General features: G+C 39.0%; 3 protein-coding genes across 5 annotated transcripts; 2 read left to right on the plus strand and 1 right to left on the minus strand.

Annotated features, from left to right (window-relative positions):
- Positions 1-3,409: 3,409 nt before the first annotated feature.
- Positions 3,410-15,309, minus strand: HSPD1 (heat shock protein family D (Hsp60) member 1). 2 transcript variants are annotated; one of them, XM_021702934.1, is made up of 12 exons: positions 15,204-15,309; positions 13,885-14,060; positions 12,429-12,681; positions 10,321-10,403; positions 9,658-9,753; positions 9,166-9,259; positions 8,737-8,905; positions 6,210-6,309; positions 5,403-5,648; positions 4,616-4,790; positions 4,141-4,319; positions 3,410-4,040 (listed from the first exon to the last, which is right to left on the minus strand). In XM_021702934.1, exons 2-12 carry the CDS (start codon positions 14,056-14,058, stop codon positions 3,888-3,890), a joined length of 1,722 nt encoding a protein of 573 aa, XP_021558609.1. In that variant the 5' UTR covers positions 14,059-14,060; positions 15,204-15,309; the 3' UTR covers positions 3,410-3,887. The 2 variants fall into 2 exon arrangements, with proteins under 2 accessions (XP_021558609.1, XP_021558608.1); XM_021702933.1 differs by lacking the exon at positions 15,204-15,309 and adding an exon at positions 14,986-15,104.
- Positions 15,310-15,527: 218 nt separating this feature from the next.
- On the plus strand, positions 15,528-17,992 carry HSPE1 (heat shock protein family E (Hsp10) member 1). The gene is made up of 4 exons (XM_021702936.2): positions 15,528-15,648; positions 16,269-16,433; positions 17,490-17,579; positions 17,827-17,992. Exons 1-4 carry the CDS (start codon positions 15,646-15,648, stop codon positions 17,875-17,877), a joined length of 309 nt encoding a protein of 102 aa, XP_021558611.1. The 5' UTR covers positions 15,528-15,645; the 3' UTR covers positions 17,878-17,992.
- An 11,345-nt stretch (positions 17,993-29,337) lies between these two features.
- On the plus strand, positions 29,338-56,377 carry MOB4 (MOB family member 4, phocein). Of its 2 annotated transcripts, XM_021702935.1 has the most exons (8): positions 29,338-29,434; positions 32,626-32,688; positions 42,718-42,818; positions 47,195-47,237; positions 47,427-47,513; positions 52,574-52,653; positions 54,070-54,181; positions 54,309-56,377. In XM_021702935.1, exons 1-8 carry the CDS (start codon positions 29,375-29,377, stop codon positions 54,438-54,440), a joined length of 678 nt encoding a protein of 225 aa, XP_021558610.1. In that variant the 5' UTR covers positions 29,338-29,374; the 3' UTR covers positions 54,441-56,377. The 2 variants fall into 2 exon arrangements, with proteins under 2 accessions (XP_021558610.1, XP_044769306.1); XM_044913371.1 differs by lacking the exon at positions 32,626-32,688 and having other exon boundaries at positions 29,343-29,434.
- Positions 56,378-70,409: the final 14,032 nt, after the last annotated feature.

Below are 70,409 nucleotides of genomic sequence, written 5' to 3' on the forward strand. Positions count from 1 at the left end.
CCAGGCATTCTGGCTCCAGTACCTATGCTCTTTGCTTTATCTAGTACAACACTGGAGGCCATGACCTGTGGACTTAAGTGTGGCGTCAGTGCTTTCTGTATCGGAAGAGGGAAAACAACACCTTTATAAACTTTCCTTTAAGTGACTTCTGGTCATTGGACTCTTAGGGGAAGACTGATGGGATACGACTGCTACTAGGTAAGGTTTTTCTCTCTGGAAAGCAAGAGAAACTTTTCCTTGGTGTTTGCCTGATTGTTTTCCTTGGACACGGTTTGCAGCTTTATCTGTCACCTTGTCACAGAGGGAAGAGGCAGTAATTCCAGAGAAGCCAACTGGGACATCAAGGGCTGAAGGAACCAACCTTGTAGCTGTCAACTTTGTCTTCCTGGTTATGTGCAAGAACAGCATTGTAGTGTGTTTAACCCACTTCAAGTTCAGTCATTCAGTTCCTTGCAGCCATCCCTTTATCATGCAGTCTGCACTGGTTGCTCTCTAGGCTGTTGTGCAGCTGTCCTCCTGGGGCTCCCCTGCAGTCATTCCAGCATTGCCCTTCACCTCTCTTTTGGGGGCTCCCTGTATCCTGAATCTTGGCCTCCGATTTTTAATTTACTTTCAAAATGCTGGGGAAATCCTTTAGCGGTTTCCTGAGAAAAGGCAAGTGGGAGCTAAGTTTTTAGAATCCCCAAGTGTCTGAATGTCATTGTTTTATATTCACACTTGAGTATAGAACTCTAAAGATAATATCCTCTCCCTCCTCTCATCCCAATTTGAAGATCTGACTTCATTGTATTCTGGCGTCCAGTGCTGTTCTTGAGAAGTCTTATGCCATTGTTATTCCCAGTCCGTTGTATAGCATCCAGTTTTTGGTCTCTGGAAGCTTTTAAAATCAACTTTGTCTCCTGGGTAGTCTGAAATCGCATGCTGATCTGCCCTGTTGCCTTGTCCTAATTAATTGTGCTGGGCCCCTTGTGGGCCCTGTCAGTCAGACTCGGTGACTTGAATCCTGAGGAATTTGAATTATTTGTTGGTTAATTTCCTCCTCTCCATATTCTCTGGGTCTATCATTCAGGTATTCCTAAGTAATTAGATATTTGACGTCTTATATTAAATCTTTATCATTTTTCCATTTTCCATTTTTTTGTTCTGCTTTTTAGATTTCCTGTTCTATTTTCCAGCCCTGCTGTTAACTTTATATTGGCCAAGAACGTTTTCTAATTGTTCCTTTTTGTTATGGCTTCCTTGGTTTATGGCAACAAGATCTCATCTTTAAGTTACTATGATTTTTTAAGTTTTCCCTAGATCCCTTCTGGTTTTTGCTATTCTTCATGTTTAGGCTTGTCTGATTGTTCTTGTTTGCCCATTGATATTTGAAAGTAAGGGACTAAAAAGCTTATTGGCATTAAGGTAGGGCATACTGACTAGTGAGTTCCACTGTACAGTGATTAGGTGAGCCAGCCTTTTCATTGGAGGGACTCTCAAATGGCAAAATCTGGAAGTCTTTTGTTTTTCTACATGATTCTCTTGTCCTAGAGAAATATGGGGGTGGGGAGAGGGAGAGGGAGTAGAAATGCCTACCTGCTGGCATTCTGTAAGGTTAGTGACAGAGGGGAAATACAATTTCCCAATTAAATGATTTCTCTGGCTACAGCTTTCAAAGGGTTTTACAATTGCCTAGATCCTGGCTTAGGGGGTTCATTCCAGGCTGGCTCTTTAAGAGTGTAAGCTCTTCAAACCCAGGTTCAAATCTGAGGTCTACCACTTAATAGCTCCGAGACTTTGTATAAGCTACTTAACCTTTCACAGCCTGTTTACAGTGTGGTATAGGTTTGGTAAGGAGTCCCTAATCCAAGATTGTTGAGAGTTAATTCAAGTATGTAGTTCAGTGTCTAGCACAGACACTCATTTTTTCCTCTGCTCATCTCTTTAGGCTGGTCATGCTCTAATAATCTTTTAAAGTCCAGGTGTTTTTCATTCTCTTACCTTTTCTTCTTATCACCTAGCTTGGCCTGGGTGGCTCAGTCAGTTGAGTGTCTGCCTTCGGCTCGGGTCATGATCCCGGGGTCCTGGGATCGAGCCCCCCATCGGGCTCCCTGCTCAGCGGGAAGCCTGCTTCTCCCTCTCCCACTCCCCTTGTGTTCCCTCTCTCGCTGTCTCTGTCAAATAAAATCTTTAAAGAAATAAAAAATCCTTTCTCGAAGGTTTCTTTTGATACTGGTTTGCCTTTTGCTACTTCTATAGCCCAAACTGCATTCTAGGCACATTTTGTTCACTTAAAATGCCTTTTTTTTTTTTTTTAAAAGATTTTATTTATTTGAGAGAGAGAATGGGAGAGAGCACATGAGAGGGGGGAGGGTCAGAGGGAGAAGCAGACCCCCTGCCGAGCAGGGAGCCCGATGCGGGACTCGATCCAGGGACTCCAGGATCATGACCTGAGTCAAAGGCTCAACTGAGCCACCCAGGCGCCCTAAAATGCCTTTTATTTAGCCCCCTTTAATCTCTTGTCATTCTGTTTCTAATCCAAGCAAAGCACAGATATTTCTAGGTGCAGATTTCAAGCGACTTTGGCTTTTGATCTGTGATGGACTTTATTTTTCCTTCTAGTTCTGTCCAAGCTTTGTACACAAGAGCATTTACCTCAGTGCCTAGCTTATACCAGTCTCAAGGAAGCAGCCCCAAGGCCAAACGGAGGAGCAGACTAGGTCTTTTGGCACAGGTGAAAGCAGTATGTAACAATTATGTTATTACACAAGATCTTGTGCCTTGTAAATCTTTGTCCCCAACATGCACACATCCAGGTACTGTCATAAAAATAAGCCACATTTCCCTTGTTTCCATTTCTAATAAAGACCAAGCGCACTGAGCCAGAATCTGCTTTGAATTCTTAATAAAGGTGAAGACACTGGGCTATCATGTAAGGATGCCCTTCCCCACTATTCATTATGCTTAAATGGCACACCTCTCTCCTTTCCACTGAAGTACACTCCTACAATACAAACCCTGCCCTTCTCATCTAACAGGAATCCATTTTTTTTTCTTGTAATCTCTACACACAATGTGGGGTCAAACTCAAACCCAAGATCAAGAGAGCTCCATGCTCTTCCAAATGAGCCAGCCAGGCACCCCAGGAATCCATTTAGTATGCCGAGGCTTTAGAGCATCTCTGTACCTCCACAAGAAATGACAGATTGCCCCCTTTATGACGAGACCTCAACACATAAAATACTGTCTCCACAGCAATGAGTTGTCACCTTTAAAACCTTCCATTACCTTTGTAGTAATGTAACTGTCTTTAGCAAAGAGAAACAGGAGAGTACTACAGGTGGAATAATGTTTTACACACTTGTGCCAAACCCTACCCCTCATCTATTAGCTTTCATTTCTCTTCTACATCATGGAAAGGCTAACACAATTAATTTTAAACAAATTTTTATTACACAAAGGTTGTCACATAATTGGATTATTTCCCTACTTTGTACACAATTATTCTTACTCTCCACAGAAAGGCTGCTTCTTAACTTTTCATCTGGTGATGGCAAACACTAAAATCCTGACTTTAACAGAATAGTAGTAAAGATGCCTCAATGATTTAAGTTGAAAGCAGTACATTGGTACATGGCTCTTGCACTCAGTTATCGGGAATGTACAAATGTCTTTTTATTCAAAAATACAAAATAAATTATCTGTAGGCATGGACAATGACAACAGTAACCCATTATATGTTGTCAACTGAAACCAGTAACTGATGGTTATAGTGATTTTCTTAAACATCAGCCAGCCTTTTCTTCGGTCATTTCCTTCAACTGACTTCTCTGAAGTTATGGTTGAGGAGCACACCCTTGAGCTTCCTCTCACAGTTCCTTAATAATGGTAAAGCACTATTCTAGGAATCAGAACATGCCGCCTCCCATGCCACCTCCCATACCACCCATTCCACCCATTGCTGGGTCCTTCTCTTCTTTAGGAATTTCGGTGACTACAACTTCTGCTGTAGTTAACAGAGAGGCCACTCCAGCAGCATCCAATAAAGCAGTTCTTACAACCTGAGAAAAAAGTGTGATAAAATATTACCTTTCTTCTTAGTGAAAAAATGAACAAGACTTAAAGAGTTCTTGAATTTTTAGAAAATGGTCAACTTTTTACCTTAGTTGGATCAATGATTCCTTTTTCCACCATATTCACAAAATCTCCCAGCATAGCGTCATAACCAACTTCTGAGGAACTCTGCATAATTTTCTCAACTATCAATGATCCTTCAACACCTGCATTCTTAGCAATGGTCATTGCAGGAATTTTGAGTGTTCTCTTAATAATTTCTATACCTAAACATAACAAATTTTAGCAAATTTAGTTTCATTCTTTTGTAAAAATTACAACACAATTCTATTTGTGAGACTATTGATACAGGAAAACCCCAACTGGGAAATTCCACAGGTCAAATCATTCCCCCTGAAAGACGTGATTACATCTTTCATCTATTCTCTGATTATCAGTGCTATTCTATCTTTGTTATTCTGGAAATTGCTTTGTGATGTATTGTTCTATTTGACGGGCGGCAACAATATTCTAACAGACTAAAATGAGGCTGCAAATCAACTCATTTGTCAGGCAATTTTACCAATTTTTTGATCTTCGTTAGCTGGAGTTATTGAGTCCAGGGCTGGAATGCAGCGGAGCAGGGCACAGCCCCCTCCCAGAACAATGCCTTCTTCAACAGCAGCGCGCGTAGCATTGAGGGCGTCTGTAACTCGGTCTTTCTTTTCATTCACTTCAACATCACTTGTCCCACCAACCTAAAGATTAAAAGAATTCCAGTTAGTATGGGCTTCTCCCATTCAAGATGCTGACTGGCAAGAGTCACTAAAAAGCACTGGGTTTACTTAAAAAAAAAAAAGTAGAAAAGGTTGCCTATTTGTTAAAAGTGACTGCATGATTAAACAGCTAATAGGAAGCGCCTGGGTGGCTCAGTTGGTTAAGTGACTGCCTTTGGCTCGGGTCATGATCCTGGAGTCCCGGGATTGAGTCCCACATCGGGCTTCCTGCTCAGCGGGGAGTCTGCTTCTCCCTCTGGCCCTCCCCCCTCTCATACACTTTCTCTCAAATAAATAAATAAAATCTTAAAAAAAAAAAAAACACCAGCTAATAGGGTGAGTGCAGGGTCCCACATCAGCCCAATACCAAAGTGCTTATTAAGAAAACACTTTTTCCACATTAACACTCCTAAGTTCAATTCTGGTTTTAAGGAAGGACAGTATTCCAGCAGAGAAATTTTTATATAATATATATATAAATATAGCCATTTCCCAAAACATTTTGGTTACACAGCACTGTTAGAGAATATCACAGAAACAAAATCATTCTTGGGATCAGAACCCAAGAAGCTCATTCACAACAATGAATTTTACCTTCAACACAGCTACTCCATCTGAGAGTTTTGCCAGACGTTCATTCAACTTTTCCTTTTCATATTCACTAGTTGTGATATCTAACTGCTCAATGATTTCTTGAATACGTTTTTCAATTTGAGCCTTGTCACCTTTTCCTTTTAAGAGCATCGCATCATCTTTGGTCACAATGACCTCTCCAACTTTTCCTAAGTCGTGAGGCTGAACATCTTCGAGATTTAGCGTCAATCCTTCTTCCCCAAACACCTACACAAAAACATTTAAGAATGAACCAGTTGCAAGTTTTTCATTATACCAAGTTTATCAATAATGTATCATGCGGGTATTTTGATGAGAGAAACATCTTGTAATACTGTATTTCTTTGAAATGTGAGATTTCAAGACAACTGCTAGTCCAGATAAGACTCGATCAAGTTTTCCACTACATTTTCCACTTCACTTAATCCTCAATATTAATTAGCTTTATTTGAGAAAAGTAAAACTCAACTTCTCCAAGGGTCACTTTTGGTGGACCCGGGACTAGGCCTTATACTTAAACTCTTAAGTTCTATGTCTTTTCTACTGTATTCTTGAAAACAGATTGGTCAAATAACCCTATTCTGGGGCTAGATTCATGGCAAGTTAGAGAAGGGACCTTAGCACTATTTAATCGAAGCTTCACCTCGCAGACACCTAACAGAAACACAGAGTAAGTAAAAAGTTGAGATAGTAATATCTGACATATCTTGACAATAAAATCTACCTATAAATTTTAGGCCCGGAAGTATAAAAGATTGAGTAAACCAATATCACATATATTTTACTTACTGCACCACCAGTAGCAATAGCCATGTCTTTAAGCTGGTTCTTTCTATTGTCACCAAAACCTGGAGCTTTGACTGCCACAACCTGAAGACCAACTTTTAGCCTGTTAAGAACAGTTATTAGTAAGAATGAGATTTAAATCTAATAAAAATGCTTGTCTAGTTCTTAAGTACTAAGATTACTTAGGAAACCACTTTTTTTTTTTTTTAAGATTTTATTTATTTTTTTGAGAATAAGAGAGAGCATGAAGGGGGAGGCAAAGAGGGAGAGGGAGAAGCAGGCTCCTGGCTGAGCAGGGAGCCCAATGTGGGGCTAAATCCCAGGACCCAGGGACTATGATGTGAGCCAAAGGCAGACATATCAACGGACTGAGCCACCCAGGCACCCCTGGAAACCACTTTTTACAATTTTTTGCTTCCTAACAACTTTTGGTCAGACAAGATGAGCAACTTCCCATTCATCCATATTTGCCAATATCCAATTACCTTCTTCACTAACTGTTGACCTTACTTTCCAGTTAAACTGAACCCAGGAACATAAATGTTAATGTAAGCAAAAAACTTTTAAGTTAAATACAGTAATAACCATTTTATAGATTGTGAAAATCAGAACAATTACTAATTATTAAATGTGGGGGATCTAATAAGCATTTATCCCTATGGGTTCTATTTAGTATTAGATCAAGTTACTACTGAAGTTTGAGCAAGTAGTGTTCTTAATTCAGTTCCTTTATAAATGTAAGAAGCTGATAATAACATTAAGGTCACATGCAATTTTATTAGGTAATGAATACCTAGAATATACAAAGACATGTCCACTCAAGACTAGATTGTGAAAGAGAAGGAGGGGGCACCTGGGTGGCTCAGTCAGTTAAGCGTTTGCCTTTGGCTCAAGTCATGATCCCAGGATCCTGGGATCAAGCCCCGCATCGGGCTCCCTGCTCAGCGGGGAACCAGCTTCTCCCTCTCCTCCCTTCTCGTTCTCTCTCTCTAATAAAATCTTAAAAAAAAAAAAGAGAAGGAGTATTTATTTTTTTAAAGATTTTAGTTATTTATTTGACAGAGAGACAGTGAGAGAGGGAACACAAGCAGGGGGAGTGGGAGAGGGAGAAGCAGGCTTCCCACAGAGCAGGGAGCTCAATGTGGCGCTTAATCCCAGGACCCCGGGATCATGACCTGAGCTGAAGGCAGATGCTTAACAACTGAGCCACACAGGCGCCCCAAGGAGTATTTAAAATTCAAGACAAAGTGGGTCTATTAAAAGCCAAATAAAAATCAGAGGGATAAACTCTGATAGTATGCCAAATAAATCAGCCATCCAATATTACAGATACCAGTAAAATGGCTCAATGAAACTCTATTGGTCTGTAGGTCTACGTTTGTTTTTTATTTTGGCTTCAAATCCCACAATCTCATAAGGTTTTTCATAACCCAAAAAGCAAATCCAAGCTAACAAACATTCCAGGATGAAATGAAATTGGAAAGTATTTTTTTTTAATAAATATTTTATTTATTTATTTGAAAGAGAGAACACAACCAAGGGGAGAGACAGCAGGAGAGGGAGAAGCAGACTCCCCGCTGAGCAGGGAGCCCAACATGGGGCTTGATCCCAGACCCCGGGATCATGACCTGAATTAAAGGCAGACACTTAACCATCTGAGTCACCTCAATTCTAAAAGTAGGAAGAATATGTACTTTAATAATGCCCTAATACTCTTTTTAAGCCTTTTTTAAAATTTAAGTGATCTCCACACCCCACTGGGACTCGAACTCAACCTGAGATCAAGAGTCACATGCTCTTCTGACTGAGCCAACTAGGCACCCCAATAATGCCCTAGAATTCTGTTTATAACATTAACTACCTATCTTAAAGTCAAAAGTAATACATTATAGATTAAGAAAGTGAATAGACCTCAATTTATCTTAGACTATCAATTTCTCTATTTCAGATCATTAATTAAAAAAATTTTTTTAATAGATTATTTAACATAATGACAAATAAACTTTGATCTAGAATTAAAAAAACAGGTGCCTGGGTGGCTCAGTCGGTTAAGCATCTGCCTTCAGCTCAGCAGGGAGCCTGCTTCTTCCTCTGCCTGCTTTTCCCCCCTGCTTGCGTGCGCTCTGACAAATAAATAAAATCTTAAAATAAGATAAAAATAAAATAGAAAAAATATTTTAACTTACTTCTTCCCATGCAAAATTAATCGTGAGAATATTTCTCCAGAAAAAAAAGTCATTTCTTCAAAACAACTGTAAACATTTATAATAAAAAATAGACACCACATACAAAAGTAGGCTATCTTATGAAAAAGTCACACAAAATATTAAGGGCTTTCAAATAGAACCCATTCAAAAAGAAAGACCCTTTGTAACTGGACCAAGAGTTTATGAAGCACACCTATATTACACACAACGCTAGATACTAACACAAGTGGTTCAATGTGGGGGTACATAATGGAGATTTCAAACATCAAAATAAAAAACTGCTTTTCATTTGGAAATGTAAACCAAATACCATGGCCTATTACCTATTCAAAACGAGTGTACTCAGAGCTTCTCCATCAACATCTTCAGCAATTATGACCAAGGGCTTACGGTGAGCATTGGCAATTTCAAGAGCGGGTACAATGGACTGGACACTAGAAATTTTCTTTTCACTCAAAAGAACATAGGCATCTTGGAATTCACATTTCTGACCTGCAAAAACAAGGAACATTTCAAAACTTAAAAAACTAACAATATTCTGAAAACAGCTGTAATTTATTTAAATGAAAAAGCTATAAACCATAGTTTGAGTACATTTCAAGTGACTAATGAGTTCATGTTTTCCCTTTCATTTCTCATTTACATAACTTTTGGAATATATAATTTTTTTCTCTTAGAGATATGACCTGATAAATGCTTACAGTCTGACACATGGCAAGCTGTATTTTTTTTTAATTTCATTGACTTCTTACCTTTTGATGTATTAATAAAGTATGGAGAAATATAACCTCGATCAAACTTCATGCCTTCAATAATTTCTAATTCATCATTTAGTGTTTTTCCATCCTATAAAAAAATTAATTAGTTACATGAATTTCATTAAAGAAACACAAAAAATTATAATGATAGACCAGATTAAGAGACCCCACTGATCACGAGGGATCCAAGCCCCTAAGTATGCAAATGCTCTAGGGCATCCAACTCCCAATTCTGCAAAAATTTCCAAAATGCATATTTGAATTTTTACATCTAGAAGACAGTATCATTTAAGTTAGAACGCGTTCATTCCTGACAGCAAAGGCTAAAAATTCACACAAAACGCTGTTAATTACTCTAGTGTACATAAATGCTAACGTTATGCATAAAGGAATCAAATATATGAAACATACAGTTTAAATTTTTGTATTTAAAAACTGTTTTGATCATCAGACAACTCATTCCAAGCTATTATTAAAAACACTTGCCTTTACTGTGATGACACCCTTTCTTCCAACCTTTTTCATTGCATCGGAAATGATGTTGCCAATTTCTTTGTCTCCATTTGCAGAAATCGTAGCAACCTACAACAATCAAGTCACTCTTCCAAGTTAAAAAGATAAGGCCTGCATCCCCAATCAGCTCCCCTCCGTTTCCTAGTAACTTCCAAAGTGATACATGGGGGCAGGGGGTGGGGTGGGGGTGTGGGAGGAGGAATATGGACAAGGATGATATGGTCTAATAGTTCTAAGCAAGTGTTGGTTCTGTTTTCAGTTATTTTTAAATTCATCATTTGGCTACATTGTTATTAAAAGATATGAAATAAACACAACTATTCTTTTTTAAAAAGGGAGGCTTCACCACCTGGAAAAAGTGGCAATATTCTAACATAACAAAAAATTATGCACCTTTTGACAAATGGCTGAAGAACATTTTCTATAACAAACAAATGAGTTTTACTCACAGCCACGTAGAACTAAAGTGACAGCCCACTAAGACTCTAGTTACGGTCACTGCATTATTTTCAAACGTTTTGTAGCAGTAAGAAGAAATGTGTTCAATGTTAGTGACTGGCTGGTATCATTATTCTGACACTGGTATGTGATTATGAAATAAAATCACGTTTATCATAAAATATGAAAAATCCTTACCTGAGCAATTTCTTCAGGGGTTGTCACAGGTTTAGACTGCTTCTTAAGTTCAGCAATTACAGCATCAACAGCTAACATCACACCTGATTAAGAATAAATGCCATTACAATGCTTATTCTCTCATGGTTCCTCGTCAAGTAAAAATTTCAATTCATGTTAAATGTTTTAATGTGTTAATAAGCCTATACAATGTTTCTGTGCCAGCACTTTTCTTAATCTCATGGAGTTGAATGGCATGCACTGAAACAGGAACTTTAATAAATGAAGACTCACAGAACAAAATTATTTTGAAAACTGGACTAAGGGAAAAAAACTGTATGATTTCAAGAATCTCACCATTCAACTCATTCTGTATAACCTATTCCCAATCCAATCATGTTGCATGTTTCCAACAGGGTCACCCAATACTTCCCTCAATTGAATGACACAATTATGCCCCTACAGGTTTTAATTATCCGAAATTTCCTCATTTAATATGTAATTATAAGCAAAATATTTGTTCTAACAGTCAACAGCATCACAACATGGATTTAGGATCACCCAATTTTGTTCAGTCGGGATAGTGCTGGCTCTTCCCTTATTTTGAGAAATGTAACTTCAAGAAAAAAATCCAAAAAAAGGCATGTAGTAACAATCATTTCTTTGGAGAAGTAATCTTAATAACCTCAATTAATACTTGTCCATGATTTACACTCAGACTGCTTCCCCCCCCCCAGAAGGAAGAGAGAGCAGGGGGGAGGGGCAGGCAGAGAGGGAGAGAGAATCTCAAGCAGGCTCCATGCCCAGCACAGAGCCTGATGTGGGGCTTACCCTGAGATCATGAGCAGAAATCAAGAGTCAGACGCTTAACGGACTGAGCCACCCAGGTGCCCCTCAAACTGCTTTTTAAATGTAACATTCATTTGGACCTCAAACATGGAAATAGATGGAATGCTGATACATCAGTGTGCTGGGATGCCAATTCTGACAAAACTTGTTAATAGCATCCCCCTTTACTCTCAAGTCTCCTAATATAAACAATAATATAGCCTAGAGATAAGCAGCAATTACATTTTCAAGATAGAAAAACCAAGTTTGACTACATAGCTAAAAAAAAAAAAAAAATGGCAGTGACAGGACTTAAGTCTATATCACTATGGAGCTCATGCTGAGGAGCAGATCTTTAAATTGTGGCCTAGTTCCCCAAAGAAAGCAATAATAAACAAAATGAAGACCACTAATGTACTATGTGCTCTTAAGAGGTAAAAACAAACAAAACCCCCTGCTTTTCTATATATATTAAAAAAACTTGATTATCCTAGGGCGCCTGGGTGGCTCAGTTGGTTAAGCGACTGCCTTCGGCTCAGGTCATGATCCTGGAGTCCCTGGATCGAGTCCCGCATCGGGCTCCCTGCTCGGCAGGGAGTCTGCTTCTCCCTCTGACCCTCCCCCTCTCATGTACTCGCTCTCTCATTCTCTCTCTCTCAAATAAATAAATATCTTTTTTTTTTTTTTTTTTTTTTTTTAAAGATTTTTTTTTTTTATTTGAGACAGAGAGAATGAGATACAGAGAGCATGAGAGGGAGGAGGGTCAGAGGGAGAAGCAGACTCCCCGCCGAGCAGGGAGCCCGATGCGGGACTCGATCCAGGGACTCCAGGATCATGACCTGAGCCGAAGGCAGTCGCTTAACCAACTGAGCCACCCAGGCGCCCTAAATAAATATCTTTAAAAAAAAAAATTTGATTATCCTGAGTGACTTCGTTTAGCCCTACTTTGTAATATATCAAAACTGTATAATCTCTCCATGTGCTAATCCCCAAAAGTTTACTATTTTCAAGGTACACAGTACATGCTGTATCTTTCAATAAACTTCCCTTACGTGCTGGGGGGGGAAGGGGGTTGGGGGCTCAAGACACGGAGGAGAGAAGGACAAGGAATGTCTTAGTTATATTTCCCTCCTTAACACCTAGCATAGGACACACTACATAAGCCAGGCATCCAATCACTTTCTGCTGAAGGAAAACTCAGGTTTTTTTTGTTTTTTGTTTTTTTGAGTGAGAGGAGAAACAAGAATCAACTTTTTAAGACACTTCGAAACACTGTGGTGACAATGAAGAGACGTTCCTACCTCTTCTGATTTCCACAGGATTAGCACCTTTGCTAATCTTCTCGAAGCCCTCCTTGGCAATAGAGCGTGCCAAGACAGTAGCAGTCGTGGTGCCATCCCCAGCCTCTTCATTTGTGTTATTGGCGACATCTTGAACAAGTTTAGCGCCAATATTTTTATATTTATCTTTTAAGTCAATTGACTTTGCTACGGTCACACCATCTTTTGTTACTTTGGGACTTCCCCAACTCTGTTCAATAATCACTGTTCTTCCCTATAATTAGAGAAAAAAAAAATGTGACAGAACGTAAGTGCTATTTAGCTTAAAACACAATGAGCAGTTTTGAATAACAGGATAATTACTTGGAAGTCCCAACACAAATTGTCAACTTTTATTAGATCTGCAGCATGAATCTCAAAGGCAAATTCATCAGTGTTCTTAGCTTATAGACAAAATGACCTCTTCTGCCAAGTGCTTAACTTTGCAAGAGATTTTATGATAGATAAAAATCCTAGAGACTACAAGATGTCATCTCATTAAAAAAACAAAACCAAAAAAACCCCCCACCCCCCCCCCCCCAAATAAACCAAAACAATCTGGTAGATCCTAATAAAATTCCTGAATATTCTTCACATAATTTATAGTTTTGTCCGGTACCTGCTATCTTTGAAAGTAATGTGAAAACTTACTTTTAAGCTGGCTTTAAAATTTAGCTACTAAAATACCAACAGCAAGGCAAGTACAAGTCACTCTTCCAGGGAGGGCTGCTTCAATGTTAAATCTCAATCATGGTGCAAATAGTACTGGCAGCTTCTGGATTTGAACCAAAGCTGCTACTTGTGAGGCATGCCATATTTTATACAGTATATATCAAACCTTTGACACTGGAACTATCAGCCTGAAATCAAGCATCACTCCACTGTGCATCACCTTCAAAGGCCTTCTCAAATTATGTTACCCCTCACTCACCACCTCTTCACCTTAAATGAGACTTAAAATTCTAAATGTGCTTTGGAACAGAATGGACAACATAAAAACACTAAGTAAAACTAGCACCTACAAGCACATGCTTTAAGTACTACATACTAAATTACATACTTCCATCAATGGTACGAACTACTGGGAAAAAAATCTAAAATTTAGGCAAGCAAGAATAAGTCTACCTTCCATTAATTCTACCTTCCCTTTGCGAATCCACTTTGATCTGTGAGTTACCACTCTGTTACATCATACATTATAGGAAAGAAAGTTCCGCAAATTTTAAAGAAACAATTTAAGTTTTAAGACCATTGTATCTAAGTAAAAGAAAAAAAAGATTAAGCAGTAATTGGGAACTCTTATGGGTATATTGAGGTTTCTCAACAATGGATACTGAAGTACTTACTATTCAGTAGCTCCGTGTGACTATATGGTATCATTAAAATATTATTCCTTAATTCACAATACTATAAATTACAACAAAATAAAAACAGATACCTTTGGCCCCATAGTAACGGCTACAGCATCGGCTAAAAGGTCTACACCTTGAAGCATTAAGGCTCGGGCATCCGCACCAAATTTTACGTCTTTGGCATAGGCCCGAGTGAGATGAGGAGCCAGTGCTCTGGACACTGGCCTAATTTGGCGAAGGACTGCGGGTAATCGAAGCATTTCTGTGGAGACGGGGAGGGGGGAATCAAATTAGCAGTACATCAATACTAGCAGTACCCCTGTGTATTACAGCAAACATGACATCTATACACCACAATAGAACAAGAAATGTTAGATGTAAGTTGGATTGACCTCTGCCAGTCACTACACCCAAGCCATGGAAACACAGGTTCAGAATACCAGCTACCTGCGTTAAGTCCCCACGTGAGGCCGTCCCCGCGCCTAACCGAGAGCAATAGCACAAAGCACACACCATCTCCTTCCCCAAGGCCACCTACCCCAGCCGCTAAAAACGAGTTAATCTTTCACCGCTAAAATACCCTTAAGAGCAAATCCATTCCAAATGTCCTCCTGAAAAACCAAGTCTGCAGGAAAGGAGTGGTCTATAAACTAGAGCGACCAAGGGAGAAAAAACATTTCTGACGATGCAAAAATCCGCTTAGCAAGATGTGTCTTCATGTATCCACTCGGGGCTACCGTATCAGAGCAGCCCGCAAGGCCGCGAGGCTGGGGGCTCTGGCCCCCCCCCCCCCCACGTGTCTTTCCATTAGGACGCCCTCAGCAAGGTCAAGGGTGGAGAGCTGTCCAGGGGGCCAAAGACGGCTGCGACGACCCTGCCCGGCACTCTGCAGTCGACCAAGACAGGGCTGCAACGGAAAACCCACGTGAATACACTCCCCCGATTCCACACGAACTCCCGGGCAAATCCTCCCTCCTGCGCCCTGCCCAGGCGAGCAATCCACGGCGCACGTGATGGGCACCGACATGGACCCGTGAGGCCTGGCCCGGTGGCCCAGGCCTGCGGCGCCGTAGAAAAACCCTGGCTCTCGCCTCCCGGCCCAACGAGGCAAGACCGCAGGGAGTGGGGAAAAGGCCGGCTCAGGGATCCCGGGCGCCTGGAGCTGGCGGCGCGGGGCGGCCGTGTACCTGTGGGGCAGCGGCAGAGCGTACAGACCGTGAAGCAGGCCGTCGGAGGCGAGTGAGGGACAGAGTGCACAGCGCACACGGCAAAGAGCCCGTGTCCCCTCCCTCCGCCGCTTTCCCCCCGCCCCGCGCCACCGCGTGCGCGGGCGGCTCCCACCCCTTCCAGTCCGCCGGGGCCCGGCAATCGGCACGCTCCATGCGCCAGCTCCGCCCCTCCCTACCCGAGCAGTGCCAGGCCAGCGGGCTCAGCCCCCTCCAGGCCGGCTTAGGCTAGTTCCCGGGTTGTACTCGGTTCCAGAACTTTCCGGGAAGCGCCGCGCTCTCTGTGGGTCAAGGTTCAAAACGCGTCATTTCCGGGAGAGGGGCGAAGAGCTAGGACTTTCACCTCGGCGGGCGGCCTAGAAAAGCCTAGAAAGAACTCCTCTTTTCTTCCGCCTCCGCGTACTCGCGTCAGTAGCCGACGCACAAACCTCGGGACGAATCGCAGCGCGCGCTAGTGCGGCCACCCACTTTTGCGGGGAGGAGCGGGGGGGGGGCGGGAGCGAGCGCGCGTGCGCGCTGGGCGGTCTTTTCCCACGTTCACGTGGCCCGAGGGTCGTACTGCGGCTCTCCTTGCAGAGGCGGCAGCTCCAGAGCAGAGAACGAACTGCGGCGGTCGGCGTCATGGTGAGTCCCGCATGGGCTGGAGGCCGGAGAGCCCGGAGAGCCCGGCTCTGCTTGAAGCCCATGGGCAGCCGGGCGCTTCTCTTTGGGCCTACCTGAAGGGTAGGGGTCATTGAGTGACCCGCGCCTGCAACAGTCCTGGAGAGGCCGGGGCCCACGGACCCTTTTCTCCGCCAAGGGCTCTGCACGCGTGTGGCCCGCACGCCTGTGGACCTGGGGGCTGGAACCCCGACGCACGCGCCGCGGCGAACCCGGGTCTCCTGTGAGGCTTTTGTGGGTGTGTAATATCTTGAAAAGCGTGGCTCCAGGCGCAGGGGTTCACTGTTTTTGCTGAAAATTTCCAGAGAAATTTGAGGAAGGAAAATATTTGACCTTGAAATAAACTAAGGTTGTCCTTAATGCTCGTCTGATTGCTGACCAGAGGAGCCAACAACGACCCCTAACATATACGGAATGGGAAATTAAACTCAGAACGTAGAGCAAAACATTCAAGTAGTTTTCTTGAATGAATAATCTTGAGTTTTGGCGTTGATTTTGAAAGCCACACGTGCTTTTTGATGTGTAACGCTTATAAAGTAATCCCATAACTTTTTGTTTCAAATTTAACATTTCTCTTTTTACAGGCAGGGCAGGCGTTTAGAAAGTTTCTTCCCCTCTTTGACCGAGTTTTAGTTGAAAGGAGCGCAGCTGAAACTGTAACCAAAGGAGGTATTATGCTTCCTGAAAAATCTCAAGGAAAAGTGTTGCAAGCAACAGTAGTAGCTGTTGGATCGGGCTCTAAAGGAAAGGTAAATGGGGCTAAGGTGGAACTATTTTAATGTGAAGTGGAGGGGGAAAAAAATCGTTGGTGATTATTAAAAGTTAAATAGCTTTGTGTTATCTTCAGGATCATTTCCTAATTCAGTCACGTCTAATCTCTCTTTTCAACGAAAATGACTGTAGAATGAAGTTGCTTATTTTGTGTGATGGAGAGTTCCAGAGTATTAAAATGAGTAACCATTTGGTAGTCTAGTATGACCAGCGTTTTCTTCAAATTCTAATTTTTTGAAAAAACAAATAATGCTTACGGGTGATCCATGGGTGCTTTTACGAGTTGAGGGGAAATTTAAACTATAGATTTAACCTCTAGCACTAATTGCCCTAATCTTTCAACCATTTTTGGCCTTAGTTGGAATACTACTGAAAGGAATAGGTTGGACCTAGCCTTAGAGGCATTCTCCAATTGATTAGACCTCAGATTTGAAAGTCAGCCAGAATACATAATAAATGCCTTTGGAGTCAAATACATTAATTGCATTGTTCCAGTTGCCTGTAAGAAAGAAAGTTCTAGCAAGGAGCTATCCTGGAGTCAGAATAGGAAGGCTTAGGGGAGGGGGCATTATGCTGCAGTCTCTCTCCTTAAATCTGCACTTTGATTGAAAGGAAATTGAATCATGAAAGAAGTATATGTTCCAAATTCTGTAAATACCTGTTGAATTTTTGTGTATTAGAAGAAGTTAAACTTGACTACTATAATCTGGTTTTTAAAACTGATTGATTTCACGTAGTCTGGAGGTTATGTTAATATTTAACAATGAAAAAGTTAGCTTAAGTTAGCTTCACCATTATAACTGAACTTTACTCTGAAATTAGGTTTTAGTTGAAGCCTCCATGTATGCATTGTTTCAGAGTAATTCTACAGTGATATTTTTGAGCGAAGAACTGTGATTATAGTGTAAATCATATCACTTGGTCACCAAATCCTTTTTTAACAGTTGATTTGAATGAGCATATTTAATTAATAAAAGGTGTAAATATTTGGTGAATTAGGTGTTTTGCTGATAAATATCCTTATTTTTTTTAAGGGTGGAGAGATTCAACCAGTTAGTGTGAAAGTTGGAGATAAAGTTCTTCTCCCAGAATATGGAGGCACCAAAGTAGTTCTAGATGACAAGGTGTGTAAACTTATTATTTCTTAAAAGTTAAAATATTTGTGGGACTCAGTTAAGCGGCTGCCTTCAGCTCAGATGGTGATCCCAGGGTACTGGAATTGAGTCCCACATTGGGCTCCCTGCTCAGTGGGGAGCCTGCTTCTCTGCCACTCCCCTGCTCGTGTTCTCTTTCTCTGTCAAATAAATAAAATCTTTAAAAAGTTAAATATTTATTACTAGTTTTCTTAACTAATGGCTTCTCTATTTGCAGGATTATTTCTTATTTAGAGATGGTGACATTCTCGGAAAGTATGTGGACTGAAATCATTATTAAAATGGCATGAAGTGAAGCTGCCCATTCCAGTGAAGTTGTGAAATCTTTCATCATGTAAATAATTTTCATGTCTCTCTTTTATAATAAACTAATGGTATCCAAACTAATGATATCCAGTGTCTCCAAAATTTAGTTTTAGTGTACTGATAAAAACATCAGCAAATAAAAATGCATAAATGAGTGGTTAATCTTTATTTGGTGATTTAAGATGGTTTTAGGGTTCTCCAGTGGTTTTTTTTTTTTTTTTTTAAGTAACCTGCAGAGAATTCTGGGAAACAGGCTTTCCAATCTTCACATTGAATTTAGCTTTATTGCACAGATTATTGATGCTGATACAAAGCCATGGATTTACACTTATATTTTTAAAAGCAGTATTTTAACCTCATGTATAACAAGCTTATATTGAAGTATAGTTCTTCATTTGTGGAATCTAGTGTTAAATATCTTGTTTCGTAAGTATTTAGAAAAACTTAGTGAAGTTGCCCAGTTTTTAATACTTGATACTACTAAATAATTTACTTTGAAAAAAATCCGTGGAAGGTTTAATAGCTACCACTGGTTGAATGCCTTTTATATGCCAGGTACTGTGTGCTAGTGATTACAGCTAACACCTCAGGAGCATTTTCTATCCACTGGCTACTGTTGTGGGTTCTTGGTGCATATCACTTGCCTTAATCTTTCAGCAACCCTCTGGGGTACAGTCATTCTCATCTTACGAATGAGGAAGGTAAGGCACACACAGACAAACACACCACACACACGTTGAGTAATAATCAAGCACAGTAGGAAGTGGCAAAGGCAGATTTGGCAGTCCACCTCCAGATGCTGCTAAAACTTCGTCTGTGGTTACTTTGTCAGATAATTCTAAGCATTTGACACACATTATTTCAATCCTGGTTGATAACCACTGCGATCAGGGATGGGTAGTACCTGAGTGGTAATTATTGGTATCTAGTTCATAATTTGTTGAATTTAACAAATAGGAAACGGAGTTAGAGCTGGACAAATAGCTTGATTTAGCTATAGCAGCTAGAGAGAGAAGGTTTGGACCCAAACAGTCCTATACCAGACTTGATTACCAACCCCTAAACTGCCTCAGACCAGCTATTCTTGGTCAAATTTTCTAGTTTTGGTTACCTACAAATCAGTCTGGTGATCATGTCTTTTAGAATGTGCCCTGTATTTGTCTTATGGAATTGAAATCTAAATGAAATTGTAAATGGTGGGCACCTGAGTGGCTCAGTTAAGCATCTGCCTTTGGCTCAGGTCATGATCCCAGGGTCCCAGGATTGAGCCCCACATCAGGCTCCCTGCTCAGTAAGGAGCCTGCTTCTCCCTCTCTGCTGCTCCCCCTGCTGTGCTCTCTCAAAATCTTGAAAAAATTGTAAATGGCACGGAGTAAGTCTCAACTTTCGGTCATGTCTTCGTCAGTAAAGTGTGTATTTACGTTAATGTGTTGGTGCCATTTGGTATACTAAGGATTAATCTTTGTTATCCTCAGTTACAAGAATTATTAAAAGTTTAATTTACAGCACCCTAGTGGGTCATCAGTTTCCTATTGTCCCTGAAGGACAGCTAGATAATCTGTTTTGCTCTTTATAACCTTGTCAAGCATGGATTTCCCTGTTTTACCAATGAGAAAACTGACTCAATAGAGATGAGGAAACTTCTTCAAGGCTCCATGGCTGGTAAATTGTAGTTAGGCAACCAGTGCAGAGGCCATGTTCCCCAATTCTGTTTTTCAAACACCCAAGCAAATGAGTTTGAGATAAGGCAATAGTTTCCAAACCTTGGATCGTCCAAGTATGTTTAAAATTTCAGGACTCCATTTATAATCTCCTAAATAAGAAGGATGGGGGATTTTTGTTTGTTTTGGTACCATAGAAGTAGTCCCATGATGCTTGTCTAGCAGAATTTCTAAAGAAGTAATTTTAGATTGTGAGATTATATGGGAATTAATAGAGAAAAGAATTTTGGCATGAGAAATTTAGGGCAAAAAAAGGGTGCTGAGGGTGTGGAACCATGTTTCACAACATTATGCTGTCATTTATCTTTTGGTCAATAAAAAAATAAGGTAGAATTACAACTGGAATTTTTGTGATTATACTACCATTTTTGAGCATTTGCCATGAACGGTTCTAGGCATTTAATATATAATCTTGCTTGATTACATGTAATCATAGCAACCCAGTGAGGTGGATATTCCTTGCCTTGTAGGTAAAGAATAACTTGCTCAAGGTGATACCCCTTTTTAAGTCATAGCTTGGGACTGAACTCAGGTTTGTCTGACTCCAAAGTATGCTTCAAGGGGTGCATGGGTGGCTCAGTCGATTAAGGGTCCAACTCCTGATTTGGGCTTGGGTCATGATCTCAGGGTGAGTTTGGGCTCCACACGTGGCATGGAGTCTGAGATTCTCGCTCTACCCATCCCCCCTACATTCGATCTCTTTCTCAATGAATAACATCTTTAAAAAAGTGTCTTAAACTATTCTACACAAAAAATTGGGGAAATTGAGAATAAAATTACCCGGAAGCTATTGTGTTGCATGGGTATTACTGTTAACATGGTTTTCCCTCCTATTATTCCAGAAAGTGTATGCTTTACAAAAACTTTTATCTAAAAAGTTGATTATAAGATTTCATCTTTATTTTATTATAAGAACACAACATGAGATTTATCCTCTTAACAGATTTTTAAGTGTACAATACGGTATTGTTAATTATAGGCACAGTGTTGTAACAGCACATCTTTAGAACTTTTTCATCTTGCTTATCTGGAACATTATGTCTTGATTAGCAGCTCACCATTTCCCCCTCCCCTAGTCCCTGGCACCTACATTCTACTCTGCTTCTATGAGTGACTATTTTAGATAAGTGGAATATTACAGTATTTATCCTGTGTTTGGCTATTTATAATGTCCTCAAAGTTCATTCATGTCACATATTGCAGTATTTCCTTGTTTAAAGCTGAATGTATATACCATGTTTCCTTTACTCATTCTTCTGGTAGATGGACATTTAGGTTGTTTCTACATCTTTAGCTCTTGTGAATAGTGCTGCAATTAACATGGAAGTGCTAATATCTTTTAGAGATTCCTGATTTCAGTTCTTTTGGATAAATATGCAGAAATGGGATTGCTAGATAGAACTATGGTAGTTCTGGTTTGCCTGGGTGGCTCGGTTGATTAAGCGTCTGCGTTCTGCTCAGGTTGTGATCCTGGGGTCCTGGGATCCAGCCCCCCCCCAACAAGCTCCCTGCTTAGCGGGGAGTCTGCCCCTCCCTCTCCCTCTGCCCCCCACCCCCGCTCATGTCCCATCCATCTCTCTCTCTCATAATAAAATCTTAAAACTATGGTAGTTCTATTTTTAATTTTTTTTAAGATTTTATTTTTTTTAAGTAATCTTTACACCCATCACAGCACTCTAACTCACAACCCCAAGAACAAGAGTTGCACGCTCCACCAACTGAGCTGGCCAAGTGCCCCTCTATTTTTAATTTTTTGAGGAACCTATGTACTGTTTTCCATAGTGGCTGCAGCCTTTTGCATTACCATCAATGAACATGGATCATAAGGTTTTATATATTAGAGGTACTAACTTGTCATATTTGTCCTAATTTGATGTGCAGTTTTTGTTTCTAGCTAGTCAAATCTCACTTCTCGTAGTTTTTAAAATTCTGAACATTTAATTAATCCATAATTTATTTACTGTATGGTCTATGTGTCTTTTTTTTAAACCAATGATTAGCTTGTGTCAACTTTATCCATTTTACCCACCACCACTACCCCACCTTGAAATTTGAGGTATCACCTTTATTGTACATTAAATTTTTAAATACATCTACTTGTGGGTTTTATAGCCTTGTTCCATTGATTTCTCTATTCCACCACATTATAGTCAATATAAATATAAACTTTTATATTTAAGTTTGATACCTGATAAGGCAAGTCTTCCCCTGCACTTACCTGGTTATGAACATTTTTAACCTTCTTGGTAAGGACTACCAGTTTGCTGCTCTCCAGAGTGATACCAAGTCATGCCTCTTCCAGCAAGTTGTTGTTTCACTGCACCCACACCAAAATGGAGTTTTGAACTTTTGATTTATTTATGTGAAGAGTATTTACATGGTTTCCTTTACCGTTAAGCAACCTTGTAGAGAAAGCCCAAACAAATCTAAGCTATGATCCTGTGTTGCTTACATTATAGTTATATGACATGGACAAATCACCTAACCCCTCTTAGTTTAAGAATTAACTGTAAAAGGAGGGGACTAGATGTCCCTTAACATTTTGAGTCAGGCCTGTTATTTTTTTCCTTAAACTTTGATTTTATTTAAAAATGGGTAGGGCACCTGGGTGGCTCAGTCGTTAAGTGTCTGCCTTCGGCTCAGGTCATGATCCCAGGGTCCTGGGATTGAGCCCCGCATCAGGCTCCCTGCTCAGCAGGAAGCCTGCTTCTCCCTCTCCCACCCCCCCTGCTTGTGTTCCCTCTCTCGCTATGTCAACTAAATAAAGAAATAATCTTAAAAAAATAAAAATGGGTAACATTCACATAGTTAAAAATTCAAAAGGATATACACTGAGGCACCTGGGGGGCTCAGTCGGTTAAACGTCTGTCTTCTAGTTTGGTCATGATCCCAGGGTCCTGGGATCGAGTGCAGCATCGGGCTCTCTGCTCAGCGGCGAGTTGGCTTCTCCTCGCTCTGTGATCTCTCTCACTTTCACTCTCTCTCAAATAAATAAAATCTTAGGGGCGCCTGGGTGGCTCAGTCGTTAAGCGTCTGCCTTCGGCTCGGGTCATGATCCCAGGGTCCTGGGATCGAGCCCCGCGTCGGGCTCCCTGCTCGGTGGGGGGCCTGCTTCTCCCTCTCCCACTCCCCCTGCTTGTGTTCCCTCTCTCGCTGTGTCTCTCTCTGTCAAATGAATAAATAAAATCTTTAAAAAAAAATTAAATAAATAAATAAATAAATAAAATCTTAAAAAAAAAAGGGGGGATATACACTAAAGAGATATACACTGAAAAGTATCCTTCCCTTCCCTATCCCCCAGCCACAGACTTCCATCCTTAGAGGCAACTAGTGTTACATTTTATATTTTCAGGGGTACCTTACCTATACATTTTGTGTGTGTGTGCACGCATGTGCTAGGGCATGTATACATATGTGTCTTATGTATGTGAAATATATATATTCATTTTTTCTTTTTCAAAAAATAACATTCCATACACACCATTTGGCACCTTTTTAATATTGTCTTTGGAATGAATCTACAGAGAACATAAAGAGCTTTTTAAATTTTCATTATAGCTGTATAATGTTCTATTATATGGGTGAACCATAATTTAAGCATTCTCCACTGATGAATATTTAAATTCTAGTCTTATGCTATTAGAAATACTTCTGCAGTGAATAAAAGTTTTGCATAAATTACTTGCATATGTGAACAAGTATATCTGTAAGATTAATTGCTATGTCAAAGGGTATGTGGATTTTAGTCACATGTGTATATACATACCCATATCTCCAAGTTGCCCTTCATAGAAGTTCTATCAATCAACAGTCCTACCAGCAATGGAGACTGATTGCTTTCCAGCCTCAATAAGAGAGGATGTTATAAAGGTTTTATTTTGACATTCTTATAATTTTACTTTTATCATGATGAATGAGATGAGCATCTTGTGTTTGACAGTCACCTGTTTCCTTTACTGTTAACTGACTATTCTTATTGGCTGTGAATATCCTCTGCCTGTCTTTCTATTGGACAATTGGCCTTTTATGATTTATGTGATATCTTTATTTATTAGGGAAATTGGTTCTTTGTGATAAGTTTTTCCCTCCAGTTTATCATTTTGGCTTTGATTCTGTTTATGCTTTGAACTTGCAGGAAGTCATTTTGGTATAGCTGAATTATTATTTTCCATTTATGGCTTCTGGGTATTATGTCAAACTGAAAAGTCTTTTCTAATACTTAAAGGTTCTTCCATGGTTTCTATAGGTATTTTTATAGTTGCAGTTTTTTATTTCAGTCTTAGCTTTATCTGGAGATTTTCCTGTTGTAAGACATAAGGAATGGATCCAACCCCCTTCCCTCTTACAGATTAAGCCTAGTTCTTTAAGATACATTAAAATTTAGCCCAAGTCTTACAAAATGGTCTTTCAGTAGCAGTTAGCCTGGAGGCTTGACTTGGAAAAAGCATCAGTGGGTACTTACTTATCTGACTTGAGTGTTAGTTCAAAAACGCCAGTTTGTTCCTTTTAAGTCATTCATTTTTTTGAATGTGTGCCAGGTACTGTTGGAGATACAGGAATGAATAACATTGGGAAGGGAGAAGTAAACAACTAAATTAATAGCATACTTTTTTTTTTTTAAGATTTTTATTTATTTAACAGAGAGAGAGAGAGAGAGCACAAGCAGGCAGAGCGGCAGACAGAGGGAGAGGGAGAAGCAGGCTCTCCACCGAGTAGGGAGCCCAATGCGGGGCTTGATCCCAGACCCTGGGATCATGACCTGAGCCGAAGGCAGCCGCTTAACTGACTGAGCCACCCAGGCGCCCCAATAGCATACTTTTATTTATTTGTTAAGTAAAGTCTACCCTCAACGTGGGGCTCAAACTCAAAACTCCGAGATCCAGAGCCACATGCTCTACCATTTGAGCCAGCCAGGTCCCCAGCACAATTTTAGATAGACATTCATGTCATTGAGAAAATATAGAAAGTGCTGCTAACTTCATGAAAGACATTAGGTGCCCTACTGATAACAGGAAATGACAATAGTCTGTTGTGATTGGTCTCTTCTGATCACATTTTCTCTTCCTGAAAGTTCAGGAACTACTGTATTAATTATCTATTGCTGAGTAACAAATCACCCCAAATTTAGTGGCTTAACACAATTATAAACATCTCACATAGTATATGTAGTTCGGAAATTTGGGAGCATCTTATTGGGGTGGCCCTGATTGGTGGGGGTATCTCTACCATTGTCCAAAAATTTGTCTGGGGCTTCCAAGATGGTCCACTCACAAGCTGGCAAGTTGATGCTTGCTTTTGGTGGGAGCCTCAGTTTCTCACCAGGAACCCTCATAAGACTACTTGAATGTCCTCACACATGGTAGCTTTCTCACCCAGGGCAGGTGAGCTAAGAGAGCAAGGCAGAAGTCACAATGTCTTTTATGACCTAAAACCAGAAGTCACACATCATCATTTTCACAGTATCCTATTATACAGGTTAGCCTAATTCAGTATGAAAGAGAACCACACAAAAATGTACATACCAGGGAGGCACCTGACTGGTTCAGTGGGAAGAGTATACAACTCTTGATCTCAGGGTCATGAGTTTGACCCCCACATTGGGTGTAGAGATTACTAAAAAAATATTTTTTTTTTAAAAGTGTACATACCAGGATATAATAATCATTGGGAGCCATCTTGGCAGCTGGCTACTACAATTACCAATTCGGTCAAATATTCTAGAATTCTAGAGAGAAAAGTGAAGTGCCATGGGAGTTTGGTATCTTACTCATCTGTAGTCAAAGTTGTCTAAGTTGGAACTCTTTTTAATATGTTCATTATTTGTTCAATTTGTTCAACTATGAACATACCTCCCCATACTTCTCTGCTGCCTCAACTTTGCTTGGCCTGGGATGAAATCTGCATCTCCACATATCTATACTTTAAGGCACATTTCGACTACTTCATGCATCATTCATAGTGTTGTCAATTTTGCTCTTAGGTTGGCTTCCTTCAAGCCAACATGGTTGAGGCAGTACCAAACTTGGCAATGTTCATGGGCCGAAAAAAAGGACCATCTCTTTTGGTATCTCCTCAAAACAAGAAACCTTTCTCCTAACCCTAGCCCTAACCCTTCCCCCAAACCTTCCCCAAAGGCCTCCATTAGATATCCTTTTATATCTCTTTAGGCTAAAAGGAGTCAGATGCTTACCATTTAACTAAACCTTGGCTTAGGCCAATAGGGACTCAAACCTCAGCTAGAGATGGGTTTACCTTTCCCCAGTCATATAAGGAGAGATGGATACTGAGCAAGATAAAAGTATGTTTGCAAAGAACATGTGTGAAGGGGAATGGACAGCAAGTAAAAGACTTAAGACTTTTTTTTTTTTTTTTTTTTAACTAGGCTCCACACCCAGCATAGATCCCAGTGCAGGGCTTGAACTCATGACCCTGAGATCAAGATCTGAGCTGAGATCAAGAGTCAGATGCTCAACTGACCAAGCTACCCAGGGCACCCTAACATTTTTGCTTTGTAGTATAGTAATCTACAGTAATCTACATATCACCCTTCCCCATTCATTTTTAAACTCTTTGAGGAAAGGAGCTTATACATCTTTTTTTTTTTTTTTAAGATTTTATTTATTTATTTGAGAGAGAGAGAGAATGAGAGGGAGGAGGGTCAGAGGGAGAAGCAGACTCCCTGCCGAGCAGGGAGCCCGATGCGGGACTCGATCCCGGGACTCCAGGATCATGACCTGAGCTGAAGGAAGTCGCTTAACCAACTGAGCCACCCAGGCGCCCAGGAGCTTATACATCTTATTTATGTTTCTCAGCACTTGCTCATTGCCCTACACGCAATGGGCATTCACTGTTTTACTTGGATTTTAACATTTCCCAAAGAGAATTTCATATAGGATAGATTTTTTTGAAATTACTTATGGTATTTTAGATTTATAAAATATTTTCTTGGGGCGCCTGGGTGGCTCAGTCTGTTAAGCGTCTGCCTTCAGCTCAGGTCATGATCTCAGGGTCCTGGGATTGAGCCCTGCATCGGGCTTCCTGCTCAGCAGGAAGCCTCCTTCTCCCTCTCCCACTCCCCCTGCTTGTGTTCCCTCTCTCGCTGTCTCTCTCTGTCAAATAAATAAAATCTTAAAAAATAATAATAATAAAATATTTTCTTCTAAACTTTAATAGAAATCAAGGAATATTTAATTTTTTTTTAAAGATTTTATTTTGGGGGGGCGCCTGGGTGGCTCAGTCGTTAAGCGTCTGCCTTCGGCTCAGGTCATGGTCCCAGGGTCCTGGGATCAAGCCCCGCATCCGGCTCCCTGCTCCGTGGGAAGCCTGCTTCTCCCTTTCCCACTCCCCCTGCTTGTGTTCCCTCTCTCACTGTGTGTCTGTCTGTCAAATAAATAAATAAAATCTTTCAAAAAGAAAAGATTTTATCTTTAAGTAATCTGTACACCCAGTGTGGGGTTTGAACTCACCACCTCAAGATCAAGAGTCACACACTCTACCAACTGAGCCAGCCAGGTATCACAGGAGTACTTTTATACTTGCTTTCAGCCTCTATGAGTTAGAGAGAAAAAAGTGCTGTGCATTATTTTCATTACAAATAAAGAAACTTTTGATAGTTCTTTCAAAGTCTTACAGTCAACAGGCAAGAGAATCTAGATTTTCTGAATCCCAGCCCAGAGTTTTTTCCATTTGGCCATATTACCTTTAAGAAGACTATTCCTTCTTTAACCAAAATATTCAAGTAACCCATTAGTACATGTAATTATTATCAGTGCTCATGCTTTTTCTTTTCTTCTTCTTCCTTCCCCTCTCTCACCCCCCAAATTAACACTGGTTAGAAAATTGTTTTTGTTTGGAGGTCATAATCTGCAGACTGACAGAGGAATTTAAATGTGAAGGTTATGAGCTAGAAACATTTCAACTGCAAAGAACAAGGTTCTTCCTGTGACCAAGGCCAGAGTCGACATCATAATGCAATTTTATCAGACTTTTCAGAGATAAATGCCTATTCTGTTCCTGAATTTAATACCTACTTCTTCACTTTTTCTCTTATTCTTTTCAGATGAGATGAAATCATATAACAAATCTGGACTTAAGAGAACATTAAGATGAGCCCCTTCAATTATAGGTAACTGATATTTGCAAATCAGGGACACTACCACACAATCTGAGAAATATTAACTTAATCCTTGGAGTGAGGTAGAGTTGTTCACAGACTTAGAAGCCTACCTAGGACTCTACTCTTCCCAGACCCACCCCATGTCTCTTAGGAAGGCAACATTTGGGTGCCACTTGTCCTAGATTCTCACCATATTTAGCAAGAGAATTGGTGATTGTGCATCTGCCCCTACTGCTAGACTCTAAGCAATTTATAAAGATTGGGCCTTCTCATACTTGTACCTCAGTGCTGAACACATAGTGGGGCTTAATAAATATTTCTTGAAAGAATAAATCTTTTGATATACTAGGAGATAATGTTGTAATTAAGTTCCTCGCTCTGGAAAAATTACCAGTCTGTCCATCTTCCAGAAAAAAGGAATCTTACTTATAGGCAAACCAACTTCCTGTTGTCTAACCCCTTTGAGCAAAGTTCCAAGTCACTGACAATTATTCAGTTTTGCACCCACTAGTTTAACCAACCTTTCTTCCATTCCTCCCTCCATTTTTGGAGGCTGTCTGTGATATAGCTCTCAGGCATTCTCAATACACCTTTAGGTGTATTTGATGCGATATCTGATGTTTTCTTCTTTTGGAAATCACCCTAGTATATGCAGTTTTTACCCTGTGAGCTGGCTTCCCATCTGGTATCCTATGGCCTCCCTCATCCCAGATCCAAGATTTAACGTTTCTAAACAGGAAACAAAAGTTTGCCAAAACTCCCATGATTTCATAACGCTAAGAGAACACTTAAAACTTGCAACAAAGGAAATTTAGAATCATGTAGAGATGTACAACTCCCACCATCTGTGAAGAGGCATTTTCTCCTCCTGCTTCTGACTTGCAAAAAATACGAGCTAATTTTGCCTGCCTAACGCAGAATACCAGATGTCCACGCTCTCAGATAATTAGCCTCTGAGTCTTTTATCTACACAAACTTGTCGTTGAAAAGGTCCTTGGATTTGAAGTCAGCGGATGGTGGAAATATCATTTGACAGTCTAAGCCCTAGTCTTTTTTGAGATTGGGTCGGTTTCATGCGGGGGGGGTCTGAGGAAATTTCCCAGACTGCCGGCCTGTTTTTCCACTTTGCCTGTCTAGGCGGATCTGGGGACAGAATTATGCTTCTCTGGGTATCTGCTTGCATAAGGGTTTACTGAAACGGTCACCATTGTGCAAGCTCTGTCTTTTCAGCGCAACTAACTTAAGCCCAGGGAGATGCACCAACGTGTTACGCAGGCCTTCCTGACTCCCGCAGCTGCCCTAGGCGCCCTCCGGCTCTCCCAAAGCCTCTCCCCGGCCCCCGCTGCAATGTCTCTCCCTTCCTCCACGTCGCGGCGTGTGAGCCGTCGGCTGTTCCTTCTTTCGTGTCCCTCCCTCCGCCAGCCGGTCCTTTCTGGGACTCCTCCCGGTCCTCCCGCCCTGCTCCGCGCGGGCTACGGCTGATCCGTCAGTTACCGCCCCTCCCTGGCGCCCGGACCCAGAGCGCCGCTCCACTCCGTCCCGCCCCCACCCCGCCCCCCTCTGGCTCAGGCAGACTTCCCCTACATCCGGGTATCGACTCCAGCCGCCCAGACTCTGGCACTATGGTCATGGCGGAGGGGACGGCAGTGCTGAGGCGGAACAGGCCGGGCACGAAGGCGCAGGTACTATCTTTGCACCTTTCCTACCGGGGAACTCTCGGTGGCGACGCTGGCCGCCCCGGAGAGGAAGGTTGGGGTGAGGCGGTAAGCTGGCGGGCAGGGGTACGCGTGCCCGGCCTGCTCTTCCGGAGCCGCAGCCCCTGGGTCTGGCTGAGGCGGCGGTGGCGGATCGCGAGGCCTGCGGAGTCCTGACTTGAGGGTGGGCATGAGGGGTGGGTCGGAGCGGCGGGCGGTGACCGCCAAGGCTCGGGGCTGAGAGCGTGTCAGCAGCGACTGCCTGTTCTCGCCTCTCCCCTGAACCACAGCTGACCATCGTCGGAGGGGCGCGGCCCGCCAGGTGGTGACCCTGGGGGTTTCGTGAGGGTCGGGGCCGCCACGGCGGGAGGGGGTGTAAACACAGCCAACCTTTTTCTGGCTTCCGGTTCCTACCTGGTTTGTGACCTGCCTGCCCGGCTTCTGCCATCCAGCTTGTCTAGCCGGATCCGGGTGGTGATAATTTACTTTATCCTCCTCCTGCAGTTTGCCTTTGACCATTTCTAGCTGCAGCTGTTCTCTGCCCCAGCAAGTTTTCATCATCAGATTGCCCTGGTTAGATGTCATTCCTTATTATGTGAGGCATAGTCAAGGAATGAACTGATAATAATTTTATCAACTTTTAGTAGGGCAGTATTTGGGGTGAGTTGGTGTTCGTTTAGGTGTTGATTCTGGGGGTTTTTCAAAAGACGGGGTGCCTCAGATTTAAAGAAAAATCAAACAGGCATTTAGATTTGATGTGATTAATCTACCAGCTGAAATAACGTTGCTGTTGAGTATATGCTCTAAAATCAGAAGAGATGTGTTAAAGTGTAATTTTAAAGAAAAAGTGATATAAGTGGGGGGGGGGGAACCCAGGAAAAAACCATGGAGCTCTGACCATATGTCAGAGAATAGATTTCAATATCCTGTACAGAATTTTGGAAAGGGAGTCCTTTCAAAATATCTTTTAGATCCAGACACTTCCTACATCCATGTTACAGATAAGGAAACTGAAGCCCAGAGAATTGACTGCATTTGCTCAAGGTTAGATAGTCTCTGGATTCTTAGTTCACTGGTGACCTTTTCTCTTTAACAAGTTTTTATTAGTACTGAATTTTAGAGTATTGAGCTTAAACATTGTATTATAGAGTCAAATTTAGCTGTCAGTTATTTCTGGAACTGACATTTATATATTACTGGAAATTTATATGTTATTTCTTTTTACTTTCCAAACTTTCTTTATAAATGCTCTTTTCTCAGATAACTTTACTTCTTATTTATATGAATGGGAATTTATTTCTTTTTACCTTTTGCAAACTTTATTTATAAATGCTCTTTCCTCAGATAACTTCTTATTCTTTGGAAACATTGTTTCTCCTAAGTGATTAACTTTTATATTTTCATATTCAGAGGTCGACTTTTGTACTCATATTCTGAGAATCGCCATTCATTTTTATTTACTCAGTTCTTAATTTTGAAAGGTTATAAAATATTTTAAGTTAATACTGTAACATCTGTTTCCTATGTTATAAGTCACATAAGAGAAATCTCCTTTGCTTTTTTCCACATTGTCATAGATCAAGGTTGTTAAATCATCACAGGAAAGGTCAGGATTAAAAGAAGAAAAGACTGCATAAGCAGCATTCTTTCCTATTCCTTCTGTCACTAATTTCCTTCAGTGAAATAGGTCTATTCTAAATGATTTATTTAGAACTATCTTTCTACTTTTTCTACTTATTTTTTTTTAATTAGTTAGATTGGGATATAGGCACATAGTTGGTTTTCAATAAATGTTTATTCCCTGAAGTAGATGAGAATGTTCATTAAGCTGATTTGTGGTTCTTTTTGTGTTTATATGACAGGTGTGATGAGACAAAACATTTGATTACCAGTTACAGTTTTGTGTGTTTTCTGATATTTTTAAAACAAAGTATTTTACAAACTACCTTAATTTTTTTTAAAAAGGAAAGTATAGTCAAAGCATATTGATAGAAACAAGTTTCAGTATAAATTACATAGGAACAATTTAAAAACTAGTCTTCAATAATATTTAGATGGTATCTAGGGAGAGGCATCCTGGAACAATTTCCAGAAAGTTTTTATTTCTTAACATATTAAAACAAAGTTCATTTTCATTCATACAGGGCAACTATAAAAAAGAAAGATACGAAAAGTTTAAGACACTTAAGAAGGTATACTCATCATCTACACTCATAACTAAGACATTACTAATATAGATGAATCCCTCTTTATCACATTCTTCTGTTCTGTCTTCTACCCACTCTTCCCAACCAATGAAGATGATTATTCCTTTTCTTCATACTTTTACTATGTATGCATTATATCTGTAGGTATGCTTTGGATTTCTTAAACTTTTATTCATGTGGTATCATACACTGAATTCTTCAGTTTGCTTAAGGTGTTTGGAGACTTACCCATGTTGATTGGTACAGGATTATAGATCATTGGTTCACTACTGTTTCCCCCAGTTATACCCCAGAGACATTTATCTGTCTGCTAAGGATACATAGGTAGACCTTGCTGAAAAAGTCAGTCAGATGGGAAGATTCTTAATCACTTAGGGGAATGTCTGTGAACTGGACTATCTATAGAGGAATTCAGAACCATTGCAAGGTGATCCACAAAAGTATTGATCGCCCTTAAAAGAAGGCTGGATGACTACTTTTTGATGGAGCTCATATTTTGATTGAGAAATTTAAAACACCATTTGTAATTGGAATAATAATTTATAATGTTTGTTTACAATAGTACTTACGGAACAGTAACTACCCCCACCACAAACTATTCTCTTTCGGTAAAAAAATGATTCAGTGCTTGGAGATTCTTTTTCAGCTTAACGTTTTGAGAAATGTTAAACCACCATAAACAAAAAAGTGATTGATTTATCTCCTCAGGTAATACATGGAAAGTTATGGGAGCCCTATTTGAGGGATTTGTAGTTGAAAAAAATGTAACTTATAGTTCAGTTAAATAAAATTTTGGTTCATTTAAAAACATTGAATAAAGTTCTCTTATTCACTGATAATCCTGTTATTTATAGTATGAGAGCTTTTTTCTCTGGTGTAACTTGGGAACTTTATTAAAAATTGAAGCTAATCATAATAATGTTGCTTTTTTGTAACTTTGTATGTGCTTTAACAATGAGTTTTTTTTAATAGGATTTCTATAATTGGCCTGATGAATCCTTTGATGAAATGGACAGTACACTAGCTGTTCAGCAGGTAATAACTGTAGTTTCTTTTGCAACTCCAATAACCTAAGCATTTTACCTCTCTTGGCATAAATATTCCTGTATCTTTTAACACAAGTCTGAATCCATGGAAATAACAGAGTGCCTGTTTAAAGCTTTTATCAATCCTCCATTTTGTTTTAAGATGATATAGTAAACTATAACGAAGCTTAAGTACATTTTAGTATCTATTAATATCTACCAAATTAGGGTACCAAATTTTATTTTAGAGTGAATTTAATTCAGTTAATTGAATGCTAAATTAAAATAACATAATTAAGTGGGAAAAATAACATAGTTGGTGACTGAACACTTGAGAACATATATCTAAATTCACTAAAAGTTACCATTCTTTTTTTTTTTTTTTTTTTAAGATTTTTTATTTATTTGACAGAGAGAGACACAGTGAGAGAGGGAACACAAGCAGGGGGAGTGGGGGAGGGAGAAGCAGGCTTCCTGCTGAGCAGGGACCCCGATGTGGGGCTTGAACCCAGGACCCTGGGATCATGACCTGAGCCGAAGGCAGACACTTAATGACTGAGCCACCCAGGCACCCCAAGTTACCATTAGTTCTTAACTTTTGTGCAGCTCTAATATATTTGAGGGCTAAGATGCCTCCCTTTAGGTTGTTGCCACTATCAGGTAGCTTACTAAGGCAATGATTATCAAGGAGGTGGGTCTCTGTAGCATGTGTGGTTTTAAAAGCCCCTCACGTGACTCTTACACATTCTTACTGAGAATCGCATATATACTCATTGGGTTTAAAAAAAATGTAGCAGTTCTTCCAAAATGAATAAAATCTATAATCTGGGGAAAAATAGTTTCTATAGCTAATTATTAAAAGTTGCTTTAAGGAGTTAACAAAAGGATGACTGAAATTAGGGTGCACTAGTATATTGGACTAGACATTGGTTAACATATTTAAAGGAAAAATACACAACAGAGAGGCCGTTTGGCTTTATCTTGATGGCTAGATAATAAACGTAGATGGCTATTTGGATTTATTGTGTTATTTGAGGATCCCGGAAAATGAAATAGGAATATGGTTGAATTCTTTGAGCATAAAAAACAATTGATGATACTAACAAATCCTAAAAACCTTTAGAATGGACTCAGTATAATATTTAGATACTTAGCCCAGGAAATGGGCAAGCATTCATGAATGAATGGCTATTTGTTCATTGCCTTTTAAGAATGTATTGTTCAAACAAATATTTATTGGGCAATGAGATAAGCCTTGTGGAGGATACAGAAATATAAACCTAGAGCTCTATGCCTGGAAATTGGGAAAAATTAGAGGAAAAGTGTATAGGTATTTCTCCCTTTGAAAGTAGAGGTTGTGGGCGCCTGGATGGCTCAGTCCGTTAAGCATCTTCCTCCAGCTCAGGTCATGATCCTAGGGTCCTGAGGTCAGCCCTGGGTCAGACTCTCTGCTTAGCAGGGGAGTCTGCTTCTCCCTCTCCTTCTCCCTTTTCTACTGCTCGTGTGCTCGCTCTCTCACTCTCTCAAATAAAAAAATATTTTTTTTATAAAAAGTAGAGGTTGTGTGCTGCTACTTTATTGAATTTATTTGAACAATTTTTTTGTGGAATCTATAGGGTTTTCTACATATTGAGAGCATGTCATCTGTAAACAGGTCATCTTCCTTTCTAATCAGGATTTCTTACCTAATTGCCTGGCCAGAACTTCCAATACTGCTTTGAATAGAAGTGGCAAAAGCAGGCATCTTTATCTTGTTCTTGATCTTAGAGTAAACCTTTCAGTCTTGCACATTGAGTATGAGGTGCAGTGTGGGTTTTTCATATATGACCTTTATTATGTGGGGTTATTATGTTACTAGTTTCCTTCTATTTCTAGTTTGTTGACTGTTTTTATCCTAAAAAGGTGTTGAATTTTTCAAATGCACCAATTGAAATGAACATGTGGGGTTTTCCCCCCTTCGTTTTGTTAATGTGGTGTATTGATCAGTTTTTGCATGTTGAACCATCCTTGCATTCTAGGAATAATCTCACTTGATCATGATGTATAATCTTTTTAATTTGCTGCTGAATTAGGCTTGCTGGATTTTTGTATCAATGTTCATAAGGGTTATTGGTTTCTAGTTTTCCTCGAGTGTCTTTGTTTGGCTTTGGTATTGTGCAATGCTGGCTTCATAGAATGAGTTAGGAAGTATGCCCTCCTCTTTGATTTTTTGGAAGAGTTCGAGGAGGATTGGTGTTCTTCAAATGTTTGGTAAAATTCACCAATGAAGCCACAGGGTCCAGGGCTTTTCTTTGGTTGCACAACAGCAGGGGGAGAGGCAGTCCCTTCTGAGTGGGGAGCCTGATGTGGGGCTCGCTCCCAGGACCCTGAAATCAGGACCTGAGCAGAAGGCAGTCACTTAACCAACTGAGCCACCTAGGAACCCCTAGAATTGGTTTCTTAATTGCCTTTTTGGATTATTCATTGAAGGTGTATACAAACACAACTGATTTTTGTATATTGATCTTGTATCCTATTGCTGATTTTGTTTATTAGATTTATTAGCTTTCCTGTGGATTCTTTGGGATTTCTGTATATAGGATTATGTCATCTGCAAGTAGAGATAGTCTTTTATTTATCTTTCTTGTCTAATTGCTCTGGCTAGAAATTCTGCACATTGTTGAATAGCAGTGGTGAAAGCTGGCATCCTTGTCTCTTTTCTGATTCTAGAGGGAAACCTTTCAGTCTTTCAGCATTGAGTATGATGTTACCCATGGGTTTTCATAAATGCCCTTCATTATAATTAGGAAGTTCTCTTCTTTTTTTTTTTTTTTTAAAGATTTTATTTATTTGACAGAGAGGGAACACAAGCAGGGGGAGTGGGAGAGGGAGAAGCAGACTTCCTGCGAAGCAGGAGCCTGACGTGGGGCTTGATCCCAGGACCCTGGGATCATGAGCTGAGCTGAAGGCAGACGCTTAATGACTGAGCCACCCAGGCGCCCCAGGAAGTTCTCTTCTATACTTAGTTTTCTTAGGATTTTTATCATGAGAAGATGTTGGATTTTGTCAAATGCATTTTCTGCATTGAGATGGTTGTGGTTTTTTCCCTTTGTATATTAATATAGTGTATCCATTGATTTTTTAAAAAAATTTAAAAAATTTTTATGTCTAAGTAATCTCTACACCCAGTTTGGGGCTCAGACTCATAATTCCGAGATTAAGAGTCACATGCTACACTGAGCTAGCCAGGTGCTCTGATTGTTGTTGTTGTTGTTTTTTTTTTTAGTTTTGACTTTTCATTCCTTGCAGCTTCCTTTTGACTGATGTTTGTATAGTATATCTTTTTCCATCCTTTTACTTTTAACCTACCTAAATCATTATATTTGAAGTAAGTTTTTTGTAGTCAGCGTATAGCTGGGTCGTTTTCCTTGTTCTTTGTGATAGTCTTTGTCTTTCAATGGGTGTATTTAGGCCATTTAATATTAATTTAGTTATTGGTAGATATGTTTAGATTTATATTACTGCCATCGTATTACTTGTTTTCAGTTTGTTCCCTCCTTTTTTTGTTCCTTTCCCCTTTTCTGCCTTTTTACAGAGTGAGCATTTTTATTATTTTAATTCTAATTTTGAGTATCTTTTTTTTTTTTTTTTTTTTTTTAGGATTTTATTTATTTATTTGAGAGAGAGAGAATGAGAGAGAGAGAACACATGAGAGGGGATTGGGTCAGAGGACGAAGCAGACTCCCTGCCGAGCAGGGAGCCCGATGCGGGACTCGATCCAGGGACTCCAGGATCATGACCTGAGCCGAAGGCAGTTGCTTAACCAACTGAGCCACCCAGGCGCCCCTTGAGTATCTTTTTTTAATTTTTATTTTTAAAAATATTTATTTATATGAGAGAGAGAGTGAGCACGGGTCAGAGGGAGAGAGAGAAGCAGACTCCCCACTGAGCAGGGAGCCAGTTGCAGGGCTCGATCCCAGGACCCTGAGATCATGACCTGAACCAAAGGCAGACACTTAACCGACTGAGCCACCCAGGCACCCCTTGAGTATCTCTTTATTTTTTTATTTATTATTTTTAAAAGATTTTATTTATTCAATAGAGCATGCGCACACAAGCGGCGGGGGCGGGGAGGTACGGGGTAGGAGAGGGAGAAGCGGGCTCCCTGCTTAGCAAGGAGCCTGATGTGGGGCTTGATCCCAGGACCCTGGGATCATGACTTGAGCCGAAAGCAGGCGTTTGACCAACTGAGCCACCCAGGCGCCGCAAGTATCTCATATAATATTTTTGATAATTGCTCTAGAGATTACTAAATACTTTTCAGTCTACTTAGAATCAGTGTTTTAACCACTTTAATTGAAATGTAAAAACTACCTTCCTATAGATCCCATTATCCCTTTATGCTTTTGTTGCCTGTATTACATCTACCTACATTGAAAACCTCATCAGACAATGTTATATTTTTTGCTTTCATCTGCCAAACATATTTTAAAGAACTCAGGAGGAGATGACCTATTATATTTATACCCAGATATTTATAATTTATGTTGCTCCTGATATTCTAAGTTTTCTTCCAGTGTTATTTATTCTTTTCCTTTTGTCTAAAAGTACTTCCTTTAGCAATTCTTTTAGAGTGATCTGCTGGCTAGGAGTTATCTTTAGTTTTCGTTCATCTGATAATGTCTTTATCTTCATTCCTGAAGGGTATTTTTGTTAGGTACAGAATTCTGGGTTGACTTTTTTTTTTTTAAGATTTTATTTATTTTGAGAGAGAGAAAGCGAGTGAGCATGGCGGGCGGGGAGGCACAGAGGGAGAGAGACAAGCAGACTCCTCCCTGAGTAGGGAGCCCGACTATGAGGACAACACAGGACTCAATCCCAGGACCCTGGGATCATGATTTGAGCCAAAGGCAGACTCTCAACCGATTGAGCCACCCAGGTGCCCCATTCTTTTCTTTGAGTACTCTCAACATGTGCCATTCCCTCCTATCTATGGTTTCTGATGAGAAAGCTGCAGTTTTTAAAATATTTTATAGGTCCTGTGTCTTTTTTTCAATGGCTTATCTTTAGTTTTTGGCACTTTGATTATGTGTCTAGGCATGGATTCTTTGGGTTTTCCTGTTTGTTGTTCACTCTGCTTTTCTCTATTGTGGTAAATATATGTAGTATAAAATTTACCACTTTGCCATTTTAAGTGTACTTTTTTTTAAGTTTTTAGTTTAATTTTTTAAGTAAACTCTACCCCCAACATGTTCTACCAGCTGTGCCAGCTAGGGCCCCTTAAGTGTACAGTTCTGTGTGGCATTAAGTACATTCACATTATTGTGCCATCATTACCACCTCTTATCTGCAGATTTTTTTTTTTGGTGGTCAGCAAAGCAAAGTTTATTGAGTGATAGTAAGAAGCTCCCGAAGAGGGAGGGGACCCGAGAAGTTGCCCTTTCATCTTTTTTTAAAAGAACTTTTCAACTTTAACAGATGAAACTCTGTGCCCATTAAACAATAACAGCTTTTCACTACTCCCTTCCCCCAGCACACTCATCTTCTTGAGTTGATATTTTCATGTGTTCTTTGTATACCAAGTAATTTTGGATTGTATTCTGGACATTTTGAATTTATGTTTGGACTCTGGTTTTATTTAATCCCATGGAGAACGTTGATATTTTTGTTTTAGTAGGCTTTTGACCTGATTAGATACAGGCTGCAGGTTCCAGCCAGATTGAGGTTCCAGTGTTGGTTCAGTTTTCAAAGCCTTTGCACTACTCCTTGAATCTGTTCTGTGTGTACCAACCCATGGTCAGCCTGGGTGAAGGTATATCCATTAGCTCAGTTCTCCATCTGTCATACGCAAATTATGATCAGATCAATGCATGTGGGCATGCACAGATTAGGATAGAGCCCAGGAGTTCCTAAACACCTTTATGGGGTCACTTCTCTGAGCTTCACTGTCTCTAATATCTCTCTGATACATTCTGGTTTCCTGGGGCCCATCTGTTTGGTCCTCCAGCCAGAAATCACTTACTAGAATTGTGTTGGCAGTTGTGGAAAGTAAAGAGAGAAAAAGAAATAAGGTTTGATCCCACCACCAGATGGAGAGGATGGGGTTCTCTTCCTGAGAATTTTGTCTCTTGCATTTTTCTGTTGGCAGCTGCTTTTGCTGCCACTGTGGAATTGTCTCAGGTGTAGACTGTGAGAGGGGAGAAAAAGCAGAGGGCAAAAACCCAGGAGCTTTCTTCCACTCTTGTTGAGTTTTAGGAGTGCCATTTTCCACTCCTTGAGACGGAACTATGTAGTTTCTCCTGGATCTGTCAGCACCAACAGTGCTAATTTTTGGGTTTTATCCTGAATTGAGTTGAGGCCAGGGGATACCAGAGGACAAAAGAAACGCAGCAAACTCACTGCCAGTTCAGTGATACCTTGAATTCTGGTGTTCTTTCCAGGTCCTCTTTCTGATATTTGCTTTACAGAGACCTCAAATTACTGCACTTTGAGTTCTGTCCAGATTTTATGGTTTTGTTCAGTGGGAGAGAAATTTATTTGACAGAGAGCACAAGTAGGGGAAGCAGCAGGCAGAAGGAGAAGCGGGCTCCCTGATGCGGGGCTCAATCCCAGGACTTGGGGATCATGACCTGAGCCGAAGGCAGTTGCTTAATGACTGAGCCACCCAGGCGCTCCAGGAGAGAAAAGTTGATGTGTGTTTACTCCATCTTACCCAGAAGTGGAAGCAATAAAATGCTTTTGCATGGTATTTTACTGTGTATTTTACTCTTTCCAAATGATTTCTAAAAACTGCTTTAGGAAAAGTCTTACATAAAATACAGTACTAGATCATTGTAATTATTAATAATTACAGCCCACAGGAAATCACTAGAAAGATATTTTTCTGCCTTTTTCATAACAGAAGGAAGAAGAATTTCATGCTGTTTTTGACTTAGTCTAAAATCTGATATAGTAATTACTGTACTGAGGAGACTTGAAAGGCTTGGGAAGTGAGTATATATACTGAGAGCATCTGAAATGCTAGTGAGCTTGATCAAGGTGACAGTATCAGGTAGAAGTGGTAATGCCTTTGGAAGCTAACAAAAAGTTTCTTTTCAAGAAATGGTAATAAGTTAGGATTTTAAAGTCCTTAGAAGCATAAAGAACACTATTGTTACGAGGTGGTTTTCTGGATTTTTTTTTTTTTTGTAGATTTCCTTAAAGATTACAAAGCCAGTTTCTTAAGTAATAGTTGTACAGTTTACTCAGTTTCAAAAAGTCTTAGCATTAAAATTCAGAAGCAAAAGTTTTAAGTAGTAATGGTAAATGCTCTTCTGTTTAACTGAATTACTAAACAACATAATAAAGGTAATGTTGAAGAGGTACTTAATATACAAGCTTTTCATGATAGAGCTAATTCTTTTTTTCTAATTTTATGTTTGTCTGTCTTCTGATGCACATGAAAAAATTAATCCTAGTTTAGATTTATATCACATTATGATGTGTGACAGAATAGAGAAACATGTTGCAGTTATAAATCGTTAGTTTTCAGATAGTTTTTGAGGGTGATAAAAATAATTTTCCAGAATAAACAGAAATTAGTGATATTACTCAGAAACAATGTAAAGAGTTCCCTAAGATAAAAGTTAAATTCAGTGAGCATTAAGACATTTACTTTTTTTTAGCTCGTTTTAAAGATAGCTGTCTCTATTTGCATAAAAGTATGGAGGACAGTTCAGAAAACAATGACATTTTTGCTTTCTTTCAAAGTTAAGGATTTCTTCTGTTCTCTTAAATATTTTACACAAATTATCTAGATTTGTGTAAAAGGATTCTAGATTCCCTAAAGATTGACAACTTGTAATTCTACTTACAAAAAATTTAATTATTATAAGTAAATTGTTATTAAATATGTGGTTAAAAAATTAATATTGATTATGAGCAAACCATGTTGCAGAGAATATATTTTTGTGTGCTAACTACCAAACTGTTTTTGGGACCACTAAAGAATATTAAAGAATCAGGGTCTACACTCCATTTTTGGTAAATTTTTTCTCCCTAATCCTTCACGGCTTTAACATTTCAGGTAATTACATATCTTTATTCTTGACTTCAAGTAATGTAGTTTAGGAAAAGACAATAAAAATTTGTTAAAAATCTCCTATGTGCCAGATGCTAATACTAAAATTTAAAACAAAACTAAGTCTCTTTATTTGAGGGAGACCCTCAAAAATAACTAAGTGCTATATATTAAATATAAATAAATGCTTGTAAGAGTTCTATAGGAGGTATAATGGGAGCAGGAAAGATAGGAGTGCATAGACAAATTGCTAATTTAGATTATATAGTGACAAATGGAGGAAATCAGAGGGAGTTCTGTGAGTACTAGAATAATCAGGAAAGATTTGAATGTGCTGGGGGAGAAGGAATTTGGAAAGAATTGTATGGAGTTTGAGGTGGCCAGTGGAAAAGGTAAAGAATTTGCTATTTTCTGCTTGAGAGAATCAGTTTCATGCAGAACTTTGAAACTTAGGATAGGGTCAGAAAATCAGGAAGAATGGTTTAAATAGGCATTAGGGAGTCATTAAAATCTTTTGAGCAGGCTTTTCACATGAGAGTAATACTCAAGAAACGTTGCCTGAAAATAAGCATAATAGATAGGTGTAAAAAGGCCCTGTAGTTTAAGTTTCTGTAATCAGGCATTTTAATCTAATTTAGCCTATTCAAATTTCAGCTCAAGGCATGATCTCAGGGTCATGAGGTCGGGCCCCTTTCAGGCTCCTCACTCAGTGAGTAGTCTGCTGGAGATTCTCTTTCTCTGTCCCTCCCCCAGGATTGCAAGCGTATGTGTACACATGTGCTCATTCTCTCTCTCTCTCAAATTTCAGAGTATTTAAATCATAGATTGAATGAAACATTAAAAAGATCTGAAATTTAAAGTTTTATTTTATTTAAATTAAAAGTGGAGCGCCTGGGTGGCTCAGTCTTTAAGCGTCTGCCTTTGGCTCAGGTCATGATCCTAGGGTCCTGGAATCCAGCCCTGCATCGGGTTCCCTGCTCAGCGGGAGGCCTGCTTCTCCCTTTTCCACTCCTCCTGCTTGTGTTCCCTGCTCTCGTTGTCTCTCTCTGTCAAATAAATGAATAAAATCTTTAAAAAAAGAAAAAAAAAAAAGTGAATGTCCATGCCTTTTTTTTTTCCTTTTAACTTAGTTTTTCTGCTAGTCACTTTTTAAAAACAACTTTATTGGATACCACATACCATAGAAATCGCCCATTTAAGATATACGTACATGGTTTTTATTTTTATTTATTTATTTATTTATTTTTTAAAGATTTTATTTATTTATTTGACCGAGACAGAGATAGAGAGAGCAGGAACACAAGCAGCGGGAGTGGGAGAGGGAGAGCAGGCTTCCCGCCAAGGAGGGAACCCGATGTGGGACTCGATCCCAGGACCCTGGGATCATGACCTGAGCCGAAGGCAGACACTTAACGACTGAGCCACCCAGGCGCCCACGTACATGGTTTTTAGTATATTCACAGGGTTGTATACCATTACCACAATCTGATTTTAGAACATCTTCATTCCCCACCCGAAAGAAATCTCATTCACATTAGCAGTTATCTCCATTCCCCTTTGTCTCCTCTTCTTTCCTTTGTCCTAAACAACTACTATTTTTTGTCTCCATAGATTTGCCTGTTCTAGATTTGCCTGTTCTAGATAATTGATATTAGTGGAATCCTATATTATGTACCACAGTTATATTGTCTACATTTTATGTTTTTATGAAAATTATAGTTTACAGTTTTGATCCCACATCCAGTCCTGGTGAGTACCATATCTGCACTTACATGGTAGATCATATCCCAGAGAAGTTGAATTGGAGAAAGCATAGGTAAGGGTTACCTCCTTTCTTCTGAATTAGTGATTATGATTCTGTACGTGGTTTCCTATTTTATGTATAACCCAGAAATGTTGGAACATAAGAGCAGCCATGTATTCAGAAATTAAATATATTTAACATAAGATTTATCATGAAGTATAATATTTTAATTCACTTTGAGAACTTTTTTTTTATAGTATATTCAACAAAACATACGAGCAGATTGTTCCAATATTGACAAAATTCTTGAACCACCTGAAGGCCAAGATGAAGGTGTATGGAAATATGAACATTTAAGGTAAATCTTCATGATATATCAAAATAGTAATAGTACTTCCACTTGTAAAAATAACCTTTGATGTTGATGATTATGAATTGCAAATAAAATCATTATGTAATCACAGACTAAAAAGCCAAATTTAAAAGCTTTTGTGTTTTCAGTGTGATAAAGTTTTCAACTTTGTGATTGTTTTCTTCATTTATGGGTATGGGCATTATTATCTATTTACACAGCTTTTTGTTCTTTTGTTCTTTCTCTCTGTCTCCCTCTCCCCCCCTTCCCTCTTTCTCTTTCTCTCTCTTTTTTTCTTGTAATCTCTACACCCATCGTGGGACTTGAACCCACAACCCCAAGATCAAGAGTTGCATGCTCTGAGCCATGCCAGGCGCCTCTACACAGTTTTTCTTAACCACAAATTATCCCTTAATCACAAATGCATTATTTCTATTTATCCACTCATACTAACTTTATTTCTCTGTAGAGGATCACAAGAAGGTCCTAGTCTAGGCTTGGTATCTGATGAGTTGCCTGTTAACTACTGTGAACTTCTAGTCCTCCATGTGATAAATAAAGATTAATTTTAATTCTGGGGGCACCTGAGTGGCTGTAGGTTAAGTGTTCGACTCTTGATTTCAGCTCAAGTCATGATCTCAGGGTCATGAGGTCGAGCCCCCGTCAGGCTCCTCACTCAGTGAGTAGTCTGCTGGAGATTCTCTTTCTCTGTCCCTCCCCCAGGATTGCAAGTGTATGTGTACACATGTGCTCATTCTCTCTCTCTCAAATAAATAAATCTTTAAAGATTAATTGTAATTCTGAAGTAAGGAGTTTGGGCACTTTTCATGATGCCCTTTGAATGAGAGAATTGATGACTAGTGAATGATTAGTTAACTAGAGTTAACTTTCAAAGCAGCTAAATCCTGAAGTTACTAAGTTGTTTCCAGAAGTTACAAACTTCCCACTATAAATGGGAACTGAGATGAGTTGATAGGTTAAATATAAAGAATGTAGCATGAGATATATGTTCATCAGGGTTTGTTACTTTTTGAGTTGATTTTTAAGTAATAAGTGGAGTAGAAATAGGACTTGCCCTAAATAGATCACATTTCCTGCTAGACATTGTTAAGACATGTCTTGTCATAACAGTTCAGCAGTATCAGGTTTTTAAGACTTTTTTGTATTCTGCCAGTTTCTTGGACATATCACTTGACTAATTGATACAGGTTTTGTTTTGTTTTGTTTTTTTAAGAGTTTATTTTTAGGTAATCTCTACACCCAACAGGGGGCTCAAACCCACAACCCCAAGATTAACAGTTGCATGCTCCACCGACTGAGCCAGCCAGTCACCCCGATCTAGTTTTTTAAAACCACATCTTAATACATGATAATTGAAAGTATGAATATGTAGATATTTTCCCATTCCTATAAATCAAGATAACACTTCAGTGCATATTCTTTGCCTTACTTGAATTAGCTTTGAAAATAACTACCTACTTACCTCTTGGGATTAATGATGAAAATAAATGAGGATGTTTTTTCCACTACAAGTATAATTCCAAACAAGTGAGGGCTGATGTTAGAGTTCACAGATTTAGATTGATTGATTGATCATAGGGCTCCATACCCAACATGGGGCTTGAAATCTTGAGATTGAGTCACATGCTTTACTGACTGAGCCAGACAGGTACCCCCAAGGACTGATTTTAGTATACAAGATCTTAATTTCAGATCTAAGAACTTCTCCCTATTTATTTATTTATTTATTTATTAAGATTTTTATTTATTTGTTTAACACAGAGAGAGAGAGCACAAGGAGGCAGAGCAGCAGACAGAGGGAGAGGGAGAAGCAGGCTCTCCGCCGAGCAGGGAGCCCGATGCGGAGCTCGATCCCAGGACTCTGGGATCATGACTTGAGCCGAAGGCAGCCACTTAACGACTGAGCCACCCAGGCACCCCTACTTCTCCCTATTTAACTTAGACTATAAAATATGCAATATACAAAACTTATAAAATCTTTATCCTGTTCTCTTCTGATACTGTTATTTTTATTTTTTCCCTTGAATACTATCCAATTTATTTTGGTTTGATATTTATGTATTATACATTACATATATTCTTTTATGTTTTTATCATAGTGTATACATCTTTATAGTTCACAAGAAGAGTTTCAAAAGTAGCTTTTTGGTTTTTTTCATGTACTTGGTGTAATTGATTTGAGGCTTAATACTTGCTCTCATTGGTTAATATTATGATGTTAACAGGACTTCATTCAAATCTCTCACTAGCCCGTATGGAATCTTTGTAATTAGGAAAAGATGTCCCCTCCCCCCCCCCTTCTGAGTGGATACAATCCTATGTCAGGATCCCCCATGGTTTAGAGATTACAGTGTAGGCCGGATTTCAGCTCTGGTTTGTCTCTTCAGCTGCACAACTGTATGTGTTAGCCCTATAATGAATTAACTTGAAGCTGTTATATTTGTACTGTGTGCCACAGTTTGTACCCATAACACTGCCAAATCAGTAGCTTAATTTTGCTGTTGGTCCATAAGTGAGCTAAACTAGATGAGAAACTTATTTTTCACCACCTGTCTTTATTACCACTTAGTGGAAAACAACTCAAAAACCTGTATGTAAGGGGCGCCTGGGTGGCTCCGTCGTTAAGTGTCTGCCTTCGGCTCAGGTCATGATCCCAGGGTACTGGGATTGAGCCCCACATTGGGCTCTCTGCTTGGCGGGAAGCCTGCTTCTCCCTCTCCCACTCCCCCTGCTTGTGTTCCCTCTCTCACTGTGTCTCTCTCTGTCAAATAAATAAATAAATCTTAAAACAAAACAAAACAAAAAAACCTATATGTAACATGCAGGCTACAGATATGGGGCAGTAGAGGGTGATGTGATGATTCAGAAATAGTGTTATTTTTGTGATCTAAGAACAGCATTATTGTTAGGGATCTGAAAGGAAATACATTCACAGACAAATGAAAATTTGACTCCTTATTTGCTTTCTTCTGTTATCATATACTTTAAATAAGTAGTTTTTCTTTCATATGTGGGCAGGGTTTTTATTTGTTTTGTTTTTGCCCTTTGGGACTCTCTTTTATCTTCTACCTTTGTAGGTTTTCGCTTTGCATTTTTAGGGAATCAGATTGTTCTCATTTGTTGGGGAAACATAATAGTGATTAACTTGGTAAGATTTTTAGAGGGAATGTGTTCGGTATTTTGACAGCAATAGAATAAGTTAGCTTTATGACATAGACGATTATTGTTTTTTCATATAAAATAACAAGTTTGTTTAAAAATGATGATGTTATGAAATTTCCTTCATTCTTCATTTATTCAGAAATGTTTTTTGAACACTTACTATGTTCCAAGCATTGTTCTAGGCTTTATAATACTCAGTTTGGCAGTTGTAGAAGAAAAGTATATCATGAAAAAAATGCTTACAATCTACTAAGTGACCAAAAAACAAGTTACAAAATTGTGTATGATATGATCCCAGTATATTTTAATCTTTGCATAGAAAATCAAATTTACTTGTAAATAGTAACTTTTGGAAAGAGGTGGTAGAATTATGGAGGATTTTCTTATTGTACATTATATATTCATGTTTGACTTTTTATAAGGAGCATGGTGTTTGTAATTGGAACAAAACTTGTTAAATATATAGGAATATAAATGTCTAGTCTTTTTTTTTTTTTTTTTTTTTTAAGATTTTTTTAGAGAGAGCAGCACAAGCAGCAGGGAGGGGCAGAGGGAGAGGAAGCAGGCTCTCTGCTGAGCAGGGATCCTGACGTGGGACACATCCCAGGACCCCTGGATCATGACCTGAGCGAAGGCAGACCCTTAACCAACTGAGCCACCCAGGCGCCTCTAGTCCTTTTTCTATATATGTTTGTGTATAGATATATACACATAATTTTTTACATAACTGGAATCTTACTGTGAATATAAACATAACCTTTGTTTATGTATATACCAACAATTTACGACTCTGCAATTGCTGATTTTCAAAAAAATATATGTACAAACATCTTTGTACATATATCTGCATGGAATTTTGATTATTTTATTAGAATAAATTCTTAGAATGACTTAGAAAAAAATATACACTTCCTAAGAGTCTTAGTATATATTTCCAAATTACTTCTCAGAAAAATTGTATGAATTTCCAGTGTATAAGTCTGATCAACTCAGTGTACTCTGATATTGGACATTATTAGGATTGTTAGTTTTGGGTTTTACTTACTAATCTGTATGTCTTTTTAAGAAATGTGCCATGTAAATTCAGATGGTGTTGATAATGGTGATGAGAGAGGAAGGATGGTACTAATGGCAATTAGTATTCTAAAAATAATGTGGAGAATGGATAAGACTTTTCATTTATGTATTTGCATTTTTAGGCAATTCTGTCTTGAACTAAATGGACTTGCTGTCAAACTTCAGGTAATATTTTCTTTAAGTTAAAGCTATATTTGGAAGTTCTGATTTTTTTCTGTTTTTGTAACCTAAGGTGTTTACAAAGACTTACCCAACATTTCTAATTCTAGAATTTTACATGGAAATGTAGTAACCCAAATGATAAACTTTTTTTTATTGTTTTACGTATTAAGAAATGTAACTCTTTTGTAACAGAGTGAATGCCATCCAGATACATGTACTCAGATGACAGCAACTGAGCAATGGATTTTTCTTTGTGCAGCTCATAAAACTCCAAAAGAGGTGAGAAATTATGAAATAGAATGACTAATAAGATCATCATAACCTAAATCTCTCCAAGAGAGTGGTAGATAAATTTTTAGTGTTCACTGTTTATTTTGCCATTTGGTTTAGAGTTCTTATTGCAAATTTATTGCCACAGTGCTATTTTAGGATTTCTTATGATTAGTATCATTTTTGTAACTGGGCAATATCATGGGTTAGAACTCACTTTATGATTCGCTGGCTATCAGAATAACATTATCTGTCATATCATGCTGATATTTAATGTATAATGGATGACATATACTTGTTTAATTTTTTGGTTCAGTCATAATTTCTTTTAGTCATAATTTCTTTTGATAGGAGTAACTTGGTGATTACTAGTTGATGCTTAATCTGTTAATGAAATGTTGCTTTCGGGCTTTTTAACTTTATAGGTCAATATTTTTTACTCTACATTTTATTAATATTTCCTACTATTTATTTGAAACCCACCATAATGATTTTCCTCTCCATCATTGGTCCTACATTGAAAAAGTTATTCATGTTTTCTCCTCATTTAGTTTTTGTCAAGGTGAGGGTATAGGAAGTAGCAGTTGTTTATAGAACATTTTTAGTTAAAAATAATTCCTTCATATTATCTAATAGCCAGTACATAATTCAGTTTTCCTTAGTTATCTCAAAAATTACAGCTGGTTGTTTATGCATTGCATTTCCCTTGATATGCATTCCCTTTTAATCTGTAGTACTTTTTACTTGAAACTTAAACTTACTGAAAATATTTGGGTTAGGCCAGTTCTATAGAATTATAAACCATCAGATGATCATTTTATTGTTAGACTTCTGTGGCTTGACAACAGGTGACTTTCTAGTTGCAAAATGAACATCTGGTGTTCTTTTATTTGAGAATGTAAATTCTCCAAAATAAGGAGTATCTGGTACCTGTCTAAGCAGATAGTACTTATTTGGTTGACTGTCTAAGCAGATAGTACTTACTTGGTTGACTGATTTCATTCAGGGTGTTACTTCTTTTGTGTTAGTTAATTGAAGCAATATTAAGATTTGTGTATCATTTTGTATCTGGGAAAACCCACATAGCAGTTTATTGATAATTTACTGAAATTGGCTATTTAGTTGCAATTAGGAAATTGAATCAAGAAGGCTAGTTTGATTTTGGCAAATAATGAAGATGCATTATTCTCACTTTAGAGTGGAAAAGATACCCAGTTTGTGATGTATTGTGAGATTTATGTATACTCTCCTTGTTGCATCTACTTTTTTCTTGATTAATATTAAATGTAAGATAGCATTAGGTCATGTGAATGAGTCTTAAAAGTGCAACATTTCTTGCTGAAGGCAAGCTCCATTTGAATTGTCCATGTGTCAAGGGAGGATAATGGTAGAATTTTCAAATGGTAGTTGTATGGAGAGGGATTTTTGGAAAAATACAAACAAAAGAAAATCTTGAAAAGATACTTTCTGAACTCTTGGAATAATTTTGCAGGCAGGAAATAATAGCAACTAACAGGTGAGTAGCTAAGAAAGTTGCTCTTCTGGTTTAAAAGAATGGGGAGGATTCTGAAGTGGAAGAGGCAGGATACTCCCCACCAGTGATGATTTACTCAATGTCCTTGAGAATTAAAGAAGCAAATTGAGTTAATTGTACACAGTGATAAGTGACAAAGGTTACAACGTGTTATTATCTGCTCATCCTTTGTCACATGCAGACTGCAGTAGCATTATACATAGATACTTGGCAAAATAGAATTTATAAAAGCTTGTTAGTATTTGGTAACGAGTATTTTGCCAACTTTTTTGCTGTTAAAAATGATACAAAGTAGGATGAGTTAACTGAGAATTAATGGGGGGGGTGAGAAAAGGAAGGAAGCAGCTAAAACAAGGTAAAACCTTTCCCCCCACTCCAAAAAAATTTTTTTTCAGAAACCAGTTAAAGATCTAAAGTTATGCTGATACAACAATAGCTATGAACCACAGGTGGCTACGGAGCATTTAATGTTGATAGTCCAATCTGAGATGTGCTCTAAGTGTAAAGTAAAATACTGATTTCAAAGAATACTGAAAGACAATGTCAAATAGCTCATTAAGAGATAACTGGGGGTGCCTGGGTGGCTCAGTCATTAAGCGTCTGCCTTCGGCTCAGGTCATGATCCTGGGGTCCTGGGATCGAGCCCCGCATCGGGCTCCCTGCTCAGTGGGAAGCCTGCTTCTCCCTCTCCCACTCCCCCTGCTTCTGTTCCCTCTCTCGCTGTGTCTCTCTCTGTCAAATAAATAAATAAAAAATCTTTAAAAAAAAAAAAAAGAGATAACTGGATATCTGCATACAAAAGAATGAAGTTAGACCGCTACCTCACACCTTATGTAAAATTTAGCTCAAAATGGATCAAAATCCCAAATATAATAACTAGAATTATAAAACTCTTAGAAAAAACATGTGTAACTCTTCATGACCTTGGACTAGGCACTGATTTCTTAGATATGACACCAAAAGCACAAATTAAAGAAAAAAATATAGATCAGATTTTATCAAAATTAAGAATTTTTGCCTCAAAGGACACTGTCAAGAAATGAAAAGACAGTCTACAGAATGGGAAGAATATTTTTTTATAAATCATATCTCTGATAATGGTCTGGTATTCAGATACATAAAGAACTTTTGCAATTAAACAGTTAAAAGAGAACCCAATTAAAAAATGAGCAAAAGATTTGAATAGACATTTCTCTAAAGAAGAAAAACAAATGGCCAGTAAACATAAAAAAGATGCTCAACATCATTAATCATCAAAACCACAATGAAAATGGATAAACAATGTATAGAATGGAATATTATTCAGCCAAAAAAGAGAGTGAAGTTCTGATATATGCTACAATGTTGATGAACCTTGAGGACATTATGCTGAGTGAAATAAGCCAGACACAAAAGGGACAGATACTGTATGATTCCACTTACATGAAATATCTAGAAATGATGGTGGGCATGGGATGTTGTTGCTTAATGGTTTATAGAGTTTCTGTTTGGGATGATGAAAAACCTTTGGTTGGGGTGCCTGGGTGGCTCAGTCATTAAGTGTCTGCCTTCAGCTCAGGTCATGATCCCAGAGTCCTGGGATCAAGCCGGGCATCGGGCTCCCTGCTCAGCGGGAAGCCTGCCTGTCCCTCTCACACTCACCCTGCTTGTGTTTCCTCTCTCACTGTCTCTCTCTCTGTCAAATAAATAAATAAAATCTTTAAAAAAACAAAAACCTTTGGTTGGAAACGCATAGTAGTGATGGTTGCACAATAGTGAATGTAATTGTCACTGGGTTGTACATTGAAAAAAGGTTGAAATGGCAGAATTCATCTGAATCATATTTTTTTAAAAGACTATTTGAGAGAGAGAGAATGAGAGAGAGAGAGAACGCACGAGATGGGGGAGGGTCAGAGGGAGAAGCAGACTCCCTGCTGAGCAGGGAGCCCGAATCATGACCTAAGCCGAATCATGACCTAAGCTGAAGGTAGTTGCTCAGCCAACTGAGCCACCTAGGCGCCCTCATCTGAAATATATTTTACCATATTTTTTTTAATGGAAAAAGAAAAGATACACTCCACAATGGCATACAGTTCATCCACTAGAATGATTAAAATATAAAAGATAACCAGTGTTGGCCAGGATGTTGAGATAGTAGAATCCTCATACACTGCTATGATAGGACTGTAAAATACTGTAGTAGCCACTTTGGAAAACAGTTTGGAAGTTCCTTAAAAAGGTAAGCATAGTTATGACTTAGCAATTCCACTCTTAGGTATATACCCAAAAGAAATGAGAACACATGTCCATACAAAACTTGTACACTAATATAGTCACACTGTTCACGATAGCCAAACACGTTTCAACCAAATTTTCAATAACTAATGATGAGTAAACAAACAAAATGTGGTATATGCACACAGTGGAATATTATTCAGCCATAAAAAGGAATGACGTCTATAAGGGATTACAGCATTTTTTGTATATTAGAAACATTAAAGTGTAAAAAGATTCTGAATAAAAGAAAAATAAAATACTTATGCTGCACTGTGGATGAGCCTTGAAAACATGCTAAGTGACACAAAAGGCCACATATTATTCCTTTTTTGTTTTTGTTTTTTTGAGAGAGAGCCCATGTGGGTGGGGGGAGGGGGAGGAGCAGAGGGAGAGGGAGAATCTTTTTTTTTTTTTTAAGATTTTATTTTATTTATTTGACAGAGAGAGACACAGCAAGAGAGGGAATACAAACAGGGGGAGTGTGAGAGGGAGAAGCAGGCTTCCTGCTGAGCCGGGGGCCCGATGCGGGACTCAGTCCCTAGGACCCTGGGATCATGACCTGAGCCAAAGGCAGACGGTTGAGGACTTAGCCACCCAGGCGCCCCAGAGAGGGAGAATCTTAAGCAGGCTCCATGCCCAGCTCCAAGCCCAGCGTGGGGCTCTATCTCATGACTGAGATCGTGACCTGTGCCGAAATCAGAGAAGTCCGAGGCTTAACTGACTGAGCCACCCAGGCATCCCCGTATTACTCTATTTTTAGGAAATACCCAGAAATACCCAGGCAAATCCATGGAAGACAGAAAGTAGATTAATTGTTGCTTCAAGTTAGGAGGAGGAGAGAATGAGAAGTGACTGCTAATTGATACTGGGTTTCTTTTTGGGGTGATGAAAATGTTCAGGAATGTAGTTGGTGATGGTTACATAAATTTGTAAATATACTGAAAACTTGAGAGTTGTATATTTTAAAAGAAATTTTATGGTATGTGAATTACATCTTAATTTTTAAATACCCCAAAGCTCATTAATAATTTTTATATCAATTATATGTTGACATAATTTTGGCTATATAGAGTTAAATATATCATCAAAATTAATTTCAGCCGTTTTTTACTTCTTTAATGTAACTTTATTTGTTGTAACATTGAATTTTACAGTCATTCTGATATCGTAAGAGACTTTTTTCTTCAAACATGCTCAGGTTTTTGGAATAAGACAAGTATATAATAAACAGACCTCATGTAAGAGGTATGATGCATTTTTTATATCCTTTCTTTTATAGTGTCCTGCAATAGACTATACTAGACATACACTTGATGGTGCTGCATGTCTTCTGAATAGCAATAAATATTTTCCCAGCAGGTAAATAAAATTTTTAAATGGTGTTAAACTTTTTGGATTTAATTTAAAAGATTGGTATTTTTATTAAAACACACTAGGTTGCTGTTAATGCATTGTATTCTTTAAACTTTTTTTTTTTTTTTTTTTTTAAGGCTGTTGTATATTTAGCTAGTTCAAAATTACTCAGATTTTGAAATTAAGGTTGTGGTTAAACTAAAAGCAGCAGGACTTGGCTCCCAAAGCTCACAGGTCAGTTTAGTCAAGGGTGTAGTCCCTGCTGCTGCTGTGTGTCATTCTCCAGGGCTCTCCCTCTCATGTTTTAGAGTTGGAATATTTACACATTTATTTACTTGAATCTCTGTGATAGAGCTAGCATCCTCTTACACAGCATGCCTAAAAAGCAGAATTTCCTAAGTTGGACTGCTTGTTTTTGAAGGATTCCTTATCCTCGCCTACAGGTTTTTAAGATCTGGAAAGAAGCTTCTCTATATTGTGATATATTACTGGAGAGGTTTGTTGAGTGGCCTTTTATTCTATTAAGATATCTGTTACCAGGTGGATAGATTTGGAGATTCTTTCCCCTAAATATAGAGCTCATGTAAAATATGTTAAAAAAAAATACTGGTTTTTGCTTCAGTATCCTATGTACATTTTTAAAAATTTTTTATTTTTTAAGTAATCTCTACACCTGACATGGGGCTTGAACTCACAACCCCGAGATCAAGAGTCGCCCGCTCCACTGACTGAGCCAGGCGCCCTTACATTTTTTTTTTTTTACGTTTTTTTTTAATACCAAAATTTGTAGGCATTTTTTATTTAAAAAAAAAAAATGAAGTTGTATAGAATAAAAAACTCCTTTTAGTGGTTTTATTTTTTTTATTTTTTTATTTTTATTTTTTTAAAAGATTTTATTTATTTGACAGAGAGAGACATAGCGAGAGAGGGAACACAAGCAGGGGGAGGGGGAGAGGGAGAAGCAGACTCCCCGCCGAGCAGGGAGCCTGATGTGGGACTCGATCCTGGGACTCCAGGATCATGACCTGAGCCGAAGGCAGTCGCTTAACCGACTGAGCCACCCAGGCGCCCTCCTTTTAGTGGTTTTAATCATCTGTAGTGGGCAAAGTGTTAATGTTGTCAGTGCTATGTTTTAGTAAATTTTGATTTGTCAGGGATTTAATTGCATTGAACTTTAACAACGTTCCAAAACTTGTAATACTGAATTTCTTAGGCACTGTGGTTAGGTAGAAAGAGCACTGGCCCAGGAGTAAAGAACAGGGGTCCTAGCCCTACTCTTGCCACCTACTAGCACTGTGACCTTGCACTGGTCACTTTTTTCCCCTAGGTGTAAGTTTCCACGCTTGTGGATTGAGAAGATTAGACTATATTGTTTGTAAGATCTGCCCAGCTCTATGAATCTGATTTCTTTCCCATTTCTAGGGTTAGCATAAAGGAATCATCTGTAGCAAAACTAGGATCAGTATGCCGTAGGATTTACAGAATATTTTCACATGCTTATTTTCATCATCGGCAGATATTTGATGAATATGAAGTAAGTATATTTCACTAATTCTCCTGATGCATTCTTATCAGAATGACAATAATATATGTTGATGTTATGTCTAGTTTTTTGGTTTTGAATAGTAAGTTAAAATGACTTTTTTTCTTTCTCTCTACAGAACGAAACATTTTTGTGTCACCGGTTTACCAAATTTGTGATGAAATATAATTTGATGTCCAAGGATAACCTGATTGTACCAATTTTAGAAGAGGAAGTTCAGAATTCAGTTTCTGGGGAAAGTGAAGCATGAAGGGAATCATATAGAAAAAAATGTACTGATCACATAATTAACAATAATTATGTACTGTATATATATCATTTTAGACACATCAATCATGTATCCATATTATAGCTTCTTTGTTTAGTATAGGTTTTTGTATGCTGAGTGTTGCCTTTTAAAATGGGAAATACTTTTTAAGTTATTCATGAGCTGTATATTCTCCAGTGTGGCACTCATGGTTTTTAAATAAGATTAGTATTATCTGTTTATAATGCCTGTTAATAAAAGAATTTACAGTTTGGTAAAATTGCTGCTAAACAATCATTGGATCACAATCCTCATCAAATAAACCCATCTATAAAAAGATGAGTGAGCTTGAGGTTTCGCACAAGCTGTTTACTAAAGAAATAGTAATATTTTCCTTTGGTTTTACCCCTAGGTTAGATATTCTAGAAAATTCTGTAGTACACAGTTCAGTCTTAACTGTTAACTTTTCAAAAATGAGATGAAAATGTTTTAAAATTCTGTTTATAGGTTTTGATACACATGATTATGTGTATAATCCAAATATAAATTCAAGTGAAGTATTAGTAATACTTATATAATCTTACTGTGCTACATAAAGTATATTCTAGACCAGCATACTTGGAAAGGATTTACCTTTCAGCAACAGCAGACTGTTAAATACAAGATGATGATAGTGATAAGGCATGGAAATGACATTCCCACTGGAAACCTGCCCTGTCCTTCCGTTCTCATATCCCTTAATTCCCTATCCGTACTACATTAGCTGAGAAGCTTTTCACTACACTTGAGTTAGTGTGGCTTATACCTATTTATATTTGTATTAATTGCTTACAGATTATACCTCATATTAGCAATTACATTACACTACAGGAAAAATGTATTAGCATAGGCTCTTATCTTTGTTTTGCAAAATTGTTCTAATTACTTGGAGAGCAGTCTTTAAAATAGTTTGGTTCTTCTTGTTAGTAGTATTAATCCTTTCATCTAAGCATATAAATAACATTTAAATAGAGTTGAAAAATACTGTAGTATTTATTTTACATCCCTTCCCCACAAAGTTTATGTTTGAATTATATGCACTTGTGTGTGGTTTTTTTTTTTGTTTTTTGTTTTTTTTGCAATAATTCACAGCTTCCAAGGGTGTTGATGGTCATACATTTTTTGGACTTTGTTATGATTCAGTGTCTTAAAGATTCAACTGCAGATTTTACAGCCTTTTAATCTACTGAATGCAATTTTCAACAAAGCACTGGAGGTCTTATTGCTAAACTGGTTGTAATGAGGCACTAAGGGTAAAAAAAATTATACATGTAGTGAAGAAAATATTTAAATCCATCTCTTGAACAGACTTAACAAATGGGAACTTTTTTTCATTTAAAAGGGTTATTTTGAAATGAAGATGAAAACATATTCATCTTGATTTTTTTTCAAATTTGAGGAAATAATTTATACCATATTATACAACAAGGATGTATAGCAGAAATGTGGGAAATAGTAGCAAATTGAGGTGTATGTGTATATATATTTATGCCTTTCCAAGCCTGCCAGTGTATTTGGCCTTGAACAGTGCTATCCCAGCAGCCAGTCATTACTTTAACCCACAACTATCTTTTTAAGTTTTATGTTCATAGTGAAAGGAATGTTGACTTTGAAATTATGCATTTATATTAATGTCACTATAAACCAATGGGAATAGTAATTTTTACACAAACTTGCTAAATATTGGGAGACTAAATTACTAAGTTAATAAATGATATATAGCAATGTAGCTGATCTCTATAGATGGTGTCTCACAATGGATTTCTGTTGCTTATTTTCTTAGTGAACATTTGAACTAAGGCAGTGGCTGGGATTGGTGGTCTGGCTAAATATTTTGAAACACATTCTGAATAATATGACTTGATGTTAACGGGGAAATAAAATACGTTTTTTCTTACTCATTCCATTTTCCCTGTACTGTGTTTGGAACTGATCATAAAACAACCAACCAACCAAAAACAAACCCAAAAAGAAAACATCAGTTTGTAGACTTGCTTTTGTATTCATACTGACATCTCATTCATACTCATTGTACTATGAAATTGACTCACTGTACTAGGTAAGACCTAAATGAAAGTTACTGTTCTTAATATTGTGTACAGAATTTTGAAAATACACATGTATGTATCTAAGTGATATTTTAAAAAATTAGCCTAGCAAAGAATTTATACAATAAATCTTCTAAGAAGAGAGGTATAGAAAACTCAGTTTTGTGCAGTAAGGAAGTTAGGCTGCACTTTTGATTATCCAACATAGATCCAAAAGTTAAAACTTTTTCCATAAATTATTATTATGTTTTAAAGATTTTATTTATTTTTGACAGAGTGTACAAGCAGGGGAAGTAGCGGGGAGAGGGAAAAGCAGGCTCCCCGCCCAGCAAGGAACCCAGTGCGGGACTCTATCCCAGGACCCTGGGATCATGACCTGAGCGGAAGGCAGACGCTTAACTGACTGAACCACCCAGGCACCGCTTTGTATACCTTTTTGAATACTTGTTGAATGTGGTTAAAAGGTTTCTTGGTGTTTTTCCATGCTATGTAAATGTTTTAGTAAAAGTAGATGATTTTCATTTCTTGAATGCAGCTAATTGTTAACTAAGCAGCCACTACAGATGTTTTGTACAACAAAACAGCGTATATGAGATGGTCTAAAGATCCAAATGTGGTTTCTGAAAAATGCATTGTTAGTGTAGTGTACACAATCAAATCAGATAACTACCAAGTGAATCCACTAGAGGGTTAGATTACTCATCCAAAAAAAATTTTTTTTTTTTTAAGATTTTATTTATTTATTTGAGAGAGAGAGAATGAGAGAGAGAGCACATGAGAGGGGGGAGGGTCAGAGGGAGAAGCAGACCCCCTGCCGAGCAGGGAGCCCCATGCGGGACTCGATCCAGGGACTCCAGGATCATGACCTGAGCCGAAGGCAGTTGCTTAAACTGAGCCACCCAGGCGCCCTACTCATCCAAAAAATTTAACTAGGAGTCTCACTCTTAACATTTGGGGAATACCTGGATATTTTATGTGGGCTGTTTGATTTTTCTGCTATTTACATTTTATAGTACTCAAAACTGTATCAAATGTGAGAACCTAATGTAATTTAGCAGAGAATACTAAATTTTGATAATAACCTAAATTTCCAAAAGATAAATGCAATTGACATTCTGAACTTACATCCATGAAGGTAGTATTTCAAGTGTCTCATACTGATCCTAGGATTAATTACGGCATCAACATTCAAAATTAGTAAACTATTCATTTATTAAAATGAAGTTAGGCATTTTATCCTGTTCTGTATTTCTTCTATAAACCTTGGTAAAAGCAATTTATCATTCTGTAAACAGTGGGGGTGCCTGGGCTGGCTCAGTTGGTAGAGCATGCAACTCTTGATCTTGGGGTTGTTAAGTTCCAGCCCCACTGGGTGTAGAGACTACTTAAAATCTTTAAAAAAAAAAAATTCCATTAATAGTGTATTTACCACTCTATTTGGGTGCATCTCATGAGGGCCATCTGTATCTTGTACAACTAGAAATTCACTTAAAAATGAGTTTGTTATGGATTTGTAGGATTTTCACTGCCTTTTGTGACACTGTCAAAGGAATATTTTTTTTTTTTTTTAAGATATTTATTTATTTGACAGAGAGAGACACAGCAAGAGAGGGAACACAAGCAGGGGGAGTGGGAGAGGGAGAAGCAGACTTCCTTCCGAGCAGGGAGCCTGATGCAGGGCCCAGTCCCAGGACCCCGGGATCACGACCCAAGCCAAAGGCAGACGCCCAACGACTGAGCCACCCAGGTGCCCCAAAGGAATATTCTTACACAGTATGCTTTATGTGAAAATTTTCTACATCTCTGTATTTGCTGATTTTAATATTTTGGATTTTCCTTAGTGTTAGTGCATAGAAGGAAATGTTATTTTTTAAAAATGCTTTATATATGGTTTTTAAAGTAAGAGGTTAAATCAAGTAGGAACAATAGGATTGTGTCCTCATATTTTTCCTCTTTCTCCCTCAGATAGACTGAGGGGAGTCAAAGGAACAACAAAACTCCTGAGATGAGGAAATGGTGGGTATGGTCACTATCACAAATGATATACCCATTTCATCCAATTTGGGTAATTTAATAGAATCCTTTTGATTTTTGTGGGACATCCCTACTTAACTGCTCCCAAAAATGTCATCGTGTTGTGTTTTTTTTTTTTTAAGATTTTATTTATTAGAGAGTATGTATGTATGTGCAAAGGGGGGAGGGAGGAAGCAGAGGGGGAAGGAGAAGGAGGGGGAAAGAATCCCAAGCCTCTTCCCTAAGCCCAGCCTGGGGCTCAATCTCTCCAGCCTGAACCAAAACCAAGAGTCAGATGCTTAGCCAACTGAGCCACCCAGGTGCCCCTGTCATTGTGTTTTTAAAATCAGGTGTGTATAGAGAAAAATTATGCTTTTCTTGATTTTGGTAATATTTAAACCACTTTAAAAATATTCGGTGTTTCTGGGTTTTTAAATGGATTTAAAAAAAATTTTATTAGAGAATGAGCAGGGGTGAGGGGCAGAGGGAGAGGGACAAGCAGGCTCTCCACTGAGCAGGGGAGGACTCGATCCTAGGACCCTGCTGAAGGCAGATGGTTAACTGACTGAGCCACCCAGGTGCCCTAAATATTTGGTGCTTCTGGGTTCTTAAATGTCATTTTATAAACAAATGCAGATCTTGGGTTCTAATTCTTGAGATAATCCTTAGGATTGTATTAATTTTTGAAGTCTGCTGTAGTAGATTTAGTGACTTAATATAAATTTCTTCTTAATAGTTCTTGAGGTCTAAAGCTTGAAATCAGTTTTACTAGGCTAAAATTAGTTTCCTGGTTCTTTTTAGAAGCCCGGGGAAAATCCATTCCTTCCCTCTTTTAGCTGCTGGGAGTTGCCGGCAAGCATTCTTTCCTTGTGGCCACATCATTCTCGTCTCTCTTCCATCATCACATTTCCTGATCTTGTGTAGTGATCTCTGCTTCCTTCTCAGGGGATTTGTGATTATGTCACTGGGCCAACCTGGATAATCCAGGATAATGTCCCCATCTCAAGATCCTTAATCATGTCTGCAAAATCACTTTTGTATATAAAGTAATAGTCACAGGTTCTGGGATTATGAAGTGGACGTTTTAGGGGGCTTTTATTCAGCCTACCACAGCAATCCTCTCAAATTCATTGTTAATTTCAATTCTCCATGCTACACACTTAATTTTTAATCTGATAGTGGTACTTTTTGTTTCTTGTATGTTACCTACTTCTTTATGCCTTCCAATCACATGCTTCATTTAAGTCTGATTGACTAAGTCTGATTGACAAAGCTGAACTTGAGATCATTTCCTCCAGGTTACCATTTACTACAACTTCTTTGTACTGATGCGTAAGTAGCTAAGTTTTTGATACATAAAACATAATTCTGTGATTCAAAGACCTTGCTTACCAGTTTGTGAAAGAGTAGGAGAGTTGCAAGACAGTGGGGTGGAAGAATATTTCAAAAACCTCTTTCTACATAAAAAAAAACAAAGGAAGAGTTTAAAACTATAGCTTGCTGGGTTCTGCCTTTCGAAACTGATTTGATTGAGAATGGGAGGCTCAGAATGTCAGTTTTAAAGGCTTCCTGAGGGGCGCCTGGGTGGCTCAGTTGGTTAAGTGTCTGTCTTCAGCTCAAGTCATGATCCCAGGGTCCTGGAATCGAGCTCCACATCGGGCTCCCTGCTCTGCAGGGAGCCTGGTTCTCCCCCTGCCTGCCTCCCCTCCCTGCTTGTGCTCTCTTTCTCTGACAAATAAAATCTTTAAATAAAAGCTTCACAAGTCCCTCTGATGTGCTATCAGTTTGGAAAACCACTGGGAAATTTAGGAGATGAGGTAAAAGGTACACCTATTTCAAAACAATGAGTAGTAATTGTAGCTATTGTTTCTTTAAAGAGAGATAAATCTGATGATAGCAAAAACATTCACTTCTAGGGTAAGTTCCTAGGGGAAGGAGTGAGCTTGGGGCATAACCATCTGCTTTTCCCAGGGTTGCAGAGGGTGATGAAAGCTACATAGAGCAAAAAGGAGGGAGAGGGTAGCCCCTCAGCTGACCTTCTGCCTCTTACCAGATTGTTGTCAGAGTCAGTAGTTACCTTGTTTTGTTTTTTAAATGTGACAGACTATTTCAGACACGTTGAATCTTAATAGTTTGGTGGATTTCAAAAGTCTTTTTTTTTTAAGATTTTATCTATCTATTTGACAGAGCACAAGCAGGCAGAGCGGCAGGCAGAGGGAGAAGCAGGCTTCCCACTGAGCAGGGAACCCAATGCAGGACTCGATCCCAGGACCCTCGGATCATGACCTGAGTTGAAGGCAGACGCTTAACTGACTGAGCCACCCAGGCACCTCTAACAGCCTTGTTTTATGAGATTAATACTATATGAGAATCTTTAACCATGGCTTTGGGGAGAATAACCCTCTTGTATTTTAGGTTGATTTGATTGAGGGAAATCAGGTAAAATTTCTCTCTATTTATTTATTTATTTGACAGAACACAAGCAGGGGGAGTGGGAGAGGGAGAAGCAGGCTCCCCACCGAGCAGGGAGCCTGATGTGGGGCTTGATCCCAGGACCCAGAATCATGACCCAAGCTGAAGGCAGATGCTTAACTAACCGAGCCAACTAGGCGCCCCTAAAAAAAATTTTTTTTAAAGATTTTATCCATTTATTTTAGAAAGAGAGCAGGGGGGAGGGGTAGAGTGAGAGGGAGAAAGAGTCCCAAGCAGACTCCGTGCTGACTGTGGAGCCTGACCGGGGGCTCAGTCCCATGACCCCAGGATCACAACCTGAGCCAAAACCAAGAGTTGGCCACTTAACTGACTGCACCACACAGGCACCCCGGAAATCAAGTAAATTTTGACGGGTCTGTAATGTTTTGGTTGCTTACAAAGATTACTGCCATTGCAGAATTTCCAGGTGCATTTCAGATAGATACGGGGTGGGGATAGAGGAAATTGCTATTTAGTTTTTCTTTTTGAAAGACTTGAGTATGCCCCATACCAGCTGGTCTGGAATCTTTAGGACACTTAGGGCCATCAGGCTTGTGCAGTCTTGTTTAGCACATTCTAGACCTAGGAACATATTTTTCTGCTTGGAAGCAGCATGGATGTTGAATCCATATCATCACTCTTGAATCGCTTGGGTTTGCTTAATTTGGGGACTTGAATCTAAAGTAAGAGCTCTTCTTAGCACAACTGAAAGGGCTCTGTTATGCTGGTATTAGCAATTCCCAAGGAGAAAGATGAGAAAATAAATTTAGAGCCAGAAAAGAACCTTAGGAATTGTTGAGTTGAGGCTCCCTTGTCCTCATTTTACAGATTTAAAAACAAAACAAAAACTCCAACAACAAACCAAGGCCACAGAAATTAAATGCTGGTCCAGAATTTCCACAGATAGATAGTGAAGAACTGGGGTCTCAAATCCCTGAACAGTGTGGAAGTTAATGTAGAAAAGACGAAGAAAGGAGAAGAGTTCATCTGATGGGGCCTAGAAAACCAGCATCCCTTCCCATATGACTTCTCAGTAGTACCAGTACTATAAAGATGCACCATCAGGTAATCTCCATTTTTTTGTTTTAAGACTCATGACTTCTATTTTATTATTTTTAAATTTAAATTCAATTAATATATAATGTATTATTGGTTTCATAGGTACAGGTCTGTGATTCATCAGTCTTATATAATACCCACTGCTCATTTCATCACATGCCTTCCTTAATGTCCATCACCCAGTTACCCCATCCCTCCACCCCTCCCCCCTCCAGCAACCCTCAGTTTGTTTCCTATGATTAAGAGTCTCTTAATGGTTTGGATCCCTCTCTGATTTCCTCTTGTCTTAGTTTTTCTTCTCTTCCCGTATGAGCTTCTGTTTGTTTCTTAAATTCCACATATGGGTGAGATCATATGATAACCGTCTTACTCTGATTGACTTATTTCACTTAGCATAATACCCTCTAGCTTCAACCACATCATTGCAAATGGCAAGATTTCATTTTTTTTGATGGCTGAATAATATTCCTGTGTGTGTGTGTGTGTGTGTGTGTATGTAGCACATCTTCTTTATCCATTCATCTGTTGATGGACATCTGGGCTCTTTCCACAGTTTGGCTTTGTGGGCATTGCTGCTATAAACATTGGAGTGCAGGTGCTCCTTCAGAACACTACATTTGTATCTTTGGGGTAAATACCCAGTAGTGCAATTGCTGGGTTGTAGGGTAGCTCTATTTGCAACTTTTTGTGGAGCCTCCATATTGTTTTCTGAGCGGCTGCACCAGTTTGCGTTCCCACCAACAGTGTAAGAGGGTTCCCCTTTCTCGGCATCCTCACCAACATTTGTTTCCTGAGTTGTTCATTTTAGCCATTCTGACTCGTGAGAGGTGTATCTCATTGTGGTTTTGATTTGTATTTTTTTCGGTTGGCCATTTGGGTATCTTCTTTGGACAAATGTCAGTTCATGTCATCTGCCCATTTCTTGACTGGATTATTTGTTCTTTGGGTGTTGAGTTTAATAAGTTCTTTAGATTTTGGATACTAGCCCTTTATCTGATATGTCATTTGCAAATATCTTCTCCCATTCTGTTGGTTGCTTTTGGTTTTATCGACTGTTTGCTGTGGAGAAGATTTTATCTTGATGAAGTCCCAGTAGTTCATTTTTGCCTTTGTTTCCCTTGCCTTTGGAGACGTGTCTTGAAAGAAGTTGCTGCAGCCGAGGTTCTCTAGGATTTTTGTTGTCTAGGATTGCTGCTGCCTGTGTTCTCTAGGATTTTGATGGATTCCTATCTCACATTTAAGTCTTTCATCCATTTTGAGTCTATCTTTGTGTATGGTGTAAGAAAATGGTCGTATGTTCTTCTGCATGTGGCTGTCCAATTTTCCCAACACCATTTGTTGAAGAGACTGTCTTTTTTCCACTGGATATTCTTTCCCGCTTTGTGGAAAATTAGTTGACCATAGAGTTGAGGCCCCATTTCTGGGCTCTCTATTCTGTTCCATTGATCTATGTGTCTGTTTTTGTGCCAGTACCATACTGTCTTGATGATGACAGCTTTGTAATAGAGCTGGAAGTCCGGAATTGTGATGCCGCCAGCTTTTCTTTTCTTTTTCAACATTCCTTTTGCTATTCAGGGTCTTTTCTGGTTCCATACAAATTTTAGGATTATTTGTTCCAGTTCTGTGAAAAAAGTGGATGGTATTTTGATAGGGATTGCCTTGAATGTGTAGATTGCTTTAGGTAGCATAGACATTTTAACAATAATTTCTCTTCCAATCTGTTAGCATGGAATGTTTTTCCATTTCTTTGTGTCTTCCTCAATTTCTTTCATGAGTGTTCTATAGTTTTCTGAGTACAGATCCTTTGCCTCTTTGGTTAGGTTTATCCCTGGGTATCTTATGGTTTTGGGTGCAATTTTAAATGGGATCGACTCCTTAATTTTCTCTTTCTTCTGTCTCATTGCTAGTGTATAGAATTGCAACTGACTTCTGTGCATTGATTTTATATCCTACCACTTTGCTGAATTCCAGTATGAGTTCTAACAATTTGGGGTTGGAGTCTTGTGTTTTCCACATAGAGTATCATGTCATCTGTGAAGAGTGAGAGTTTGACTTCTTTACTGATTCAGATGCCCTTTATTTCTTTTCGTTGTCTGATTGCTGAGGCTAGGACTTCTAGTACTATGTTGAACAGCAGTGGTGATAGTGGACATCCCTGTTGTGTTCCTGACCTTAGGGGAAAAGCTCGCAGTTTTTCCCCATTGAGAATGATATTTGCTGTGGGCTTTTCATAGATGTCTTTTATGATATTGAGGTATGTTCCCTCTATCCCTACACTGTGCAGAGTTTTAATAAAGAAAGGATGCTGTACTTTGTCAAATGCTTTTTCTGCATCTATTGAGAGGATCATATGGTTCTTGTCCTTTCTTTTATTAATGTAGTGTATTGCATTGACTGGTTTGTGGATGTTGAACCACCCTTGCAGCCCAGGAATAAATCCCACCTGGTCGTGGTGAATAGTTCTTTTAATCTACTGTTGGATTCTATCAGCAAGTATCTTGGTGAGAATTTTTGCATCCATGTTCATCAGGGATATTGGTCTGTATTTCTCCTTTTTGGTGGGGTAGGTCTTTGTCTGGTTTTGGGATCAGGTTATACTGGCCTCATAGAAATTGTTGGGAAGTTTTCCTTCCATTTCTATTTTTTGAAACTGCTTCCGAAGAATAGGTATTAATTCTTCTTTAAATGTATGGTAGAATTCCCCTGGGAAGCCATCCAGCCCTGGGCTCTTGTTTGTTGGGAGATTTTTGATTACTGCTTCAATTTCCTTGCTGGTTATGGATCTGTTCAGGTTTTCTATGTCTTCCTGTTTCAGTTTTGGTAGTTTGTATGTCTCTAGGAATGCATCCATTTCTTCCAGATTGCCTAATTTGTTGGCATATAGTTACTCATCATATGTTCTTATAATTGTATTTCTTTGGTGTTGGTTGTGATCTCTCCTCTTTCATTCATGATTTTATTTATTTGGGTCTTTCTCTTTTCTTTTTGATAAGTGTAGCCAAGTTTTTATCAATCTTATTAATTCTTTCAAAGAACCAGATCCTAGTTTTGTTGATCTATTGTACTGTTCTTTTGGTTTCCTTTTTTTTTTTTTTTAAAGATTTTATTTATTTGACACAGAGAGACACAGTGAGAGAGGGAACACAAGCAGGGGGAGTGGGAGAGGGAGAAGCAGGCTTCCCGCCAGGCAGGGAGCCTGACTTGGGGCTCGATCCCAGGACCCTGGGACCATGACTTGAACTGAAGGCAGATGCTTAATGACTGAGCCACCCAGGCACTCCTGTTCTTTTGGTTTCTATTTCACTGATTTCTGCTCTAATCTTTATTATTTCTCTTCTCTTGCTGGGTTTGGCTTTATTTGCTGTTCTTTCTCCAGCTTCTTTAGGTTTAAGGTTAGGTTGTGTATTTAAGACCTTTCTTGTTTCTTGAGAGAGGCTTGTATTGCTATATACTTCCCTCTTAGGACTGCCTTTGCTGCATCCCAAAGATTTTGAATGGTTGTGTTTTCATTTCCATTTGTTTCCATGAACTTTTAAATTCTTTGGTTGACCCATTCATTCTTTAGTATGATGCTTTTTAGCCTCATGTGTATTTGAGTTCTTTCCTAATTTCCTCTTGTGATTGAGTTCCAGTTTCAAAGCATTTGGTCCAAAAATATGTAGGGAATAATCCCAGTCTTTTGGTACTGGTTGAGACCTGATTTGTGACTCAGTATGTGATCTATTCTGGAGAATGTTCCATGTGCACTTTAGAAGAATGTGTATTCTGTTCCTTTAGGGTGGAATATTCTGAATATATCTGTGAAGACCATCTGGTCCAGTGTGTCATTCAAAGTCCTTATTTCCTTATTGATCTTCTTTTGCTTAGATGATCTGTCCATTGCAGTGAGGGGGGTGTTCAAGTCCCCTAATATTATTGTATTATTATTGATGTGTTTCTTTAATTTTATTATTAATTAGCTTATATAATTGGCTGCTCCCATGTTAAGGGCATAAATATTTACAATTGTTAGATCTTCTTGTTGGATAGACCCTTTAATTATGACATAGTGTCCTTCCTCATCTCTTATTACTGTCTTTGGTTTAAAATCTAATTTTTCTTTTTTTTTAAGATTTTATTTATTTGAGAGAGAGAGAATGAGAGACAGAGAGCATGAGAGGGAGGAGGGTCAGAGGGAGAAGCAGACTCCCTGCCGAGCAGGGAGCCCAATGCGGGACTCGATCCTGGGACTCCAGGATCATGACCTGAGCCGAAGGCAGTCGCTTAACCAACTGAGCCACCCAGGTGCCCCTAAAATCTAATTTTTCTGATAGAAGGATTGCCATCCCAGCTTTCCTTTGATGTCCATTAGCATGATAAATGGTTTTACATCCCCTCACTTTCAATCTGGAGGTGTCTTTGGGTCTAAAATGCAGACAGCATATTGATGGGTCTTGCTTTCTTATCCTATCTGACACCCTGTGTCTTTTGATTGGGGCATTTAGCCCATTTACTTTCAGAGTAACTACTGAAAGATATGAATTTAGTGCCATTGTATTACCTGTAAAGTCACTGTTTCTGTAGATTATCTCTGTTCCTTTCTGGTCTATGTTACCTTTGGACTCTCTTTCTTGCAGGGCTGGTTTGGTGATCACAAATTCTTTCAGTTTCTGTTTGTCCTGGAAGGTTTTTACCTTTCCTCCTATTTTGAATGACATCCTAGCTGGGTAAGGTATTCTTGGCTGCATAGTTTTCTCATTTAGCACCCTGAATATATCATGCCCGTCGTTTCTGGCCTGCCAGGTTTCTGTGGATAGGTCTGCTGCCAATCTAATGTTTCTACCCTTGTATGTTACAGAGATCTTATCCCATGCTGCTTTCAGGATTTTCTCTTTGTCTCTGAGATTTGCAAGTTTTACTATTAAATGTCAGGGTGTTGCCCTATTTTTATTGATTTTTGAGTGGGGCTCTCTGTGCCTCCTGGATTTTGATGCCTGTTCCCTTCCCCAGATAAGGGAAGTTCTCTGCTTTAATTTGCTCCAATATACCTTCTGCCCCTCTCTCTTTCCTCTTCTGGGATCCCAATTATTCTAAAACTGTTTCACTTAATGGCATCACTTATCTCTTGAATTCTCCCTTCGTGATCCAGTAGTTGTTTTCTCTCTCTTTCTCAGCTTCTTTATTCTCCATCATTTGGTCTTCTGTATCACTAATTCTCTCTTCTGCCTCATTTATCCTAGCAGTTAGAGCCTCCATTTTTTATTGCATCTCATTAATATAGCCTTTTTGATTTTGACTTGGTTAGATTTTAGTTCTTTTATTTCTCCAGAAAGGGATTCTCTAGTGTCTTCTATGCTTTTTTTCAAGCCCACCTAGTATCTTTATAATCGTTTTTCTGAACTCTAGTTTTGACATCTTATTTATGTCCATACTGATTAGGTCCATGGCAGTCAGTAGTGCCTCTTGTTCTCTTTTTTGAGGTGAGTTTTCCTGTTTTGTCATTCTGTCTAGAGAAGAATAGATGAACGAGAGAACAAAATACTAAAATGGCAACAACAACCCCATAGAAATACACACTAAACAAATCAGAAGAGACCCAAGACTGGGGGGGGGGGGGGGAACAATTAAAAAAAAGAATATACTCAGACAGGTGAGCAGAATAAAGCAGTACACTGGATTCTGTGTGTATTTTGGCCTGTTTTTTTACAAAACTAGTTCCCAAAATTGTAAGAAAGAAAAACTTATAATGTACAAAAATAAAATTTGTATTTAATTTTATTTTTGTACATATATAGGGTAGATGAAAGGATAGAATGTAACTGTAAAAATGGAAATTAAAAGACAAGAAAAAACAAACAAAAAAAAACAACAAAAAAGGAAGCGATATAAACAAATAGGTGAACAGAACAGTGTAATACACTATCTCCTGAGTGTATTTTGGTCAGTTTGTTAGAAGAAACTACATCTCAAAATTGTAAAAAAGGAAAAACTTACATATACAATGATAAAATTAAATACATTGAAAGGCTAGAATGTAACTGTAAAGATGAAAATTTAAGGGCGCCTGGGTGGCTCAGTCGTTAAGCGTCTGCCTTCGGCTCAGGTCGTGATCCCAGGGTCCTGGGATCGAGCCCCGCATTGGGCTTCCTGCTCTGTGGGAAGCCTGCTTCTCCCTCTGCCACTCCCCCTGCTTGTGTTTCGTCTCTCACTGTCTCTCTCTGTCAAATAAATAAAATCTTAAAAAAAAAATAGATGAGGGCGCCTGGGTGGCTCAGTCGGTTGAGCGACTGCCTTCGGCTCAGGTCATGATCCCGGGGTCCTGGGATCGAGTCCCGCGTCGCGCTCCCTGCTCTGCGGGTAGCCTGCTTCTCCCTCTCCCACTCCCCCTGCTTGTGTTCCCTCTCTCGCTGTGTCTCTCTCTGTCAAATAAATAAATAAAATCTTTAAAAAAAAAAAAAAAAAAAAAATAGATGAAAATTTAAAAAGATTTTTAAAAAGTTGATAAAATAATAAATTGGTTAAAAAGGAAAGAAAAAAAATTTTTTAAAAATTAAAGATGAATGACTAAAGAATCATGGGGAAAAAAGCCATGAATTCTATGTGCAGTATTCCTCTAGCTCTGGAGTTCTGCCATTCTCATTGATTGCTAAACTTGGTCTTGGCTGGCTGTTCTTGCCGATCTTCTGGGGGAGGGTCCTGTTGCCTGGTTCCCAAATGCCTTTGCCGGAGGCGGAATTGCCCCGCCCTTGCCCAGTCCAGGCTAAGTAATCTGCTCGGGTTTGCTCTCGGGAGCTTTTGTTCCCTGCAAGCTTTCCGTCTGGTTTGGAGGATGAGAGTGAAAATGGCGGCCTCCCAATCTCCGCCCTGAGGAGCCGAGAACTTGGGGCCCCGCTCCTCAGTGCGCCCCCCAGAGAAAAGCAGTCAGTCACTCTCGTCTCCCTGGTCTCCGGCTGCACTCCGTGCTCACCCGGCCTGTGACCGAGTGTTTCTATCTCTGGCGCACGACCCCCTGTGGAGTCTCCAAATGCAGCAGATCCCTGCGGTGCGCTCCCCCGCCGCTCCTCCCGGGGGAGGAGGGGTGTCTCCCCGGATCTGCCACTTCTTGGGTCCCTGCTGGAAGAGCAGTGGCCCGACAGTGCCGCGGATCACGGTTTATGGCAACCCTGAGCTGAGAGCCTGCGCCTCGGCTCTGTCTCTGCAGCTGGCTTCCCGCTCTGATACCTGGGAGCTCAGCCGCACTCAGGCACCCTTGGTCTTTCTGTGACCCTGAGTGTCCCGAGACCACACTGTCCCAGTGAGGGTTTCACCCCTCGCTTAGCCACTGGAGCCACGTCCCTCAGCAGAGCAGACTTCTAAAAGTTCCAATTTTGTGCTCTGCTGTTCTATCACTTGCCGGTAGCGGCTGATGGAGGCCCCCTCCCTCGCTGTCTATCTTCCCATTTGTCACCTTGTATTCACTTCTCTGCATCTCCTACCTTGCAGGAAGTGGTGGCTTTTCTATTTGTAGAGTTACAGCTATTCTTTACTTAGATCTCTGGTTGAGTTGTAGGTGTTCAGAATGATTTGATAGCTATCTAGCTGAACAGATGAAATTAAGGTTTCTTGTTTCACCGCCATCTTGGACACCCCCCCCCAATAATCTCCATTCTTAAAACACCCAAGTTAAATCCCATTTTAGATAGGATTCTCTAGTTGGGCTGCAAAGTGCTTCTTGGAGCCAGAGCTTAACAATGCAGTCATTATCTTAGTTTCTGGGAGCAGGTTAGAGGTTGGGAGTTGTGTTAAATCTTTTCATCTAATAGAGTATTTGGTACATCAGATGTAGTACCCTAAATAGTAGGGATGTTTTGGGACTTCCAAAACTCCTGATTTATTTCTAGGGCATATCTTAATCACTACTGTGATTTTGGCTGATTATAAATAGCCTCTTGGGCGCCTGGGTGGCTCAGATGGTTAAGCGTCTGCCTTCGGCTCAGGTCATGATCCCAGGGTCCTGGGATCGAGTCCCACATCGGGCTCCCTGCTCCTTGGGAGCCTGCTTCTCCCTCTGCCTCTCTCTCTCTGTCTCTCATGAATAAATAAATAAAAATAAAATCTTTAAAAAATAAAAAAAATAAAGTTATAAAAAAAATAAAAAATAAAAAATAAATAGCCTCTTTTCTTGCTTACAATTCTAAATTAAAAATAGGTCAATCATCAACTGGCTAAAATCCAGTTTGCCTTTAGCTTTCACTAGCTAATTTATAAGTATGCCAAAAGCTTCACAATGTACCCATTCTTCCCAGGGCTTCCCATACAACCAAGCACTAACCTGATGGATCTCGCAAGTTGGACCTGAATGTGCTTCCTTCAGTCAGAATTG

The sequence above is a fragment of the Neomonachus schauinslandi genome, chromosome 3 (genome assembly GCF_002201575.2).
Source record: "Neomonachus schauinslandi chromosome 3, ASM220157v2, whole genome shotgun sequence".
NCBI classification, from domain to species: Eukaryota; Metazoa; Chordata; class Mammalia; order Carnivora; family Phocidae; genus Neomonachus; species Neomonachus schauinslandi.

Excerpts from the sequence above, each read along its gene's own strand:
- MOB4 (XM_021702935.1), top strand. The coding sequence starts at position 29,375 with ATGGTCATGGCGGAGGGGACGGCAGTGCTGAGGCGGAACAGGCCGGGC. Across the intron at positions 47,514-52,573 it reads CTCATAAAACTCCAAAAGAG|TGTCCTGCAATAGACTATAC; the intron begins GTGAGAAATTAT and ends TTTCTTTTATAG. Across the intron at positions 52,654-54,069 it reads AATAAATATTTTCCCAGCAG|GGTTAGCATAAAGGAATCAT; the intron begins GTAAATAAAATT and ends TCCCATTTCTAG.
- HSPD1 (XM_021702934.1), bottom strand. The coding sequence starts at position 14,058 with ATGCTTCGATTACCCGCAGTCCTTCGCCAAATTAGGCCAGTGTCCAGA. Across the intron at positions 8,906-9,165 it reads CTTTATTAATACATCAAAAG|GTCAGAAATGTGAATTCCAA; the intron begins GTAAGAAGTCAA and ends TTGTTTTTGCAG. Across the intron at positions 5,649-6,209 it reads CTATTGCTACTGGTGGTGCA|GTGTTTGGGGAAGAAGGATT; the intron begins GTAAGTAAAATA and ends GTTTTTGTGTAG.
- HSPE1 (XM_021702936.2), top strand. Across the intron at positions 16,434-17,489 it reads GATCGGGCTCTAAAGGAAAG|GGTGGAGAGATTCAACCAGT; the intron begins GTAAATGGGGCT and ends ATTTTTTTTAAG. Across the intron at positions 17,580-17,826 it reads AAGTAGTTCTAGATGACAAG|GATTATTTCTTATTTAGAGA; the intron begins GTGTGTAAACTT and ends CTCTATTTGCAG.